The sequence below is a fragment of the Misgurnus anguillicaudatus genome, chromosome 5 (assembly GCF_027580225.2).
Source record: "Misgurnus anguillicaudatus chromosome 5, ASM2758022v2, whole genome shotgun sequence".
Taxonomy (NCBI): domain Eukaryota; kingdom Metazoa; phylum Chordata; class Actinopteri; order Cypriniformes; family Cobitidae; genus Misgurnus; species Misgurnus anguillicaudatus.
The window spans coordinates 13578445-13650533 of record NC_073341.2 but is presented as its reverse complement, the minus strand read 5'-3'; the positions used below and the strand labels follow the sequence as shown (position 1 = coordinate 13650533).

The window sequence follows — 72089 nt, the reverse complement described above, 5'->3', positions numbered from 1 at the left end:
TAACCTTTACATTATTGGTTGAACGTGTTTCCCTCCCTCATGTCCCCGTGAGAAGAGAGACATCTGTATTCTGGTTGTTCAAAAAAGTCCTCCGATGACGATATTTCAGAGAAGTTTTTGGCCAGAGCCAAAGACTACAGCCAGTATTAGGAGCTACGTCCGCATGTTTTCTTCCCGCCCATAGGGGTTGGACTGCGAGTCTATTAGAAAAAGCCCGAACCAAAACAAGAGTCACCCATCTTTAATCTTCGCTAAGCTAGCCTGGATCTTGCTTTGTGGAGAAAACCGAGTAAACAAACCATGAGTTTAGTTTTGAAAACGGATGGCAGAAGGGGATTTTGATGACCTGTTGCTCGAATCTGATGGTTGTGGTACCTGTACGAGCCACAATACAACAAGGAACAGTTACGGATGACTGAGGAACAAGAGGCTGCCACAGCGGCTGCTGTAGCCGAGGTGGGGCCGGTCGGGTGGTGTACGTGCTCTCGCTGTGCGCCTATGTACACCGAAAGAGAGTCATATTGCTGTCGCGAATTTCAGCGATAGCATTTTCTTCTTGAAGCCCACAGGGAGAAACGGAGGCATTAGTATAAAGTGAGTATTTTGTTTTTCACGTCCGTCAGCTGAGCTATTGTTGTTATATTTACACCTATGTTAGCCTATTGTATGTGAAAATAGCTTGCATTGCTAACGTTGTGCTTAATATTTTTAGACAATATCGACTTACATCCTATCGTCATTTCATGGAATGGGTTTTGCAAGGCGAAAGACTGGGGAAAGGACATCGACTTGTTTTGCCTGCCTGTGTTGTTCAGGACATCAGACGTAGATATCCAGCTCCTCACGGACATTATAGCGGCTATAAAGAAACGGATGAAGCTCTGGATGAGCTACGAGCGTGAATTGTTAATGTTTTTTAATAAAAAGTTAAAACTCACATTGGTTGTGGTTCGTGTTATAGTCCTTATTGTTACTACATTAGAGTATTTGCCTAAAGAAACAGTGACTGCAATTTGAGGAAAGCATTCTTGCATTTCTTTTTAAAGTTTAAGTCTAAATTGTGTAACACACATAATATTTGGCTTTATTTTTAACCCAAACGATTTTGTAAAGTAAGTAATGACAGCTAAATCACAGTAACAGTAATTCCGCCTCCACAAGTCTATAATGTATAACTTTGGTGTACAAAAGACAGGGTTAGATGAAGAAATTTATTATTTATAATTCACAAAGGAAAAATATTGTGCCACAAGGGAAAAGCACACATTAAAATAAACAAGGTCATAATTTACATCTAAAAATGTCCTGCACAAAATAAAAAAAACCCAAAAAAATATAATAATTATATGTGTGTATATACACACCGACAGTATATAATAATATAAATATAAAGAGTGGTGGCAGAATCTGATTAGACACAGCAATAGAACTCAGGAAAGAGGTGCTATTAGAAAGTGTCAGTCTCAGAAGTGACTTTTGAAAAAAGTCGTGGTAGCCTCCTTTGATGGTTTAGGCACTGGTGCAATGTTGGGTGGCAGCGCAGGCTGTGGCAGGGCAAGCGAGGAGGTTATCACCTTGAACGCAATGTTTGGATTTAGTCTTTTGTCAATGGCCTTCTGGATGAGTTCATCTACAAACTGTGTGGTGTGTGGTATGAAGATTTTCTTCAAGACCCACTGCTTGGATCTCTTGCAGAACACTTTGTTGAACCGTGCTTCTCCTGTAAAGGGCAGAAAATTAGTTTAGATTCAACTTCATTGTCATTATGCAGAGTACAAGTACAAAAAAACAAAGTGTAATTTGTGTCCAACCAGAACTGCAAAAAATATATTGGAGTGTAGACAGTGGTATACTGTTTGTTTACAGAAGGTGGTTTAGAGTAATATAAAGAAAATATAAATGTGTGCAGTTTATTAGCTGTTACCTTGTAAGAGCAGAAAAATATGGATTTGTAATATGAAGCATGTATGAACAACATGTACATATGTGCGATGTAGTAGCAGTAACCTAATAATATAAATAATATTGATTTATGCAGTATGTAAACAGAATATATTATAAGAAAAACACAATAAATATTCATATTAGGCAAGAACCATATAGATAATACTTGTACAGCTATGGGCAGTGTGGTACCATTGTAGTGCAGGAACTAACAGTGGGGAGGTATTTCAAAGTGCGCTGTGAAAGACTTCCAGCGGCCCTGTGTGCATTTATATAAAGAGAAAGAAAGAAGGGATATAACAAATTAAAACATGATCATTAGGATTTGGAAAAACAATCAAGTGTACAAGCGTAACTTCTCACCAGTATGTTTGAACAGGGCCATCTTTTCCATGTCTCTCAGAAGCCTTTTGTCAAGGACCAGCAATGACAGGTCTTGAAATGCCACAGAATCCTTCTTGATCCACATGCGCATCTTTTGCTCCTGTGCTGTTAGAGGAGCATGGTCACACCGATGCTGTCCTCCGTCATCATCTGTCCACTCATGCTCATTACACACATGGTGTAGAATGGATTTCCACTGGCATTTCAGTACCTGCATGAAAATACTTTTGCATTTCTTTCACCAATATAACAGCGGAAGTTTGACTTTGCAGGTAGTTTTTGAATTTCACCACCGGATCAATAAAGTCTGAATATGAATATTCAAAGTAAATAAACCTATAAAAATGATATGCAATACAGTAATATACAATGATAAATTGCATATTACTATATTTACAGTTTTACAGATAAAATGCAATGGTATTTACGTGTAGCAAGCATAATTATTATTTAATTAATAATGTACATCTCGCAAAGGTATCTGCAGTTATCTCAACCATCTAATAACTTTACAGCAACAGGCTTGCGTGGTAACAGTTGTTTTATTTTGAGAACAGCCAACTTATATGTCATTGTCTATCTAACGTTACCTTGCTAACTTTACTGCTAACAACAATATCACTATGTAAAGGCTACTGTGTGATCAGAAATGAGTATTAGCAAGAGTCTTACCTCTAACGTAGACTAATGCGTTTGATACCAGATGGCCCCGGCTGTTCGTCGTGTCAGGGAAGGTAAATATGGACAGAATTGCAGTGTCCTTTTGCGTGTTTCGCTTCATTCCGAGTACATTGGGTTTGATGTCTTCCAGCTTGAAATGGAGACGGCAAACCCTCAGGTTTTTCAATTTTACCGCATCGGTGTCTTCTCGAAACTTTGGGTGGATGATAGCCCGCAGCCATTGTTTGAATGGCAAATGATGAAAACGTACTGCTTGTCCTTTCCCTGTTTTGATTGAACTTCCCGGTACATGCAACTTATCACCATTTTGATGTGGAAAAGGTAGTATTTGTAATAATATATCAACTAAATCATCACAGACGTGTCTGTAAAAGTTGTATTTAGCCTAGTTGAATCTCCCTCCCTCCTGCCCTCTCGAATCGGTAGGCATGACTAGGGAGTGGCCTTGTAGAGCAGCGAAGCAATGCATTCTGGGATTTGGTGGTTTTCATCCACATGAGCCAAAAACCAAATTTTCTGGCTTTTCTCGGCCTAGAAGTTACCAATTTTTAAAATAACTTCACACTTCTACTACATAGGTGACCCAATTTAACCCTCTGGGGTCCGACCATTTTGGGACACTGTCAGAGGTTCTGACATGCTCTTACATTTGGTCTTTTTTCAGTTGCTTTAAAACATAATAATGGCAAGTGTCTCATACCACTGTGTTCAGCACAAACTGAGCTAAAATATTATATGAGCTACATGTATGTACATGTTTGTATTTTTCAGAGAAAAATGTTTATGCGTGGTTTTTAAAAAAGCAAAAATTTTAAGTCACTGATATAAGTTCACAAAACCCATACTAAACATGTTTTAACAAGACTTTCCTAAACAAAATCTAGTAGCCTAGAGTTTTTTTCTTTAAAATGATGTGAAAATCATCCTGCCTACTTATTCTCATAAAACAATGTATTGATTTAGAAATTGTAAGACACTTTTTGTTTAGAGTGGCCGTATGCGAGAAGGATTGATTGACAGCTAGCAAACAAAGGCTCGCATAATGAGCTGCATAATGAGCTGCATAATAATGAGGCAGGAAGGAACTACAGTAAAGAATGTGAGGACAAATGTACACGTTTGTTTGAGGTTTATTAAGAAGTTAACAATATAATCAAAATAGAAATGAAGGTCAGTAGGACCCTATTTAAAAACTTAACTTGTATAAGAAACTGATAAACAACAGAGCTGTAAACTTCATGTGGCTCATGTTACCATATAACTTTATGTCCAAAGAGTGTGAATATGTTTTTCCACTTCATAGTTTTGTACTGATGAGAGGGATGCAGACCTCTAAGAGAGTTATAAACAGCTGTTAGCATAAGTTGTCCACAGAAATACCCTTACATACATAACTGATGGGTAAATGATAGCACTACATTCAGATAAACTATCATCAACTAAATTAGTATCTCAGATAAACATCTGCAATAATTAGTTATATAAAAAGCTGTTTTCAGATGACTGTTTTCAGATACCCATTACCTTATCGTCTAGCTTCTGTTTTAAACGCGTTTCTGTAAGCGAGTATGAACTTTAAAAACACATCGCAAATGGATGTGCGCGAGCTCGCGTCTCCGTGTAAACAACGCGGCGCTCATAATAAACGGTGTCGCGTGTAAAGCGCAATGTATGGAATTACCTTGCATGTAAACAATATGGAATCATTTTACAGCAAATCCCCCAGTGCAGCATTTACTCAAAATTGCCATGACAGATACGAAAGTGAATAACTGTGTCTTAACACTGTACAACATGTAAGTTAACAGATATCCGCCATTATGGGAGGTCACGCGTACTCGTTTGTATATAAGCATGTAAACATGGAATCATATTACAGCACACACTTAAAAGATACAGCAGTTCAGGCTTACTGAAAGTTTCCATGAAGGATATAAGTGAATAACTGTGTCTTAACACTGTACAGCATGTAACAGATATCCACCATTACGGGAGGTCACGCGGATTTGTTTGTAAATAAGCATATAAACATGGAATCATATTACAGAACATACTTAAAAGATACAGCAGTTCAGGCTTACTGAAAGTTTCCATGAAGGATATAAGTGAATAACTGTGTTTAACACTGTTACAGCATGAAACAGTTATCTCCGCCATTACGTGAGATCGCGTCCGTTTGTAAACAACGAAAGTTTTTCAATCCGAAGCGTGTAGTCTGCTAAGGTTGCTTAACGTTACTGTATGTAGGCTGAACTGCACAAGCCATGAGCATATTAAGTTACATGATAGCAAATATAAATGGTATAAATTAACTGTTAACGTTACTTACTTCTAATCCAGCAGTGCGTTCTCCATTGTTATTCTTAGGTAACGTTAAAGATAAATGCTTCTCTTCCTCAATGTCCAGACATAAATGAAGATATTCCTCACATGTGCGAATAAAGTTTATAATCCAAACATGCTGTAAAAAGTCTTTAAATCTGATCAAACTTTACGCTTTGCTTGTTATGGTTGAACAGCTCGTGTCTTCATTACCATGTCAACAGCTGTGGGCGTGACCAAATTAAAGATAATGAAGTCAGCCAGGAAAAACGGCACTCTCTTTACTTCAATGCAGATTACATAAACAGGCAATATTTGTTTTTGATTATAGTTAGCTTGTTTAAAAGTAGACATTTCAGGCTTTCTTTGAATGTGTGTATCATGCTTGTGTGATGAGTATTCGCGGAGTTTCAATTAATTTTTGTAACGTGTTTTGAGAGACAGCTGGCGGAGACAGAAATGTCTGGATGCACACCCTGTTTATTTTCTTTATTTGACAAAAACACAAAGATCTGTTGTTATTGTGAATGAACACATATTAAAGAAGACCCTTTACCGTTTCAAATGATGTCATACACGTAAGTGTATGATTATTAATGATGGAGTATTTTAAGTTGATTCTGCCATGATAAGGAAAAAACACGTCAAAACGCGGCCCCACGTTTTTGGACCCCAGGGGGTTAATAATATGGTCAAATTTAAATTGGCTGAAGAATTCCTTTAAGTGCACAAAATTTCTTCAGTCATGCATTCCTCTTTATAGTACATAGCATAATTGATTAAATGTGAGGAGAGTGAACTTGTACACTTATTATCTATATGTCAATCAATCTTAAAATGTACCATCTTACTCAGCGTACATGTGTAATGTGGTCCCGTTTGCAACTGCCCGTGAGCAGGTGGGCAGACACATTTTGGACTAGTTGAAGTCTATGAACAGTCGAGGCCGGCAACCCGTGATACAGCGAATTGCAGTAGTCAAGCTGTGATGAAATAAAATCATGAATTACTATCTCAAAACTCTTCCTACCTGGGAAGGGATTAACTTTCGCTAATGTTTCACAAATGTTTGTTTGTTCAATTTTAAACCACTGTCCAAAATAAAACCCTGGGCCCGGTTCCCCAAAACGTTCTTATCGCTAATTAGTTTTTAACCTATTCCTTAACCTCTCTCTTAACTCTATGGCACGATTCCCAAAACGTTCGTACGCTAAGTATATCTTCTGTAAGTCACACTTTCGTAAGGTTGGTCTGGACCATTCGTAAGCTCTCTCTTAGCGTTGTTTGAGCGCAAAACGATATCGCCGCAGTCTTTAGAAATCAGCGCAGCGCAGTACAAGTCAAACTATGGTATGCTGACAATGATTTTATGTTATGGACATTTTTAAGACTTATAATAAAATATGTTTGCAATGGATACAGGGCTATATATGCAGATTACTTTATTTGGTATCAGACTGAATCAAAGACGGCGCCGGTGTTGATGTTTGTTCCCCATTGAAGTCTGTTTCCTCTATGTTTATAGCGTTTACATTTATAATTTATTTAGAAATATTAAAGATTTGAATTTGTTATACTAAAAGCAATAATATCATGTATTCTATTATACAATTTAATAAATATTTCTTATTTGACAGTTTTATATCTTTTAACCTGTCTTTTTTCCATTTTTTTTCTCTACTGTTTGTTTTAAAACTGTTATGTTTCCATACATAATAAATTATACATATAATATGATTCATACTGTAATACTGTAAAAATAATTTACAATCAAGAACAATCAAGATACATTACATAAATGCACACACACACACACACACACACACATCTCAGTAGCCATTAAAACATTCAATGTATATAAAGAATAAACGTATAATGTGATAAAAACGCTATAAAAACACTACACTAAAGGGAAACATAGGGGGAACAGACTTCCACACAACACCGGTAACCCCGTAACCGTTTAGTCCATGCCATTTGTTTTTTATTTTGTAACACTTAAAACCTTTTGACAATTTGCCTGACGTGGCTAAATAAAAAAAATCGCCTCCCAAGACAACTCATTATGGAGCTGCTAGATCTTCTCAGACCATATTCTCTTTCTAACTCTCTCTGTTTATTGTAGATAAGTTACTTTTTATTTAAAACATTAATGGCAAGCATTACCGCATTAAACAGAAGTACTACAGCTGCTTGCCAAGTAATTCTGATTATTAAGTACCTTACCATTAGTATAAAAATGTATTATATATTTTTTTTAAGTCGTTAAACCCATGTCAAGAAGCGGCACAAGTGGCACAACGGGATAAGGAGGATGGATGATTAGCGAGGGATACCTGGTTCGTCTACCTGTATTACTGACAATTTGATAATTTAATTAATAGTCTATATTTTACGGATAATTTATGTTAAAATAAATGTTACTGGAATAATTTGAGTAATGTTCCATTTGTATAGAGCGTGTTGTCTTTCTTAACGCCGTAATGCACTTTCGCGTGAAGTGGAAAATCGATCCCTGAGCGATCGATCGCAAATAATTCAGCACCTTCACTTGGGACAGCGCCACTGTTACGTTGAACTTAGAGGCAGCGTGTTAAGAAGCTTCCTAAGAGACACTTCGGGGAACACACTTAGGAACATCAACAACTTTGGTAAGATATATCTTTTTGAGTCTTCTTAGCGCGCTAAGAGTGAACGTTATCGGGGAACCGGGCCCAGATCTTTAGCAACAAAAAAAGATAAGGGGTGAGAGTTTTTATGGTTGGCCCAAACAGGACAGAGTCAATAATTAAAAATAAATTTCTAGAACAGTACGAATTTTTGGCAATAATTTCAGAGAGATATTTAGTCTTCTTGACAGCCTTTTGTTAATAGTGCAAAGGGTCTTTTACAATCCATAGGATACTTGTAGTCCATCCTTCTTCCACCTATGCTCACATTGGTGAAATTGCTGTCTAAGCACCCGGGTCTCACCGCTTATCCAATTTGCGTTTTATTTTAAGAAGTTTTCGAGGTGCAATAACATCTAAGATATTACAACATCTGTTACTGAATGATTGCATCTGATCATCAGCATTCAAATGGTAAGAATTAGCATCTGATGTAAGTGGTTGGTATTCCTCCAGATACATTTTAGAAATTTCGATAGATCAATAAGCTGTTAGGGTACGAGACCAACATGCTTGAGTTGGTATAGTACGAGGTAAAAAAGAAGGAAGAGTGGTAAACAGCACAGGTTTATGATCAGAAAAAAATATTGCTGAAGGCAACATCTGGAGTTGATATGCCATAAGTCAATATCAAATTTAATGTATGACCAAGATTGAGTGGGCTTGAATCCCCCAGTTTTATCCAGGAGTCAGTCACAAAGAAATATAAGTAATTTGAAACAATAAAAATCATTGCAGATAAAAGTTCTGTTGACCAGGAAGCTAGCATTCACTACAGCCATCCTAAGCTTCAGAGATTTCAGAGACATGAACGCTGATTACCAGGGTCCGCCTTCCTTCTATTTGATGGTTCTAGTGAATGCTCACTCCCTAGTCAACGAAACCTTTATCTGCAATGATTTTACTGTTTCAAATTACTTGGATTTCTTCTTAGAATTACGTCGGAAAGAGCAGGCTGTTCATTTTTGCAAGTCTGGCTGACTACACATAGTAGAATCCCACGATCACTGTACCATCCATAATCTCCATTCCAGTTCTGATGTGTAATAGTCACAGAACAGGAAGGGCAGCCTACTGCTAAAGTCACATTTATACTTGTGGCGACACCTGCCCCTTTACCGTGCCGCCTTCTGCGTCGTCTGCCTGAGACATTGAAGATTTGCCAGCGCAGGTATCCAGGGAGGGGACATATCATGAACATCTGACTTTTTCCATGTTTAAGTGCTATGATTGGGTCTCAAGTGCTTGTATCAACCTATAAAACGTGAAAAAGATCAACCCAGTAACTTTGTTTCGGTAAACCATTCTCTGCAAGCAAATATTTCTCCCCTTGTGATGTCAGAAGGGGATAATACCGCCCCTTCATCCAACCACGGCACTGTCGTTTAGTGCAGAGATCAGCTCATTTGCATTTTAAAGGCACACGGCTTATTTTTGCTTAAACCTACAAAGTGGCTATTTTAACATGTTATAATACATTATCTATATGGAATTTTGGAATTTTATACTGTACAAACTGTTATATTCTATTCCCTTTACCTACCCCAGTCCCTAACCCCAATGTCCCAAAAACTTGTTGGCAGTCTTTAATCTATGATAAACTACCATTTAGTAGCCTATGTTTTTTAGCTTTTCCGTTTATTGGGACACTGTCTGTGTCCCCGTAAACCACGTTTATAGCATAATAAACATGTCATTATACACTATTCATGTCCCCGTAAACCACATAGACCAACTGTGACGGCCCGGCCCGAGTGGTGATAGCACAAGAGCGGTAATGTGGATGCATTAACACATACATGCATGCATACATTAACATGAAACATTGATTTAAGAATAATCTTTATTTAAATCTTAATTTTGTTATTCACATGTATTTGTTTCAGTTTATTGATGCATCATAAATCACACTAAACAAACAATATTAACTACTCTTAATAAGTGTTCATATGTTTACATTTACAGCACATTTCACATTTTTATATGCATTGTTGCTGATTTGAGGTGCACACAAATTGGTTCCATTGGTAAGGTTATTATATTTGTTCTATTTTGAGTTTAAGTTTACCGTGAGGAACTTCAGGCATGGTCCGCTGCAGCCGCATCCTGGTGCGACAAGGATTAGGGTCCGGGCAGGAACAGAACTTAAATAGTATTGGTTCCGCCCGAACATATCAATTGCTGGGAATTACCCGGGGGAGGAAGAAATGTTAATGTCTTTATCAATAGATTTATATAGTTGTATGTGTTGTGAATGAGGCAAGGCGAGTGAGGATCCAAGTGCAGTTTAAAGTATATTTAATGTAAAAAAAATCATTGAACTCAAATTAAAAAGTTGGTCGAACCAGCAGACTCTGTCATTCCGTTCGACGCGATCGATCTGGTTGACCCGATCGGCCCGGCTGGTTCCGTTGGCCCGATCGCCCCGGTCGTAGAGACAGGTGGTTTAATGACGCTGGCCGCCCGAACCGACACCATCGGGGTATCCGCTAGGCTCGCGACCAACCGGTTTGCCCAGGCCTTAACTGGACACACCGGTGTAGCAGCCATCTTGTGAACAGGCTCGGGACTTGGTGAAGACAGGACTGGACTTGACAGGATTAGCGTGGTACATTCAGGCGTCCGTGGCTGCTCTGGCTCGGCATCCCACGGACCCCAATGCCTACTGCCCCCCCAAAAAAAAAATTATTTAGGAGCGACGTCCACCTCAACCCTGGTCACAGTGAGAGAGGACCCACCCAACAGTAACGCCAATTTAACATAGTCCACAAATGACCCTACCTCTTGGCCACGAGGCATTAAATAGCGCAAACTGTCCTGTAATCCAAAGCGGAAAATGTCCTTAAGTGCTTTCTCACCAAAATCCACTTGGTTACAAAGTTCCATAAACAAATCCACATACTCCTCAATGGGTGAATCCTCCTGGTGTAAACACAAAATGGTGGTGTTCTGTTGAGAATGAGGCAAGGCGAGTGAGGATCCAAGTGCAGTTTAAAGTATATTTAATATAAAACAAGAAACAGGTAAACAAACAGGCAGGCAAAACACAGAGCTAAACTGAAACTACATTAAACAACGACTAGCAACCAGTGTTGCCAGATAGATTTGGTGTTTTCCAGCCCAAAACTGTCCAAAACCCGCCCAAACGCACCAAAAACCGCCCAAAATATTAAATATTTAATTTAATCAGCATTTAGTTATTTTAACTGCCACCGTTAATGCACCATACTATATTAAATACCAGCAGCTACAGAACCACAATAGCAAAATGACAACATAAGCCTATACACACGGCTATGCCCCCTCGCCCACACGCACAATGCACTTTTACAGCGTATATTTAAACAGTTTTAGGACAATTAAAATACCCAATTCATTAATAACAAATTTAACAATGTCTATTTTTATCTATTGATATGTTAGTATTATTAATATAGGTGTGTAAGTGAAAGCGAGAGATCGTATACTGTAGGCTTAACTTACCTTTAAATGCAGAACAGTAACAGGCTGTTTGTTTCAAGGATGCTGAAGAACACAGCTATGAACATCCGAACTTTTCAAAACTATATACAGTTTGGTAGAGTTGTCTAGTACATGGATGAATCAAACCTCCCCAACAGCTGTTGGGGAGGACAGAACGTAGCCGATGTCCAGCCATTCCGTGACAGTCCTGAGCGTACATACATTAAACTTGAAAGGAGCGACAATCCCATTCTATTTCTGGTGTCATCTTTAAGCAGTGAAACTTGTGAAAATGCTCTTTCAACTGGAGCATTAGATATAGGTAGAGGATTTTAATTGCGCCAAGTGCTAAATCCTGAAAGCAGTGGTTTCCTCCAGCATCTTGAAAAGATTCTACCTGCAGCCAAAACGCATCTATGGTTAACTGAGGTGAGAACCCAGCTGATGCGACATTTCTCCACTGAGTCTCAAGCAAATCTGGCGAGCCTGAAAAGAACTCTTTTGGCAACTCACGAAACGATGACTTGTGAGACATAACAGAAGCGGGACATAGGAGTTCCAGCTTCCACAGCAGCTCCATGGATGCAGGCAAACGCGTTTGATACTGGGTCAGTAGTTCTTTTAAGAGATCTATACAGCGTGTTAAGACCACCTGCTTTTTCTCTGGTGGCAGGGTGCTTGCCTCCAACTTCTGACTGAATGTGCTCCCCAGGTCAACATCTTTAGCCGAGAGGTATATACTAGAGCATTTTAGATCTAAGTCTCTGAGTTGTTGTTCATTACTCATTCGTAAAACACTCGGCTTAATTATACGTCTCAGTGTCGACATGTACAGCCGGTTGAGGTCACGGAAAACTGCAAGGCTATCGCCGGTCTCTAACTGAAAACATTTGTTGACAGCTTTTATTTCCAGCAGTAAAGGGCGAAGAAAATGCAGGTAAAGGCTGTTGGTTTTGTCTTTGTACATTTCACTCAAAAGTCGCGCAGCGTAGCAGTGTTCAGAGCTTGCTGCCACACTGAAATGTAAAGCAAGTGCATCTTCCTGATCGAGAATTCTGTCAATGCAATCTGCCATCACTAACCAGCGAGTGGAACTTGGAGAAAGCATTTTTAAAGGACAAATTCCGTTGTTAACGGTCTCAAAAAGAGTTCGGTAGTCATTCTGATGCTTAGATGAATGCGCAAACCAGTTATAAGTCTCTCTGATCATGTATTCAATATTGCTAGGGAGCTGCTGCATTGCCTTTTGAGCTACAATGTCCAGAGAATGGCATACACATTTGATTAACTGTAAATTAGGCTGCTTCTGCTTGAGTAACGTATACACGGAATGATGTCTCTCGACCATTACGCTTGCTCCATCCGTTGCTATGCCAACCATATTTGCCATATCCAGCGCATTAGCTTGCAAAAATTCGATGATGGCATCCACAATCCCATTAGCGTCAGTATCCAAAAGTTCGATCAGTCCCAAGTAAGTGCTCACAAACCGCTTGTGTTTTTTTGAATTATATTTTATGCATATGCAAAGTAACTTGTTTACAGAAACGTCGGTTGTTTCGTCCAAGTAAAGGGAGTAAGGCGAGTTACCAATGTCCTGTCGAAGTTCATCTCTAAAGTATGGTGCCAGAACTGACTTAATGATAGCTGTACATTTTGTTCTGTGCATCTGAAATGCTCCGATCTCATCGTTAAGTATGTCTGATAAGTCATCAACTGCATTAATGGATGTGTGGGAAGCAACGTATGTTGCTATTCGAAGTTCGCGTCGCTTCTGGTCGTCACAAATGGATGAAACGTTACTTGAGCTAGCTTTACTCACGGTAAAGGCCTTTACTGTGGGCAGGCACCGCATCTTGTGCTTCTTAGTTTCGGCGTGGTCTTTGAAAAACCTTAAAGTGTGCCCTTAAGTCCGTGTTGCAGAATTTGCAATGAGCTTTGCTGTTATCTGATTTAGATTGCATTATCCATGGCTTCAGGTCCGGGTCACTTTCCCATTCCTTTCGGTAACTTTTCTTATACTTTCCCCACTTCGACATTTTGAGATTTTGATTTCCCGCTGAGACTGAGAGAAATGGCTGCAGCTATTATCAATCGTGATTGGCTAAGCGCGGGATCATCATCAGTGTGGGTCAACACAAACACAATTATGGAAATGGTCGTGTGTTTAGTAATGTCACGATGAGTAATTGGATGAAGTGCTGTGTAGTACATGCACATTGGGTTTTTGTTAAATAATTAGCTTATAAATTCACGTTTTAAAACCGCCCAAATGATCCTAAACCCGCCCAAATTTTGCACACCCGCCCAAGCCTATTTTTACCCGCACAATTAAATCCGAACCCGCCCAATCTGGCAACACTGCTAGCAACAGGGAAGTGAACAAACAGTGTATATAAGTTAAACAAGAACCAATTACAAAGCAGAGACAATGAGTAACTATGACAACACACGAGAAGGAATGAATGAGTCTAATGAGTGTCCATGGGAACTAACAAGTGGGCGGAGCCAACAATCAACAATGGGGAAAACAGGGCAAAACACAGACAGAATCATTACAGTATGTTTTTGACATTTAATTATGTTTTGCTTTCTTTAGCTTTATTTACTATATACCTCTGTGTTATTTGATTTTGATTTCTTTGAGGTTATATGTTGAATGTAAAGTTAAATGGTTTTCCCTCTTAATTTGTAATGGACCCATCCTTTCCTTTATAAGCTGTTGTTTTGTTCATTTGAGCAGAGGGCTATTTCATAAAACTCGCTTGGAAAAGCAAGGATTAAAGTTACAAACTCGACTTGAATTAACCTAACAAATGAGGCGAGGCTAAAGCGGTTTCAAAAAAGGCAAATGAAGCTTACGCAATCCAACTAATATGATCCAGATTCCCTAGTCAAGATAATTGCGCGTGCACGCTATTCTTGAGCAGCCCTAGAGGTCGAGCGTGGATCAAATCGATCAAAGTTAAAGAGAAAGCGGTAATTTTTGATAAAAATTTATGAAAAATGTACTACTGACTGAAAATTATAATACTGCTGCAATAAACAAACCCATAAAATAGTTGGAAAGTCCTTATGGATTAAACCCTTGCATGCAAAAACTAAATTGAAATATTTTGTCTTATTTTAAAGCGATCACATGAAAGCATGAAACACCATCAGAAATGATGGCCTAGTGGTTAGTGCTCTCAGCAGCGCATGCGGGGTTCTGGGTTCGATCCCCATTAATGCTCGTGTGGCTATGCTTTGCTAATTTTTATATACTGTACTTTTTAAAAATAACACAAATCTTAACTTTTAAAAGACAATTTGTAGTGTACTAAATAACCTATATAATACATATTTAGCAGATGAATGATTTTAATACATTTACAGTAACTTTAAATGTAACTTAAATTTAATTTTTTTTATTTGGGGGTACATTTCAAAAGCAGCAACTTGAGTGGACAATAAAGTAACAGGTGAAAAAAACATAAATATATTGTTCATAAGAAGTGTAGTTGATTTAAGCATAATCATAGAAGTGTCTAATCTCATAATGTTAGCTGCCAAAGATGTTAACTGGCAATGAGGAGAGCACTGTCATCTATCAGCAGCACAGCTTTACTCCTGCAGATGAACTGTTCTTCAAAAGAAAAATTTGGGGTCACTGAGAGCATGGTGGGTAGACAGCGTCTGCATTTCTGAATTTACAGTAGTACAAGAAATGATTGTGTAAAATCATGTATGTTACACATATTCTTGACCAATCATTATTACTTAGTCATCATGTTAAACCCTGGGAGTATGAGAGATTTTAAACCACTGGTTTATTATCACACTGTTAAAAAAATTAGCTGTAGTTATGCAGCTGTTTGCCAGTAACTTATGTAGATTTAAAGGTTTATTATTTACTGGCAACAGTTTGTTCAAAGTTAAATCAACATTAAACATTAACAAGTCTATGATTTTACAGCATAAAACTATAAAATAACAGCCTCATGCACAGCATTTTGGCAACCAGAAATCCTCATCAACCTTTTTCTGTTGTTTCCTTCATATTTTGGTTCCCAGAATGCTTTGCATGAGGCTGTTATTTGATGGTTTTATTCTGTAAATAGAAAGACTTGTTAATGTTTAATGTTCATGTTCATTTAACTTTGAACAAACTGTTGCCAGTAAATAACATACATATAAATCTACAGTAAGTTACTGGCAAACAGCTGACAGTAATACTGTAAGTTCTACATAATTTTTTAACAGTGTAGTGTTAGGTGTTGATAGATAAACAGAGTTTTATGAATGGTTACAGTGAGGATCAGTTGAAGAAAAGCCGGTATAAGCACATTATACTGTAAGTCCAGGGCCGCTGGAAGTCATTTGGAACGGGGTGCTGTGAATTTTTTTTAACAAAAACCTATGAGCCTATAGGCCTATTTAAAATACATTTTAAAAATAAATACATAGAGTTTCACTACTTTATTGTCATATACACTTCAGTGCACACAGCCAGGGTCTGAAACACACAGACATCATCAGTTCTCAGATGAATATATGCGCTATTAATCAGAAGCAGAAATACTTTTAATAATCCCAGGGGGATTTACTTTCGTTACAACTTCAGATATACATTAACATACAAAATATAATATTATAACAACATATAGTATTAATAAATTCACAATTTTCAATGTCCATGCAGCAGTGGCGGATGCAGAACGTGACATATGGGTGGGCATTGATTAAGTCGGGATGGGCCTGAATCTATGTGTGTCAGTTTTGAATATGAAACTATAACAAGTCTATAAAATTCGTCAAAACTTCACGAATCACAAGCGTATTGATGAGAACACTAATTTAAACAGCATACACACACACACGAACTGCACATCACATGACATTATTGATACTTTAAATCGTCATGCAACGTGACATTAATTAAGCCTTTTTGATTAAAAAAAGTGATTGGGCTGTCATAGCCTACAAAAAAAGAACCTGCACACAGTGACAAGAAATATAAATGAACACAAAAAACCTAATACTTTTTTAAATAGCCTATTAAAGTGTTTAAATAAATTAGGCTACTAAATGCTTAAAATTAAGCATCTAACATCATATTCTCTTCATGCAAATAACTAAAAATATATTTCCGTTCTCACATATTTAACTTACTAAATAAAAAAAGAAAGAAAAAGGGAATTGCTAATAATGTTAGACTCAGGGGTTAAACGAAATGATAAATAAAAAAAAATTTTATTCACTTTTTGATGAGCATAAGAGCAAGCGCGCCTACTCGCGAAGAGCGGAGCCGAGGAGCGCGCATATCAGACGTGAACACGAAAGGAATAATGGGTTAATAATAATGACTGACAAGATGACGCCAAATTACATACAATATTATTACCTAACTAAATCTGAGAGAATGCAAACACATTACAATATTTTTCCTCCGTCCGACGGGCAGGGCCCAGATACATTTTTGTAGCCCGACAGGAATTCGCCATAGCCCCGGGACGTCGAGCTAGCGATTTTGCGAGCCCTGCATAGGTTTGTTTTTTAGAAAGACTTTCTTTAAAGTGAATTTCGTTTTGTATAAATTGTATCTTAATATTAATCAATGTTTAATCAAACAATTGCCTCGATTTTATAAATAAGAAGATTATTTCTGATAGCTCCGCGCCTGCCATGTGGACGAACATTTTACTTTCGTTTTTAAGTGAGGATCACACGTCGATTAACAGTGGTAAAATATTCTCACAGTAACATACAGTATATTTTTATATAGATCTTTTTTGACTAAATAGTATTATTGTCTTTTTTAAAGTTATAAATAATTCATAAATCGAACAAAAATAATAATGGGTTGAGTTCTGATAGTGTAGCCTATACTTTTATAAAGAAATATATGGTGTATAATTACATTTTTAGAATATATTAGGCTTTATAAGGTTTGTACTCTAAAAATACTTTATTTGTTACAAACAAGAGATAAAGAATTTACAAACGTTCTCATCTCACCATATCCACAGGTACAGAGTCATTATATACAATAAATCCGTGGGGTAGCATTTAAAAAACCTTTAAAAATAGATGCATTTGTTTAAAGTAAAACATTTATTTACTTAGCTACAGATGAAGCAGCTCTTTACGCCTTCTAATCGGTCATCATTTATGTCCAATGACTCAATAATAATCTTTTACATTTTAATCCTTTAATTTTTCCTATTAAAAGGTGTTTTTGTGCTGCTGCGCCTCAATGTATGTGATAATAAGCAAACCCAGGTTGTCATCCCGTTAATACTGTATGCGTATTTTATCAACGCGCTCTTTACTCTCGCAAAACACACTAGCAAAAGACACTCGCGTCGCGCATTGCGCCGGTTGTATAATAGAGTCCGAAGTCTCTCGTGAGCTATGGGACGAATGCCCAGGGAGTTCAGAATTTATGTGTGGGAATGCATCAGCGAAAGGTGTGTGAGTCATGGTCATGGTGCTGCATACCCATGTCCTCAAAAGACGCAAGGCAAAGAAAGTGCGCTCGGATGAGGCCACGGAGATGGGTAGGCACAGTAATGAAATTAAAATCCAAAATACACGTAATAACCTACGTGTGTCAAAAATAATTTCCTTAAATATTCATAAGTAATATATAAATTGTGCAAAATATTTTTACTTAAAAAAAATTCTCCCTCTCGCCAACAGGGGGTGCTGCAGCACCCGCAGCACCCCCACTTCCCGCGGCCATGTGTAAGTCTATACTGTAAGTCAGTACAAGCCTTGTGAGGTGAACAATTATTGTCTGCAGGACACTAACAATCTTCTCTGTGATAAAAAAAGAATTTTAACTCATTACAACAAAATGCCAAGAGCATACCATAACATAATTATATTGTATTCCTTTAGCCATGCAGACACCATAATTTTTTTTAAATTTCAAGAAAAATGTAACAACTAGAGAAAGATACAAATACTGTAGATCTTTAAAATAATGTGCATTTTTATGCACACCAAGCATAAAAAATTAAATGACTGTACTTGACTTTTGTGTGTTGTATATTTAAATTAAATTTCCTCTTTGTGTGACAGATATATATATTTCATAAATACATTGCAATTATATGAATTAAGATACATCTTAAATTTGTTAATAAACTCTTATCCTTATATTGGGGTAGTTAAGATTATCATTTATATTCAACATTTGATAGGCCTATAATATACCATATTATGAAACACATGTCTATATTTTATTAATTATTATTGTAACAAAATTTATCAAATTTAATATATAAGTTGATTTTCTTTAATTGTTAGCTTAATAGTGGTTAATAAAGTCAAATAAAATGTCAAAGAGTCAGCTGTAATATCATTGCATTTACATTTCAGTGTCAGTGGAAGTCTAGTTAAGCAACAACTGAGGCTTAGCCTGACAGTTAGCCTGCTCCGGACCAGGCTAGTTTCCAAGCATAAGTTTCCATAGTAACCGGGGTTGAACTAGTTCAAGTTTGTTTTATGAAACGAAATCCACCGGTAATAAGCCAGACTTAACAAAATAAGCCTGGCTTATTCTGTAATCTAGTTTTCCTCAGGTCAGTTTTTAGTTTGTTTGTTTGGGTTTTTGTCTAATTGTTTGATCTCAGTTTCTGTTTGTTTACTTTATTTAATTGCAAGAAATTTATGAGTTTGTAAAGTTATTTTGGGTTCAAATAAAGACCCATTTTTCATGCAAAGCTTGTGTTCCTTGTTCTTGCCTTCTCTGTCCCTTACACCAACCCACAAATTCACATAGTTTTGGATGCATCTTTTATTTAGTTTGCCTGCAGTCCTCTATAATACAGCAGAAGCAGAAATAAATGTGAACAAATATTTACTCCATAGACTAAACATTGAAAAATGGCATCATCAAAAGAAAGACAGTACACATTGACATTTTTGTCCTTCAGCAACTGAGTGTTTCATGTAACATTTATGAAAGCAAAAATTCAGGGAAATATACACACATTCAGCAAATTTCATGCAGTTTGCACTATCACAGCCAAAATGACAAAAAAAATTAAAAGAACAAAAATGTCCATGCGAGCGCATGAGGGTTAAATGTGTTTATCAATGCATACAGTGTACAGTTAAGTCTAGTTATTTTTATCAGAGCTCAATTTACACCATAACCTGTCCCAGAATTCCTCATGCTTCTCAGTGTCCATTGGCCAGTCAAGATAGGTCCTAGTTTTTATCTGCCGGGCCAACCTGTGATGGTAGGATAGCAAACGAGAGGGGATTTTTTTCTAAGAAGACCAGGATAAGAATGTCCCTCTGTTCTACCTGGAGCCGGTAGGTGCCCAGCTGCATCTCCAAAGTACACCAGGTGCTACGGAGGAAGTTACGGCTGATAAGACTAAGAGTTCGGCAGCTTGCATAGATGCTGTCTGTGATGTTTTCCACAATGTCTTTCCCCAACTGAAAGTCCCGACCGTGTAAACAGAGACGTAAGAACGGAGGGCCACGCTGCTCCAAGTTGGGAAGAAGTTTTTCCATGACCCAGCGCTCGTCCTTACTGCTGTAGGAAATAAAAACATCGTAGCGGTACTGCCGTTTGGCATCCATATGCAACGCCTCTCTGAACCATCCCCTGGCAATGTAATAGAGAGGCATTATGTATTTCCCTACAAACTGATATGACAACGCTACAAACATAAACAAATATAACAAAGCAGAAGTTGAGGCGAAGAGCACAAATTCAATATCAAATGAACAGTTCTCCTGTGTGTAATGAACAAAATTCAGATGGTCAACTTCATTATTAGTTAAACACTGAAGTTTATCTATGGTGGGCCCAACCACAGAAACCTGAACCTGCCTGTTATTCACCCATGAGATCAGCCAAGCATTATCACAACTGCAATGCAATCGCAACCCCACAAGTTGGAGATATTTTAAACTAGTAAGCTGTTCAACAAAGGTTTGAAGAATTTTTACATCATTCCATGGACTAAACACCAGAGATGTCAGCGCCTTTAGGTCCTTTGTCAGACTTCCATCCAAAAAGAAAATTCTGCAGTTTGCCAAGATCAGTGTTCGTAATTTTGTCAAGTTGTGAAACATTATTGGGACATTAGGCTGCTTTGACAAATCAATGTTTTCCAGCTTTAGGGTTTTTAAATGAGCAAGCTGATTTATTACTGCTAAGTCACCAATGTTGTCTGAAAACATTGATGTGAATTCCAGATTAACAACTGATTTAACATATTTCCCAATGAACTCCTTTCCACAGATGACATATTCTGCATTTATTTGAAGTGTGACTACAGATGTCAAGAGTGGACTGTCACAATCCTCAACTGTCACATAATGACCTTTGATTTGAAGGGCAAGACTCTGATTCAGTGTTATATTACCAATGATCAAGCGCATTGGTCTCAAGCCTGAACTAATAGACACATGACTCAGATTATACGGGAAGCTTCCAAATATATCAGATAAATGCAGCTTGATCTGTGACATGTTAGGTGAAAACTTTAAATCTCCCAGAAGAAGTGTATGCAGGTTAATAAGATGTCCAAATGAATTTGATTTAATTTGAATGATAGGGTTTTCTGTAAGATTTAGGACCATCAATTCATATAGACCACTGAATGTGTCTTGATAAATGTAAGATAACTTGTTGCCTAAGAGGTCTAAATCTTTTAGTTTTTCTAATCCACTGAAAGCAAAATCTTCTATGCTGGAAATATTACTTGAAGTTAACTCCAAATGCTCAAGATTTTTGAAACACATGAACTGGTGAGAAATTATTTTACTTATGTTATTATTGCTTAGAAGCATAATAGACAGCGGTTTGACTAACTTTGGATTGGACAAACAAAGAGATTGAAAATCATTTGATCTGAGCACTTGTTTAGTTATATCAAATTTTGAGAGATTGCTGAAAAACTGAAAGATCAAATTTACATCTAAAGGTTCATTTTTTACAAATCTGTTTAGATTGAGAGAAATGTGTACAACTTCCTTACAATTTTCAGAGATATTGGTAGACATAGCTGGCAAGTTAATAGTCTGGTAACTAACATCTATAGATTTAATAGAATATAACTTTGCTGCGTAACACAACTCATCAATGTTAAGTACATCCACAGAAAAACGCAATCTATAGATTTGATTTACTCCAGTCATAGAAAGATCTTTGAGAAAATCTGATCTGAAACCATAATCCAGATCAGATAAATTTCCAAAAATGTTCAAAGCCCCTTCATCTATGTGCTCTATTGATCCTAAACTCAAACAGACGTCTTCAATATTGTGTACAGTAGATATGTAACTGTTAGAGATGTTGTAAATGGAGCAGTTTGGGAACTGAAGTTTCTTTAAATTTTCCCCATCAAGAGAAAACATTTTTAGTGATTTTAAATTTCCCAGTCGACACAGAATCTCAGACAGATCTTTTAAACACACATTGCCTATGACTAAAATCTCTAACTGAGGTAATGTATCAAAAACATTTGGTGCCATTAATGGCAAATTATATTGTGAAAGAGACAATGTTTTAAGTGAAGGAAGACCACTGAAATCAACAGCTGCTTCACAACAGCCTTCTATAAAGGGGGTAGACAACTTCAATGACTTTAAATTTAACAATCCGGTAAAAGCTTCTGGCAAAATCTTGGAAAAACATCCATCAATTTGAAGGTATTGCAGAAAAGAAAAGCGTGAAAATGAATCTGGAGCCAATACACCAACATACTTCATATCATAATCCATAATAATGCAGAGGTTCAGTAAATTTGATGGAAGTCCGTGGAGATCCTCTTTAATATCCGTGATCTTAGTACAGGATGCAGTGTTTTTTCCAGTACATAATCTGTGAACAGGAAATTCTTCCACATCATTGTAAAATATACATTTCCCAGTAAGCCAAGAAAATACACACGAAGTCCTTAGAAACAATAGGAAGAATGTAAACAGATTAATCATCTTCAATTCCAGAGTGATTTTTATCCAACTCAAGTTTAATCTTATGTGGTGATTCTGTTGTCTCGTCTCAGTGTCGCTTGTTTTTTTTCTGGAGTTGAACGTAAGAATATTTATATTTAAATATAAAAAGTAACTTCCTTTATTTGTGACAAGACAGCACAGATGTGAGTTTTTGTCAGTTGCCTTATTTGGCTTCAACAAAATGTTAACCCTTTGCGGTCCAAGGGGGTTTGTGGGCACTGGAAAAGTATTGACCTGCCACACTAAAAAAAGTTGGCTCAATATAAAAATATAAGTTACCTGGTTGCCTTACAATTTTTAATTCATTCAACTTTAAAAATAGTAGTTGACACAACAAATATTATAAAAAATTTTGAGTCAACTTAAATTTTTAAAGAGCAGATATCAGGTTAAACTACCCAGTTACTCAAAGTATAGAAAAATAATGTAGTTTTAAAATATAATTATAAATACGCTAGTAAGGCTTCTGGAGTTGTTTTGTAAGGAAATTTTAGTCCCGCCTCTAAATACCGCCCAACCGGAAGTGACGTCCCCAGTGGTAAATAATGGATCGTAATGGCTGAGGAAATTAAATGTTGTTTAAACTTGTATGATAAACCACAGCCATACAATTATGAGTCTGCTATGCAGCCAAGAGTGCAGGGACAGGTCAGGATTAAACAAAACGGCCAGAGGAGACAAACTGAGGTATAACGTGAGGATAAAAGGAGAGATGTCTTCATGAGAGATCAATGTTTATAGATACATACACTAGCTAAAGAGATGTAACACTGTGCTCAGATCACAAAATTGTACAGATTATTATCATTTATCATGTAATAGCAAAGCTATACTCTTAAGAAAAATGGTTCTGTATAGTATCTTCAGCTTCAGGGTTCTTCAGCTTGTAACAGCAGCACCCTTTTTGGTGCTATATAGAACCCTTTTTTAGATGGTTCTATCCAGAACTTTGCCTTGAAAAGTGCTACATAGAACCTCAGTGGTGCTATAAAGAACCATTAATGTATCAGCTGTCAGGAGGATTCTTTTTTGTATATGCACTTTTTTTTATTTTCAGCACTTTATAAGGTTTAACAGATTACAAGCAGAACTGCAAGAATAACACTTTTTTATTTTCACTTTTTTATTACATGAGGTATCATACAATAATAAATATGTGTATTAAAATCACATTGTTAACAAATCACATATCATAACAAATCACTACTCAAATGGGGGGTTAGAGTACTGAGCTTGTAACCCGAGACTTGCCGGTTCGAGGCTCACGACTGGCAGGTTGCAACTGTTGTGCCCTTGAGCAAGGCACCTTAACTCCCAGGGGTCCAAAAACACGGCGCCGCGTTTTGAAGTGTTTTCTCCTTATCGTAGCAGAATCAACTTAAAATACCCCATCATTAATAATCATAGACTTGCGTGTTTGACATCATTTGAAACTGTGAAGGGTCCTCTTTAATTTATGTACATTCACAATACCAAGAGATCTTTGTTTTTTGTTAAATAAAGAATATAAGCAGGGTGTGCATTCTGACATTTCTGTCTCCGCCAGCTGTCTCTTAAAACACGTTAAAAAATCAGTTGAAACTCCGCGAAAACTCGTCACACAAACATGATACACATATCCAAAGAAAGCCTTAAATGTTTTCTTTTAAACAAGCTAATTATAATCGAAAACAAATATAGCCTGTTTATATAATCTGTAGGGCTGGGACTCGATTAAAAAAATTTATCTAATTAATTAGAGGCTTTGTAATTAATTAATCGAAATTAATCTAATTTTAATCACATATAAATATTTGACCTGAGAACATTGAGAAGTTATTTTTTCACATGGATTTTTAGTATACCATGAATAATGTTTATTTTTGTTCAACCAAGTTGTTGTACCCGGAGTCGGGCTAACGTCCACGCTAGCTCAGGGCTCGCAAAATTTCAAAATCCCTGGTAGCCCTTCGGGCAGGCACTCTTCATTTTTTTCTAGCCCGAAATGAATGCAAGTAGCCCGAATTAAAAATACATTACTTTTAATGTAGAATATTAAGACAAAACATCTATCACAACACAAATAACACATATCAATTTTTAGTACATATCAATCATCAGTTCAAATTTTTCTTCTAACCGAAGTGAAATATCTATAAACTTCAGATTCTGAATCTGAAATATTAACTGCATCACAGATAAGAAAATGCCACTTGACTTTGTGGGCATAGCAGAGGGTTCCTCAATTAGTTTTACCACGGGTCAAATTTTGCTAATACAAACCCAATAGGCCTCTAACCACAATGTTTAATCTGCTATTCTTGTTGTTGTTTTGATGCTGTTGTTTTTTAACAAACAAAAAAAATGGATTTCCATGTAAACCAACTGTTCCTGCTCATCCCCACACCAGATATACTCACCATTTAAAAGTGGTTCAGTGGGTCACAAAACTCAGTTTGGATCATCCAGTTAGAGATTGGATCATTTTTTCGATCAGAAAAACAGGGGCTACTGTCGCTTTAAGAGCGATTCTGCACAGAGTTACTCTCTTCACTGCCCATACAATCTATATCACTTTAAAGCTTGCTGCGAGAGATTTAATTTTCTTACGTGAGGATAGTAATGACTGACAGGAAGAAGTTGGAGGATTTGCCCAACAAATCCATGACAAATCAGTATGGATTGCTTCCTGTACTGCAGCTTCGCGTGAAAGTAAAACTCGAGCGCGCGCTCAAACGCAATTTAAATACCCAATGCCTGAATTTCATACACCACAATTACCCATCCAAATCTGCGAGAGAATGCATAAGCATTTTAAATATATTTTTTCGTACCTATAAGTCAAGATAGCCCGACGGGCAGGCCGGGGATGCATTTTGATAGCCCGACTGCAAAGCACAATAGCCCCGGGACGTCGGGCTAGCGATTTTGCGAGCCCTATATGTTTTGCATTGAGATGATACTTGAGGGTCGATGTGCTGCGGTGATATGTGAATTCCTTGTTGCATAGCTTACACACAACCATGCTCTTATCGATGCTTCCATCCGTTCGTTTTTTATATTTAAAAAAATCCATCCACTGGGCCAACCAAAGCGATCTCATCAGCTTCTTCGTTCATGTTCACTGTGGTTTGTTGTTGTCTGAAGTCATGAACGCTAGTTGGTGCTCCAGTATAATCGGTCCGCCGAAACTCATCCAATGAGAAATGTTCCGCGGTGCTAAAATAAGTGTGATTAAAATGCGTTAAAAATGTTTAACACGTTATTTTTTTGTGTAATTAATTCATCTTAATTGACGCGTTAAAGTCCCGGCCCTAATAATCTGCATTGAAGTAAAGAGAGTACTGTTTTTCCTGGCTGACTTCATTATCTTTAATTCGGTCACGCCCACAGGTGGTACACGCTGTTGACATGGTAATGAAGACACAAGCTGTTCAAACCATAACAAGCAAAGCGTAAAGTTTTATCAGATTTAAAGACTTTACCACATGTTTAGATGATAAACTTTACACACACGTGAGGAATATCTTCATTTATGTCTGGACATTGAGGAAGAGAAGTGTTTATCTTTAACGTTACCTAAGAAGAAAGAACAATGGAAGACGCAATGGAGGAGGATATATTCCTGAAGAAACTGTAAGTAACTTATCTTCATTTATATTTGCTATTATGGCTTGTGCAGTTCAGCCTACACAAGCGACCTCAGCAGACTGCACGCTTCTGATTGAAAAACTTTCGCATTGTTTACAAACGAGGATGCCATTGTCACGTAATGGCGGATCTACATGTTGTATTAGACACAGTTATTCACTTTCGTTTTCTTCATGGAAACTTTCAGTGAGCCTGCAATGCAAGATCTTTTAAGTGTGTGCTGTAATATGCTTCCATATATTGTTTACATTTCCATCCATTGTGCTTTACACGTTTTCATGAGCGCCGCATTGTTTAGGCGGAGACGCGAGCTCGCGCACATGGACGCCATATGCGATGTGTTTTTAAAGTTCATACACGCTGACAGAAACACATTATAAACAGAAGCTAGACGATCGATGGGCATTAAAAAACAGTCATCTGAAAACAGCTTTTTATAAAACTAATCACTGCAGATGTTTATATGAGATGTTCTGAATTTAGTCCAAATGTACATGATAATAATCTGAATGTAGTGCTATCAGTGATATTTACCCATCAGTTATGTATGTAAAGGTATTTCTGTGGACAATTTATGCTAACAGCTGTTTATAACTCCTACAGGTCTGCATCCCTCTCATCAGTACAAAACTATGAAGTGGAAAAACATATTCACACTTTTTGGGCAAAGTTATATGGTAACATGAGCCACATGAAGTTTACAGCTCTGTTGTGTATCAGTTTCTTAGTTTATACAAGTTACATTTTTGAATAGGGTTTGTTTCCAAATAAACTGAAAATGTCCTACTGACCTTCATTTTTATTTTGATTAGATTGTTAACTTCTTAATAAACCTCAAACAAACATGTATACATTTGTCCTAAAATTCTTTACTGTAGTTCATTTTCACATTCCTGCCTCATTATGCAGCTCATTATGCGAGTCTTTGTTTGCTAGCTGTCAATCAATCCTTCACGCATACGGCCCCTCTAAACAAAAAGTGTCTTACAATTTCTAAATCAATATATTGGTTTATGTGAATGAGTAAGCAGAATGATTTTCCCATCATTTTAAAGAAAAAACTCCAGACTAATAGATTCTGCTCAGGAAAGTCTTGTTAAAACATGTTTAGTATGGGTTTTGTGGACTTATATCAGTGACTTAAAAATGTTGCTTTTTTAAAAACCACACATAAACATTATTTTCTCAAAAATACAAACATGCACATACATGAAGCTCATATAATATTTTAGCCCAGTTTGTGCTGAACACAGTGTTATGAGACACTTTCCATTATTATGTTTTAAAGCAACTGAAAAAAGACCAAATGTAAGAGCATGTCACAACCTCTGACACTGTCCCAAAATGGTCGGACCCCAGAAGGTTTACCCTAATTGCTCCCCTGGTGCTGCAGGGATAGCTGCTAGGGGTGTAACGGTTCTCGGTAAAGAATCAATTCGTACCGGCATCCTCGGTGCATCGTGTTTGAATTGACCACGCATTTCTAATATAGTTTGGTGAAAAAAATAATGCATAAAACTGCTAATGTATGATTCTGAATAAGCTCTAAGTGTGTTTGAGAGTACCTGTCCAATCAACTCAAAGTATTCTATGCAAATCGGTTGCCAACCTCACAGTTCCTCCTCATGTGTTGGTGTTCTTTGTTTTGTGTCAGTGATGTTGAACATTTGGTCAAATGAGAGGGTCTGCTATTGTCATGTTGATCTTGAGACACAGGTTGTGATTACCACAGATTCTTGTCACAGGTCAGAGCGGACCACCAATGTCGTGAGTCACGCCTCTTCCCAGTTTCCACCTCGAGGAGGTCCCAAAAGTACCCCAATGACCAGACACACGAGAGAGCAAGTATAAATTAAAACAAATTTTATTTAAATTATTTAAAAGAGAAAGGGGCAGGGGAAAAGAATTGACACTTGGCTCGTCGCTTTGACGTTCAGGTAAGTGAAAGAGGGCAATTTCACTGGGCTCGTAGCTTTGGATGTACAGGTAAGTGTACTGGGCATATACACTGGGCTTGTAAATTGAGATGTACAGGGAAGTGTACTGGGCAGATACACTTGGCCCGTAGCTTTGACGTTCAGGTAAGTGAAAGAGGGCAATTTCACTGGGCTCGTAGCTTTGGATGTACAGGTAAGTGTACTGGGCAGATACACTGGGCTTATAGCTTTGGATGTACAGGTAAGTGTATTGGGCAGATACACTGGGCTTGTAACTTGGAAAGTGCAGGTAAGTGTATTGGACAGATACATTAGGCTTGTAACTTGAGATGTACAGGGAAGTGTACTTGGCAGATACACTGGACTTGTAACTTGGGATGTTCAGGTAAGTGTATTGGGCAGATACACTGGGCTCGTAGCTTTGACGTTCAAGTAAGTGAAAGAGGGCAATTTCACGGGGCTCGTAGCTTTGGATGTACAGGTAAGTGTAAATGGGCAGATACACTGGACTCATGACTTCGACCCTCAGGAAGTGTAAAGGGCAAATACACTGAGCTTGTAGCTGGGGATGTACAGGTAAGTGTATTGGGCAGATACACTGGGCTTGTAACTTGGAAAGTGCAGGTAAGTGTATTGGGCAGATACACTGGGCTTGTAACTTGGAAAGTGCAGGTAAGGGTATTGGGCAGATACACTGGGCTTGTAACCGATAGACCGATTCCTGGCAAACACACTTAGGCGGGGATGCCCAACTCATCGTGACACAGTCCCATGTCCACACAGAGCCCTTGGCTCGAGGCTACCGATTGGCAGCAAAACACACACACAGAGCTTTGTTAGCAATAGAATACTTCAGTGAGCAGTAAGGACAAGATACGTCACCACTGAACCCGACATGAAGGAGCGATTGGAAGTACAGGGCGGCTACTGCACATAGGGCCTAGCACGGCCACAGATAAGATCTCACGGTGGGTATTCCAAATTCAAGCACCGCACCAGGGGAGTACTGTATGAGTCGGCCTATCGCTTCCCTCTCCTCTCTTCCACAGCGTGTCCAGAGATCTAGACAGGGGCGGGCATCTGAAAACACTCACAGTGTATAACCACACAGTAGTTGATCTAACTTCTGCGCCTTCAGTACTTTACACAATACACATAGCAAATCTCCTCCCCTTACAGAGCTTACAGATAGAGGAGGGGATTACAGGTCGCTGTCCGGGTATATATAAGAGTATCGGTCGTCCACCGACACCAGCTCACTCTCCTTCATCCAGGGTTTCCTCTTCGGCCTAAGGGGCGAGTGCTGACAACATTTACACAACACCACACTCAAATCTTCATGTATAAACACAGCAATGACAAGACTCACCACAGCAATCCACACACTCACTGTGACTTAGGGTCGCACCACCACGTTGGCGAAGAATAGATCCGGGATGTCAGACAGAAAAGCTGACGCGAAGGATGACTAGATGGACGTCACCCCGCAACAGTAATCCACACTGCTCGTTTCCTATCGTGCCGTACTGGCACACACCGTTCATACAAAGGTACTCACAGAGCCGTAGCGGTGTGTACTCACTGGTTCGTTGACGCCCGGCGGTTTCCTTCTTCCTTCCGATGTTCAATACACACAAGGCAGTTGAAGCACTCTCCCTTCTTCCCTCCAACGCGTCCCTCAATGACGCCGTCGATGAATACGGGGGACTGTTGAGCAAGCAGTGCATGTAAACACAAGACCACAACAGAACTTCTTTGATACTCAACTCAATCCTCCATTAATTCCTCTTCCGTGTATGCTGCCAAATCGCCAATATCCTCGCTACGTTTCTCTCTCTCAGCCCACTCGTCGCTCCGTCTCACCTCCAGTCTCGACCGGAAATAACAACCACACCTTCCTGTTCCTTCAATCCTCTTTTTATGCTCCACCTCTTCGTCAAATCATCCAATCGTTGATCACCACGTTTGTTTCCGCACCTGCACTCAATAAAGCCCCAGATTTGGTTTCCCAAAGTTACAGGAAGTATCACGTGCATCACGGATCATCGTCCGGGCGGAACTATTTGTTGCCACTTTTGGTTCCGCTCTTGAGTCACTCCGTGGCATTCTCATCACTTGTAGTGGTCATCATTTGGTGGACTGTACAAGGTTATGCATCAGATTTAGTTAATATTAGCCTGGAGTTTGCTTTCATACTGTATGTAACACATGATTTGACAGAAGTTTTATTATATTTTTGGTCAAGCTAACTGTTTTGTCAGTAAATAGGTGAATGGTTGGTGAAAGATTTATTCATACATTGAGTTTACATAATTCATTCATGTGTAATTACTTCCAGCCACTAATCAGTATTCTCGTATTATTCTCGTATCTGCTATTAAGAATACATACAGGCGAGTTGCACAAATGGCTGAATCCAAGTTGCGCCTCCATCTCTGAAATACATTCGTCGAAGAGGGACATCGAAATTCAAGATCTGCCTTTCGTGCTCTTAAACTACACTCAGTTGCACCTTGAAGAATGCCAAAGGGCTCCAGTACAGTAGGTGGCAGTATGCACCTTTACAGTTGGTTTGCAACCCGCTAATAAACCCACAAAAGAAGAAAAAGAAGAATGCCGGGGGAGATTAGTGTATTCGCGAGTCACGACTGTCTACAGATTTGAAAGCCCGTTGAAAATCACACCTATTCTCGAGCACATGAAAAGGAGTCGCCAAGGAAGCGAAAAAGAGAATTAAAACGACAACGCGATAGGAGAAACAGCAAGACCGAAGTTGATCTTGATCTATTCGTGTAAATCTATACAGTATATGGTGTTCAAATTTTAAGTTTTATAGTTGCTTGGTTTAGTATAGCATGGTTTTACATAACACTAGACCTCCTCGCGTTGATGAAAAAGGAATGTGTAGGCTACGTTGTAACATAAATTTGTGTGCTATGACGGATTATAGGCAAAGGACAGTGGTGTAAATTGTAGTTATTTAACATTGCTTTTGCTTTGTAGCCTACACAATGTATCCTAATCTGATAATGCTCGGGTAGGCAATTCCAAGGGTGACAATCACCACCTGAGGCCAGCCCTGTAGTCTTATTCATTTTAGATGTAAAGTTTAGGGCTGGGCGATAAATCGCCTGCGATTCTCATGTATCTCATCAGTAAAGCCGGTACCTTGATTAGTAGTAAATCGCCATCACCTGCTTTTAGATGGAGCAACATTTACTACACAGAATCATGTTTCACTGACAAGCTAGGCAATACCGAGTTCATAATCGTGGACGAATCACCTTCGATACCATACTCGATATTGCTTAGCTTTTCAGACTAAGGGTCAAAGTCATTATCATGCAGAACAATAAAATACAGACAACTGTTTTGATTGAACTTTATTAATTTACATAGAGTATAGGAGGTGTATCTACCAAAATACATTTTTTCTTTAGTGTCATGAAATTAATGCACTTTGTTGTTTGTGGTTTAGCGAGACATTGAGTGCATTTACATGCACAGTCTTACGCCGATGTAAACGCATTTGTCTGCATAGCCGGTTTATTGATTTGCATGTAAACGCATGTAAACAATTTTCTATAATAAGCAGATTTTTGATAGTTATCAGCTTATTCTGTGCATGTAAACGTTCTCAGTCTTACATTTAATACTAATTTTTGTCCAACTCTGAGATGAAGGGAACCAATGAAGGGAAAGCCCTCTCAAGTATTAGGTGCCCCAGCAGTGTCCAGCATTTCTAGTGGGACAGACAGGTAAGTCACTGCATGAAAACAATTGTGTTGATTTTATGTTATTGTTGTTTAATTGTGTAAGACAACAACTGAAAGTAGGCTATATTTTTTATAATTTGGTTTTTACCATTTTATGTACATGTGTGTCACATGTTGTGAAACGCTCTGGTTATTCATTTTAAAGAGAATCTTCCACCAATTTCTATAAGGTTTGTGCTAATCTGTTGTTACATATTTTCTGTTGTGTTTTGTCATACATTTTTACATGGTGCCTGTTTTGTTTCTTTAATTCAAAATAATAAAATGATTCACAAGATCATCTCTACATGTGTGTTGTCTTTGGCCCTGTCCCAAATGGCGCACTTCATGTAGACTTTCGGTCTCGTGGCCTTAAATTGCGCGTTCTCGCTTAGTCTACGAGTCCGTAGGGTGTCCCATCTGTCATTTTTACGCTTTCAACTGTGCTTATCAGCGCCTCCTTTGCCCCCTTGATGCGGTCTTCAGCGAAGCCCACACTGCAGCAGGCTTTGCGCACTTTACCAACCTACAATTCCTTGCGAAAGGGCAATCAGACCAATCAGACGAAGGAAGGGAGGAGTTCACACTGACGGGCAACTTCCCTGCCTATTTCCGGTGTGATGCTCGAGTCTGTCCCAAAATACGACTCGGGTGCATCCACGTGGACTCGCATCAAGGGTCCCTTAAGTCTGCACTACATTATGTCATCAAAGTGTGGACTTTGAGGAGGACCGCAAGTCCGGAGTGTGCCATTTGGGACAGGGCCTTTATTTCCATGTGCAACTCTTACTCGCCTTCTGTGCCTTGCACTTATTTAACATGTAACTATGCACAGTGACATCTAGTGGTCACAATCACTTACTATCATTACAGTGCCCGTGTGTTTTGCCTCCACAGAATTGGTGAAGCATTAAAGTGCAGTCTGTTGACCATCTTCCTGTAATTGGGCTTGATGAAACTGTGCATGACCTTTCTGCTCATGAAGACCCTACTGATGAGCCCTTGCCCAGTGTTGAGTTGCCTAGTTACCCAGACCCTTTGAAGGTCCAATGTTTGGACGATATCATCTGTGTCCAGGCGGCAATGTTGTATGAGACCTGCTTGAGGCAGCTTCTCACACTGATAAAGCTGCCCGTGGAAAGATGTACAGGTGGGGAACAATTATGGGAAGGTTTCCCTATTGTTCAAGTTCATGAACATGGGTATGGTGAACCAAAACACATTTTGCACAATCCAAGACACATACTGTGTTGACGCTGTCAAGGAATACTGGGAAGAAAGGAATTCTGAGGCCATCGGTCGCCTTCAAGGTGAAACGTTGTGGTGCTAGGTGTGTATTTTAAAATTTTAAATGGTGCATGTGTCAATGACATATGTTTATATAGAACCTTACTACGATATATATGCCTGTTTTTTTACAGGGGATGGCAGAAATGATTCACCAGGGCACTGTGCTCAGTACTGCAACTACACTACAATGGAGCTTGACACCAAAGAAAACAATCATGTAGCCACAATAGACAAGCTGCAGACATCGTGGAACTCCAACATCATGGAGGAGGTGGCATTTATCCAGACTGTGGACAAGCTTTCCAAAAAGATAAAGCTGGTGAAGATCTGCACAGATGCACATATCCAGAATGGAGCCCTTATAAGTAAGTGCTCCTCTGATAACATGAATGAATACTAATATTGCAAAAAGAGATGTTTTAAAATGCGATGATTTTCAACTTCACAGACCCAGACAAAGGCAAATACACGGAACTTGGGATTCATCACAGTCTGGACATGTGGCACGGTGCTAAAAAACTTGTAGCTGTAAGTGTAATGAGTGGGTCAAGTTACTTTATATACATCTCTAAATAGACTATACATTAGGTGTGTTTTCACAACATTTTATTTCTTGGATAATAATTGTCTCATTTATATAAAAATATAAATATATAAAAAATATAATTATTTACTTGATTAAGAGTAAAAAAGTATTAGATGAAAAAACTACTCAAGTACTCGTTACTTCCGATCTGATAGAGAAGTAAAAACACTGAAGTTCTTGGAGGGTTTTCACAAACCTCTCCTTGAAAGTTTCATTGTTCTGATTATATACCTAAAACCTAAGATAAAGTAAGGCAGCCTATCTCAGTCCTGCAATGGGTACATTAACATAACATAACCTGTCATTTAAGAAGAAATCTCAAACACACAGATGTTTTTCTAACGGTTAACTGTATTAATTTTCATGTTTACAACACAAACTTGTCAGCATCTGCCTTTAAACAAGCAAACAGTAAACAAAAAAGAACGTGTGTGTCTGTTTGTTGTCATGTTTTATATAATATAAACAGGAGCTTGATAAAAAAAAAAGAGATCATTTTAGAATTTCATATGAAACTTATCTGTTTTTGCAAATCAACTCTACATTTATTATAATATATAAAACATGTTTATTTAAAAATATACTTTATTCTTTTATTTCTATAAGTATATACATTCTTTACAAAGGATTTAAATAAAATGCAAGACATTGTTACATTATGCTGTTCAGTTTGTTACGTTTTGGGGAAATGATGTGGAAATGTGCAGATGTGAACGTGTGTTTGTAAGGTTTATAGGATTTGTCATCGCTTGCACAAAAAGTGCATATGACAAAAACACTCGGGACAGTGTGTGAAATGACCATTAATAGTGTTCAAATAGACATTACTGTGACACTTACCGCTACGTGTTGTTTCGGGTTGGATCTTGAATTTCTGTACACTGAGATGTCAGTTTGTTTTGGTGCACACAGCATGCATCGCATTATGAAACTATTCTTTTTGACCTCTTGGAGTGAAAACATAGACCGAACTTGAGGCCCGCATGATCTGCCTCAGATATCTATGCGCACCAAAGGGTGATGTTTTGTCACCTCTCACGACGCACGCAGCCTCTCTAACATCTTGAGAGACTTTCGAACAAGCCCTATAAACTTTTTTTAAATATATATATTCATTAATTATTACCATTTGACCATTTGAATGTAGTGAAGTACAAGTAAATTTTTTTTACTAGAAATGTACTTGAGTAAGAGTAAAAGTTCCTATCGTTAAATTTCCTTTATAGTTACCCCAAAAATTTACCAAAGTAAATGTAATTCGTTACTACCCACCTCTGGTACTGGATGGCACATATATCTGAAGGAGCGGGAAGGCCTGTGATCGGACGCCAAGGTTGCTTTTTTCCTTCTCGATAGGTGAGTAACGTTGGTTTTGCATTGTTTCACAGAACTAATATATACCATCTTTTGCATGATTATGCTTGTGTGTCATATTTGCTTGTTTGTTTATCTGCAATCGTATTGTTCTTACCTTCAACTATGATAAAGTCACATTTATTTCCACACCCTATAAGCATGGTGCGTCTAAACCTCCTCCGTTAACTGTTTCAAGCGTCATCTCTCTGACAAGTAAGATTATTTGCTTATGTACTTTGTTTACTGTTTATATAACCATCTCATCATAATTGTAATATGTTCATTAGTTAGTCGGTCTGTCATGATCATGCTATCGATTTGTTCACTGGAACCGTTTGTGTTTTTCCGATGGAAGAGATGTGTTTTTCATAGAAGGCGTAGAGGAGCTTGATGATACCACCCTGTCTGCCCCTGAAGTGATGGAAGCAAGGTGTTTTACTAAAGAAAAAGACATGTCCTCGTGGTCACAGTGTGTGGAAGTGGACTTCCCAACCCTGCATGGTTTGGGATGAATGCAGGAGACTTTCTTCTCTCTTCAAATATCCTTTTATCAGGCAACAACTATGCAAAAGTTGCACTGCTGTTCAAATTCATGAACATGACAATGGTTAGCAGGACATTATTCTTCAAGATACAGGACCACTTCTGCATGGATTCAATTCAAAAGTTCTGGGATAATAAGAGAGAAAAAAGCATTCACCAGATTTTTTTTTTAAATCTGTCCACACAGGTGATGGCCGGATGGACAGTCAAGGATTTTGTGCTCAGTATTGCACTTATACAGCCATGGATAATACAAAGAAAATCATCTAAATAACAAACATTGACAAGAGGGAGGCTGCTTGAAATTCGGTTATCATGAAAAAGGAAGGTTTTCTCAGAACGTTTCATACCCTACAACGCAAGGCCAAGATGACGGATGCACAAACCCAGTTTTCAGCACTTTACAGTAAGTACTTCTAATATTTACTGTAAAGCTAACAATGATGCATAAACACACCAAAAAATATTACTGCATTACAATTTGATTGCAATTTACAATTATGCTTGTTTTCAAATGCTAAGCATTTATTTTAATTTCAGATCCAGACAAAGAACAATTGGGAGATGCAGGAGTACATCATTACCTCAATGTGTGGCATGGTGCCAAAAACCTCTCTAAACGAATACTCGCAGGAAGTAATGAGACGATAAAAAAACTGTTGATTTTGGATTGTTTTTGTAGTATTGTTTGAGGTTTACTTTCAGGCAAGTCAGCAGAAGCAGCGCTCAATCTATTGCAGTGGAGACATCTGCAATCACTGCTGATACTGCTGTAAGATGGATGACAACTATGATGAATTTTTTGTAAGTGTCAAACAAAAAAATGATTATGATACCCAGGCATTTGGAAGGGAAATTAAATCAATTACATTCACCTTTTTTGCTTTGTAGGACATGTGGATTGGTCTCCTCCCTCATGTTACTGGTGAGCATTCATGAGCACTTGGTAGCTGCCATCATGGTCCCCTTACTGAGACCAGGGAGAGGAACTGGATTGAGTCTAATTCTATAGCACATCAAAAGCTTACAGAATTAATTCTGGATGCACGATGGCTCAAGGACATACCCAAGTATCTGCATTTCAGGTGGGTAATCACATGCTTTTACCAGCTATGTTGCTCAACACTACATTCTGTTCTACAATTTTTGTTGTCTCTTGTCAGACAACACTGCAGCAGCTGGTGACATTGTTCAAGGTCCAAACCATAAATTTTTTCCTGATATTAGAAAAAAAAACAATAATATCTTTTTAAAAATTGCAATACGTCACATTTTTTCTGTAGTGTAAAGTTTATGTAAAAAATAAAATTCATTATATCATAAAGCAAAACTCTTTCTTTGCAATTTGCTGTGGGTATAACTGAGTAATATAATATTACTGATATTACACCTTGTTTGGAAATATCAAAAATCATTGGTATATACCAGAGGTGTGGACTCGAGTCATGTGACTTGGACTCGAGTCATGAATTTGATGACTTCAGACTCGACTTGACAAAATGTACAAAGACTTGCAACTCGACTTGGACTTGAACATCAATGACTTGAGACTTCACTTGGACTTGCGCCTTATGACTCGAGAAGACTTGCTACTTCACACGAAAACCTGGGGAATTTTTTTTTCACACGGCCGCGCCGCTCTCAGTGTATCTGCATCTGTGAAAAAAATGTGCACAACCTGCATGCAGAGAGCACGCGCGCTGCCTGCACGACAGCCAATCACTGTAGTCCCACGTTGGTTTGGATGTTGGGACCGTACCAGCAGTACAGCTCAGCAGTGGTGTAGTCTACGTGATACGCAGGTACACGCCTTATACCCACTAGGAATTGTCAAGGAATTCCGTATACCCACTAAAAATAGCGCGAGGATGCGTAACAGCATGGTTTTGTGACATTTCAAACTTTTAGTCATAGTGAAGCACTGACCAGCATGCTACACTTGCTACTTTAGGGGGTTGAAATGCATGTACATATTAGGCTATATATTTGGTGTGTTTGACTTCCTGCCGACTGCGCGATCCGATCGGCATATGAAATTACTATAGCGGCGCGAAAGTGACTGGGGAGCAGACCGATGTGGCTCCACAAGCGAGTGACAGCAAAGTACCGCGAGAGTGATTCCAGTTATCACATGGAGAAATCTGCTTTGAATCGCTCTCGCGGTACTTTGACATCACCAAGAGGTCTGCTTAGCGCCAAGTGAAGTTGAACCTGCAGTGTAGCTGCTCACGCGACACTGTAAACAAACAATCCATGTGAAGTGAGTGCTGCAACATAAAATCCGGAGAGTTAACAACGCACATGTGAGTAAACAACATTTAAATCATCAGTCCAGTTTATTACTTTATCTGGAGGTAAGGCTCCAAATGCAATAAAATAAGCCGGTGTTTATGTCCTGATGGTTTTTAGCTGCCTTCAGCATGTTTGCTTGTGCTTCACAGTGTTAAACTTTCCTTCTCTGTGTTCATTTATATATCTACGTTCAAGATTAAACTTCTGTTTGATTTGGGTGTCTAATATTAGGCAATATGATAATCTTGTAACAATAATTAAGTAAAAGCCTATTTTCATTTTTAGACAATGCTTGTATTATATTCAAATAAGCTTTTTATATCAAAGACTATGCAAATAAGAGTTAATTCATGGTCATCTTAAATGTGTATTAAATAAAAACATTTACACCATTAAATTACACATGGTAATGTTATCAATAGTTGTCAGATAATAGCTATTTTAAAGAGTGGATTTTTTTTCTCCTTCAATGCACGTGTTAGCCATGGTTTGAAGATTGTAAACAGTTTATTTAAAGAGCCAGTAAGATGACAATTTTAAGCATCCTATCACTATTTATAAGTCCCGGACAACAGGTTTAAATGCATGCAAGGTCAAAAAACACTGTAATTTTCTCAAAATAGAAATTTAAAATTACCCCATTTCTCAGAGATCCCCAAACGATTCGTGTGAACCCTTTCAACGACTCAGCCTGCCTAAACCCCACCTTTCAGTAGCCTACTCTGCTCTGATTGGTCAACTGACAGAGTGCCTTTGCACAGATCACAGATCAGTCTCACAGACCACAGATCGGTGGCACAGACCAACAACAGTGCAGCATGTATTGACCTCGTGCTAACATGATTTACTGAGAAGACATTGTCAACATCAATACACATCATTCATCATTAATCCAACCAATAAAAACGACGATTGAAACTAACAATTTTACACTCATTTAAGCATTTATCTAAACTAACCTGGTCATAGCAAAACCGTAAATAAGCATGCGTTAGCCGTTTGCTAACGTGACTCTCTGACAGTAAATTAACAGTTTAAACATACAACATCATTCATCATTAATCCAAACAATACAAACGACGATTGAAACTAACAATTTTACACTCATTTAAGCATTTATCTAAACTAACCGGGTCATAGCAAAACCGTAAATAAGCATGCGTTAGCCGTTTGCTAACGTGACTCTCTGACAGTAAATTAACAGTTTAAACACACAACATCATTCATCATTAATCCAAACAATACAAACGTCGATTGAAACTAACAATTTTACACTCATTTAAGCATTTATCTAAACTAACCGGGTCATAGCAAAACCGTAAATAAGCATGCGTTAGCTGTTTGCTAACGTGACTCTCTGACAGTAAATTAACAGTTTAAACACACAACATCATTCATCATTAATCCAAACAATACAAACGACGATTGAAACTAACATTTTTACACTCATTTAAGCATTTATGTAAACTAACCGGGTCATTGCTATCGTGACTCTGACAGTATATAAGTAAGAGTTTAAACAACGATAGCAGTCATCATTAATCCAAGCAATAAAAACGACTATAGACATTTTACACTCATTTAAGCAAGTATGTAGCTATAATCATACTTACAGGTTGTGGTTAGGAGACGCATGTTGTTCCAAATAAAGTGGGTACTGAACCATCTTTCATTGCCAAACGTCTAAATCCCTCCGTTAAAAATTTATTTTAACCACTGATTCTTCACAGCCAGACACGTTTAGAATATCCCTCCTTGAAAAAGTCTCCTTTGATAGTGAAAACAACACAAGCTGAAAACACAGCGTGAGCTGATGTTTACACTCACACACTTACTAGCTGTGGGCGGGCCATAGTTTTCGTTTCTCCCGCAGGCAAGGCTGTAGGCGGAGATTAGTATCTCGTGTGACGTGGATAAGTTTGTGTGACGTGGATAAAGACAGGCAGGAGATTCAATCCATATAACGACTTGTTTCAGCGATTCAGAGTCGACTCCCTGCTTTAGAAGCCAATAACTTTATTAATCGTGCACTTTTTGGTTCAACTACTTTACACGTTGTTTGCATTGATGGACAGCTACACGACACACTGCAATAAAGGTTAGTTTCGATTTTGGATCTGTGTGGCTCTTTAATTTTAATTAACAGTTGAGTAGCTTTTGGCCCTGAGTTAGATGTTAATTAACACTAAACTAGTCTAAAAATCAGTCCAGTTTCCCCAGCTGTAAATGCAAATTGGCTATTAAAGTCTTTTTTTCTCTTATAATAAACTGACATGTTCATACACATTCAGTTTATGTGTTTATGAGTAAACTTTCAGAATGCTCTCAGTTACATGAATATCTATACTGTATGCATCTGTGAGTGTAGTGGTGCATAGCTATGGGGTGTCGCGCTGGGACGAGTGAGCATAAGGGTCAAAGGGAAAACAAAAATCTAGACTACACCACTGCAGCTAAGTCACTACATTGACATGGCAGAAGGACAGAATGCCCTTTTGTTCTGGGCACTGAACAGTAAGACCCCTTCCTTCACTCTTTCAAGTAGCCATCCGAGTCTTGGCAGTGCCTGCTTCTAGTTCTCCAGTGGAGCGAGTTTTCAGCCATGGTGGCATCATTCTGCGTCCCTATTGCGCAAAAATGACTGACAGACTTTTGGCCTATTTGATCTTTTGCGAATGCAATGCAGTATAGGGGCCTCCCTCCACCTGTCCACAGCACGCATTTTATTTCTGTGGTAAGAGGACTTGAAATGACTCGAAAGTAAAATGGTAGGACTTTGGACTCGACTTGAGACTTGTTGGCTTTGACTTGTGACTCGACTCGGGACTTGCCTCGTCTTTGACTCGACTTGACTCGGGACTCGAAAGCAAAGACTTGAGACATAATTGTGACTTGAATAAAAATTACTTTGTCCCACCTCTGATATTTATTAAAAATAACAAAATAAATTAATGCAAGCTCTGAGCTCCCATGGTAAATTGCGGGCAGTTTTGCTGTTTTCCCTCTCCCTATAGGTCCGTAGGCTTATCAATGTGAAAAATCAAATATGATTAGTTAGTTATTTTTAGTTCCGCCTACGTAGAAACGTAAAGACGTTATTGTAAAATTTCGCATGTTTTTATAGTTAGAATTTAAAAATGGCGAAACAAATATCAATCAGTCAGTATTTCAAAAAGCCTAAACTAGATACGCAAAAAACTAAGCCTAGCAGTGAATCCGGGCCGTCTACAAATGAGGTCAGACCACATGCAGTTGACCCTAAACCCCATGAGCTTGAGGCAATTAAACAGACAGAGGACAGTAATAGACCAATGGCATCAACATCCCCACCACCGGACCTGTCCAATCTGGACGAGCCAGCCATGCAGCCCAAACTGCAACGGTTTCCATGCAGTATAATATCACGAAAACAACAATGTTTTTCTTCGCGATGGTATGAGAAATTCCTCTGGCTGGAATACAGTACTAAGGATGCGTTTTATTGCAAACCCTGCAGACATTTTCGTGAGCAGAGTGACGCAAAATTTACACAGGACGGATTTAAGGATCGGAAACATCTGAGTCAGGCCTGTTTGAAACATCAGGATAGCAAAGGACACCTGCATTCACAAGCTAAATTGGCCGCATACAGACAGTGTCATCAGCCAGATAGCAGAGGTACAGTGTTCGATCAGCTAAATAAAGACAAAGTAAACGAGTCGTTTGTGGAAAGAAATCGGCAACACATAAAAATGGTAAATGGACTGCATTTATATAGCGCTTTTAACAGACCTATGGCCATCCAAAGCGCTTTACAATTAGCCTCACATTCACCCATTCACACACACATTCATACACCGACGGCGGTGTCAGCCATGCAAGGCGCCAGCCAGCTCGTCGGGAGCAGCTGGGGTTAGGTGTCTTGCTCATGGACACTTCATCCATTGGAGCCGGGGATTGAACCAGCAACCTTCCGGTTTGTAGACAACCTAGATGAACCACTGAGCCACTGCCGCCCAAAATTTGTGCTTGATATTGTACTTTTTTGTGCCAAACAAGATATTTCGTTGCGTGGTCACAGGGAAAGTGAGGAAGCATTAAACAGGAGGAATATTTTGGAATTGTTCCGTTTGCTTTCAAACTATGATCCGGAAATTCAAAACCGTTTTGATCAACTGCCTAAAAATGCAACGATGATGAGTTCAGATATCCAGAATGATTTACTGGAATCAGCTGCCTCCTTCTGCGCAAAATAAGAGCCGAGTTACATGCAACACCAACAACATATTATGCTATTATTGCAGACGAATCAATCTAAAAAAGAGCTTGTTGCAGTTTGCATTCGATATTTGCATGAAGGACTTCTTAAAGAAAGGGCCATTGGATTTTTGGACACATGTGACATGACGGCTGGTGCGATTTCAGAGAAAATACTTCAAGTGTTGGCACCACTTAACCTCGACCCAGATTTATGTGTGGGATTTTGTTTTGACGGTGCCTCTGTTATGTTGGGTGCATAGGGAGGAGTACAGAGCATACTTAAACGCACTTTTCCTCTTGCTGTTTATGTACATTGTTCTAACTAAACTAGAAGCCGACTCTCTTTTGCAACAAATGCAAACTAAGAAATTCCTGTTTCTTCTTGTAATGTTTGGAAAACTTTTTGAAATGAGCGATTTTGCAACAAAAGGACTGCAATCACCAGCCGTATCTGTCACAGACTGCATTCATTTGATTGAGGGTCTGAAATCAAATTTAAAAATGTTCAGGGACAATACACAACAGGATATTGAGAAAGTACTGAAATTAACTCAAGACCTGATGGTAAAACACGACATACACAAATGGGACCTCGCTGCCTCCCGTGAAAGGAAACTTCCATCTAAATTGTCTGCCTCTGTAATTACAAGCTCTCTTGGAAAAAGTGATAGCATTAAAACTGATGATGATCTGAGGCATTTGTGGAACGAGGTGTTGGATAGACAAATAATGGAGCTTAACCCTCTGGGGTCCGACCATTTTGGGACACTCTCAGAGGTTCTGACATGCTCTTACATTTGGTCTTTTTTCAGTTGCTTTACAACATAATAATGGGAAGTGTCTCATACCACTGCGTTCAGCACAAACTGGGCTAAAATATTATATGAGCTACATATATGTACATGTTTGTATTTTTGAGAGAAAAATGTTTATGCATGGTTTTTAAAAAAGCAAAATTTTTAAGTCACTTATATAAGTCCACAAAACCCATACTAAACATGTTTTAACAAGACTTTCCTAAACATAATCTAGTAGTCTAGATTTTTTTCTTTAAAATGATGTGACAATCACCATGCCTAATTATTCACATAAACCAATGTATTCATTTAGAAATTGTAAGACACTTTTTGTTTAGACAGGCTGTATGCGAGAAGGATTGATTGACAGCAAGCAAACAAAGGCTCGCATAATGAGCTGCATAATTAGGCAGGAATGTGAGAATGAACTACAGTGAAGAATGTGAGGACAAATGTATACATGTTTGTTTGAGGTTTATTAAGTTAACAATATAATCAAAATAGAAATGCTTGTTAGTAGGACATTTTAAGTTTATTTGGAAACATACCCTATTCCTAAAACTTTGTATAAACTAAGAAACTGATACACAACAGAGCTGTAAACTTCATGTGGCTCATGTTACCATATAACTTTATGTCCAAAAAGTGTTTTTCCACTTCATAGTTTTGTACTGATGAGAGAGATGCATACCTCTAAGAGAGTTATAAACAGCTGTTAGCATAAATTGTCCACAGAAATACCCTTACTTATATAACTGATGGATAAATGTCACTGATACTAAGTTACATTCATATACTATCTTGTACATAAACTTAATCTCAGATAAACATCTGCAGCAATTAATATAAAAAGCTGTTTTCAGATGACTGTTTTCAGATGCCCATCCCCTTATCGTCTAGCTTCTGTTTTAAACGTGTTTCTGTAAGCGCGTATGAACTTTAAAAACACATCGCATGTGCGCGAGCTCGCGTCTCCGTGTAACGCAGCGCTCATAAAAACGGTGTCGCGTGTAAAGCGCAATGTATGGAATTACCTTGCATGTAAACAATATGGAATCATTTTACAGCAAATCCCGCAGTGCAGCATTTACTCAAAGTTGCCATGACAGATATGAAAGTGAATAACTGTGTCTAACACTGTACAACATGTAACAGATATCCGCCATTATGGGAGGTCACACGTACTCGTTTGTAAATAAGCATGTAAACATGGAATCATATTACAGCACACACTTAAAAGATACAGCAGTTCAGGCTTACTGAAAGTTTCCACGAAGGATATAAGTGAATAACTGTGTTTAACACTGTTACAGCATGCAACAGTGAAATCCGCCATTACGTGAGATCGCGTCCGTTTGTAAACAATGCGAAACTTTTTCAATCCGAAGCGTGTAGTCTGCTAAGGTTGCTTGACGTTACTGTATGTAGGCTGAACTGCACAAGCCATGAGCATATTAAGTTACATGATAGCAAATATAAATGGTATAAATTAACTGTTAACGTTACTCTAATCCAGCAGTGCGTTCTCCATTGTTCTTCTTAAGTAACATTAAAGATAAATGCTTCTCTTCCTCAATGTCCAGACATAAATGAAGATATTCCTCACGTGTGTGAATAAAGTTTATAATCCAAACATGCGGTAAAAAGTCTTTAAATCTGATTAAACTTTACGCTTTGCTTGTTATGGTTGAACAGCTCGTGTCTTCATTACCATGTCAACAGCTGTGGGCGTGACCAAATTAAAGATAATGAAGTCAGCCAGGAAAAACTGTACTCTCTTTACTTCAATGCAGATTACATAAACTGGCAATATTTGTTTTTCGATTATATTTAGCTTGTTTAAAAGTAGACATTTCAGGCTTTCTTTGAATGTGTGTATCATGCTTGTGTGACGAGTAATCGCGGAGTTTCAATTGATTTTTGTAAAGTGTTTTGAGAGACAGCTGGCAGAGACAGAAATGTCTGGATGGACACCCTGTTTATTTTCTTTATTTGACAAAAACACAAAGATCTGTTGTTATTGTGAATGAACACATATTAAAGAAGACCTTTTACCATTTCAAATGATGTCAAACACGTAAGTGTATGATTATTAATGATGGAGTATTTTAAGTTGATTCTGCCATAAGGAAAAAACGCGGCCCCGCGTTTTTGGACCCCAGGGGGTTAAAGGTGACATAGAATGAACTATGAAACTGTTCAACCCGGCGCTCAGGTAGAATATTTGTGTGATAGGTGCTCTTGGGGTAGGGAAAAATCCAAGTCCCAGGCACTCAATCAAAAAATACCAAAAGGAGAAGGAATAAATAAAAAGCCTTTATTAAGTGTGGCTTACATTCTATAAAATCCAAACGCCAACATGTTTCGACCAGCAAGTGGTCTTCTTCAGGGCAAAGCAACACACACACTGAGAATGTCAGCAATTTATAAGTTAAAACCACACCCCTCGTTAGAAGCCATTCAATCAACAAATCATACTAGAAACAATCAATTAGACCTAATAAGGTAATCAGGTGTAAAGAATTAGGAGACCAACTCAAACAAAACACATCAAGAAATGAAAATTACCAATACAACAAAAATATGAGTTATCTTAAGATGAAAACATAAGTAACATATTAAATAATAAAGAACAAAAAATGCAAAGCGTAGTCATCATAAGAACATAGAAAACACATCATAAAAAACACTTAAACTCTATGTCATCATTGAGACCTGGATAACGTAGTGCATCCAACTGATGGATCCAGAATGTCTCACGCTGGTTAAGTCTGCGGATCCTATCACCTCCTCTATCCAAAGGTCTAACATGCTCCAAAACCTCAATTTTTAACAAGGAATCATTCTTGTTATGCATATGTAAAAAATGTTGGGCCATCTGATAATCTGGGTTACTGGTACGAATAGCATACTTATGCTCCGCCAAACGATCACGCAGACGCCTCTTAGTACGGCCTACGTAAAACACATCCTTACATGGGCACGATAAGCGGTAAACAACAAATGTAGTATTGCAGTTTATAAAATCTCTTATTTTAAATGTTTTGTTAGATTTAAAATCCACAAAGGTTTTGGAAGGAATGACATTACTACAATGGGGGCAGTTCATGCATCGGTATAGCCCAATTGGTCTCTTAAGCCAACTTGCCTTCTTCTCAGGAGGAAGATAACTATGTACCAACTTATCACAAAGAGTCGGGGACCTTCTGTAAGAAACCAAAGGAGGTTGAGGAAAGACCTGTTGGAGGACAGGATCAGAGTTAATAATGGCCCAGTTCTCCTGAATAATCCGTCTAATCTGTCTAGCCTCCATACTATATTGTGTAACAAAAAAGGGGCGTAATTGAGTATCTGTCTTACGTCCCTTCTTAATCAAGGTATCCGAACGATTCAAGGATTGGGCTCTGGAACGTGCATTAGCGACGATGTCTGGTTTGTAGGCTCTTTTAATAAAACGTTCTGGAAAGAGCCTACAAACCAGACATCAAACTATACGAGCACTTATTACTTTGCCTATGACATCATGCAGTGTTGAGAGACTATTCTCCACAACAAATCGAATAAAAACATCAATGCGATCCTCGATGATCACTGCTCGTCTGAACAATTTATCTCTGCTATCTTTTGAACGTGAACTGGCAGATACACTTAATTATGACGAGATCATCTCAATCTTTTTGCAGAAGCCCTGTCGTCTCAGACTATAATAGGCTACATGTAAATGTGAGTTCAAACATTTTCTTAATGTTTATTATGTTGTTGCAGTTATTTAAAAGGTGGTTTGGCTTTTTAAAACGGGCTGCCTTGCATTTTGACTGTAATTTGTGGAACTGTTTTGAGATCATCTCAATCTTTATGCAAAAGCCCCATCGTCTCAGACTATAATGTAATACATGTAAATGTGAGTTCAAACATTTTCTTAATGTTTATTATGTTGTTGCAGTTATTTAAAAGGTGGTTTGGCTTTTCAAAACGTGCTGCCTTTCATTTTGACTGTAATTTGGGGAACTGTTTTTATACTTTGCCCACCCTGTTTAATAAAGGCCCACCCACTTGAACATTTCTGGCCTCGCCACTGGACTGTAGACAGTTGCATTGAGATGATTTTAACCGAGTTTTGAAGCGAACTGTTCTCTTGTGTGAGGGTGTCGATTTGTTGTTGCCTGTATTCCAGGCTGTGGCGGAGTTGTTGAAATTCTTATTTATATTTTTACATTATCTATTAAAAAACTTCAAAACAATTGGAACAATTGTTGGAATCAAGGTTATTTTCGTAAACGAAAACTGAAACTAAGACTAAAACTATCAGCTAAAAACATTTTCGTTAACTGAAATAAAATAAAAAATTCATAATAAATGAAAAACTAAACTAAACGAGCAACAGTTATTGTAAAACTAACTGAAATAAACTAATAATTATGAAAAATAAGTATTCGTTTTCGTAATTAATAAACTCTCATCCCGTGGTGGAAAATCTGAACAGACTTTATAATAGACCCCTTAATCGCCAACGTCATTGTGACGTCACCGCTCTAGCTGGAGGCAAAACATGAGAACTCATAGCAGGCGGACTAAAAGTTTGAGGTTTTGACTTTAAAATGTGGTCTTCTTGTTTTTTTGGCTGCCAAAATATAAGTAACAGCACTTTTGGTTCAAAACTAAAGTTTTACCGGATCCCGGCAGACATTCCTTCACAGAAATAAAGAAGACAATTGTGGTTGAATGGACGGAAACGATCGCAAATAATGCTTGTGTTTGCAGTGCACACTTCATATCAGGTAAAATAATCTATGCATATGTATTGGTGTGTTGGTCTTATCTAGTACAAATCAGAAAGTTCCTGTTTTATAGGTGATGATAAGTCAACCGTCAGTGCACTAGCTACCTTAAATGTTAAACAAACATACAGCGGTAGATGTGTGTGCCATCCTTTGAATGATCTCTTAAAATAATCCCCATGCTATTCATAGTTAGCCCAGCGATAGGTTACATTAGACAATAAGCCTTGACAAAATTCCCCAAACCAGCCGAAAATACTTCATATGTAGGAAATATCCAAAACCTGGTTAAAATGTTTCCAATGAGAACAAGATACAAGAACTAGCTGTTACAGAGTTAATTTACAAAAATAGCTGTCACGAGTCAGTAACTTTACATATTTGGACAGTTCCGAACCTTCTTCTGCATCTATGTTTAATAAATCCCTCCTAAAATGCAGTGTTGCCAACTATTTTCAATGCAAAGTAGCTAAAGCTTGTGTCACAGGTCGGAGCGGACCACTAACGTCGTGAGTCACGCCCCTTCCTAATTTCCACCTCGAGGAGGTCCCAAGCACACCCCAATGACCAGACACGCGAGAAAGGATAAGTATAATTAAAACAAGCTTTATTTAAATTAATTAATAATGATTCAGGGAGGGGAAAGGGGAATCTAAAATAAAGTCTCATCTTTCCGCAGGAGGAAACTGGGCCTGAGGGAGCTGGACGTCAAGGGTAAGTGTCCACAGGGGGAGAGAGGGACGGAGTTCCTTCGCCCCTTCACAGAACTTCTATCAACTCCTGATGGGCCCTTGATCCTCTCTTATGGGTTTGTTTCCTCGTGGCGCCCTTCTCTTCTCCTGAAGGCAACAGAAACACACGATGAATAATGGGGAAGATGGAGAATGACTACCTGTTACTGTGTACATTGTTTTTCCTCAGGTCTGGCTTCGTGTGGCACCCAGACAACACCTCCACTCCAGTGGACTTCTCGGCGAAGGCCGTATACTACACAGAGGTTCCTGAGGGCACAGGTAAGTAGCGGAGGTACGTATAGTTCCACTGGATCCGCTGGGGGCCGGGTTGTCGTGTATGACGGGCAGGGATCTCCCCGAGCGACTAAACCTGTATACTGGACACACAAGGAGAGTTCAAGGTAAGTAGTCTTTGACTTGTGTACACAGAGGGGGCACTCCATGGAGGGACTGAATCTTTACACTGGACTTACAAGACTTATACAGGGCAATTCGCTTTTAACTCGTTCTTACAGGTAAGTAGTCGTTAGCGTCACTGAATCTTCGCTCTGGGCTTACAGAGCTTATGCAAGGTAAGTTAGCTTTTAGCTCGTTCTTACAGGCAGGTATTCAATTGAGTCACTGAATCTTCACTCTGGGCTTACAGGGCTTATACGAGGTAAGTTAGCTTTTAGCTCGTTCTTACAGGCAGGTATTCAATAGCGTCACTGAATCTTCACTCTTGGCTTACAGGGCTTATGCAAGATAAGTTAGCTTTTAGCTCGTTCTTACAAGCAGGTATTCAATTGAGTCACTAGCCGTTTTTGCACTATCGGGCCTGTGCGAGCCAGGGCTTCGAACGGGCCTCGCGGAGCCAATAGCCTCCGACCTCCTGCTGTGAGGCCAAAATCAGGACGCGTTTGCACTTTCAGGCCAATGGCGCCGCAGAGTCATCGTAATGCCCACCCAAAACCCGCCTTCTTGGACTGAACGTCACATAACCCTGCCCATTCCGGTGTGATGGGTAGAGAGATAAGCTGGGTTGCATGGTCACAAAGCAAACACGATGGAGAGAACTGAAGCTGTGGTTTGTCTGATTCTTTTGCGTTCTTTTTGGTGGAAGATGAGAGAGAGCAAATGCTAGATGAGTACACGGAGATTGAACGGCATTTACGCCAAAAATGTTTGTTGGCGGCAAGACGCGAAAGAGCAAGAAAGAGATGAGCTAGTGAGTTGCAGCGCAAAGAGAAACGCAGACAGATGATGTTGATGGTAAGAGTTTTGTTACAAAGTATTACCAAACACTATATTCATCACTACTATATTCAAGTCCCTTTGAGCCGAACTTGGTAACATATGCTCATCTTATTAACATAAAGGTAACGGACATAATGTGTATTTTACATAAATAAGCAAACTGAATTTGTGTTTTTGTCCGATGATACATTTGTACATCTGTCTTATATATAATCATACATAGACTAATATAACCCAGTTTCTAACATTTGCTAAATAGTTTTTTATGACTTACTCTACATTAATTCATGATACATAATGTTAAGAGCATTATCAATATTATCAATCACTCATATGTATTTCAATACAAAGATTTAAATGTTTACAAAGAAACTGTGATGCTACTGGTCTTTTACTGGGTGCATATAGAAGGTTGATTGTTTTTGTGTTTATACGATACACATTCAAATCAATATATTTTTAAAGAAGACGTGTGCAATGTTTTCTGTATTACTCTATAAATTCAAATATGTAACTGTAACATACTTATGAACAGTGTTGGGCAAGTTACTTCCAAAGTGTAATACATTATATATTACAAATTACTGTCATTTGAAAGTAATTAGTTACATTACAATATTACTGTCTCTGAACTGTAATGAGTTACACTACTTTTTGCATTACTTTTGAGTTGCTTTCATCAAAAGAACAGAAGTATGATTAGGCATTATAAAATGTTAAAATGTAGTTTGTTGCTGCTTATAAATCTAGAAGTTATGTGTTGGCCCTCGACCTTTGAATAGGCACAGTGAAGACTTATGGCAAAATACAGTAAAAATCACTGTCAGAATCATAAACATAGACAAATGATCTGGTAAACGTCTGGTAAATTATGGTACACATACCAAACACAATAGAGCTGGAGCCCACTATAATGCAACCTATATACTAATAACATGGTAAGACACGCAACCTCTTTTCATTTCTATTCTTTAATTCACTTTTAATTCAGATTCACAGCACAAACCTGGCATTCACTTGGTTGACACAACTTATCAAAAAGTGCTATTGGAGGATTAGGTCTCAAGGAATACAGCTCATTTCAGTACAATATAAGGATTACATGTAGACTAACATAAAACACACAGCCAAACAGAGGAACACTGCTTTTTGCCAAACTATGAATATAGGTTCCCATACAAAGGCTGGTAAAAACTTTAAACAGTGATGTTTAAATGTTCTATTTAGATAACCATGTTTAAGTCTTCACTATGTTATGTTGTAGTTTAGGTTGCTGTTTGTAATAAAACTGTAGATAGCATAGGAATAGCCTAGCAAATAGCAATCTATTATGTAAATGGACTGTAACCATAGCGACGTTAGCTTACCTTGTCATTGCTGGTGTGGTATGGATACTGGCAACATTTGTAAAAGTATCTTTACTTCTGAGGTTCAAGCAGCACAGGAGACCGATAGAAACTTGCTTTTACTTAGTGCTCTTATTCGCAAAATTATGCGTGTGCGCGCTACCGGACCTGATTGCGACCACTTTAGTCAATGCTTATAAAGCAGCGGACTTCCCAGATTCGGCTCTTTAAGAAACATGTCTATATTTGACGCGCACCGCGTCCAAAATCGCATTTCAAATACAAAGTTAAAGTAAAAATGAACATGTTGCATACAGCACGTGGAAACAGGCATACGCTGCGTCCCAAACCGCCTACTTCCATACTATATAGTAGGGAAAGAGTACGAGAAGTAGTGCTTTTCGCCCACTATATAGTCTGAAAGTATGCGGTTTGGGACGCAGCCACGCAGCTTTTTCATGTGTGGATGCTGGTCGCGCGCATTGGTCAAAAATAAAAAAAATAAAAATAACACGGTCTAATTTTGAAATGCATTGTTGTAACGCGCTCGTTACTAAGACTGTAACGAGTAAAATATTACCAAAATTGTATTAGTAATGCGTTATATTACTGCGTTACAGCAAAAACTAATATATTACTGTAATATATTATATTTTGTAATGCGTTACTCCCAACACTGCTTATGAACTTATTTTTCTATTTTTTTTCTTTAGATGGTACATCATTATTACACTAATGTGATGCGGACATCTGAGGTGTGGGTCCATCCTCGCAAAAGTGACTGGTGGGAGATAACTGCTCAGAGATGTAGCCTACAGATGACCAGTGGCTAGAGGACTTTAGAGTTTCAAGAGAAACATTTCGATACATCTGTACGACACTGAAACCAGTACTACAGCGACAAGATACATCATTTCGGCTATGCATACCTCTGGAGAAAGGTGTAGCCATTGCATTATATAAACTTGCATTGACTACAGAATACAGGACAGTTGCTAACCTGTTTGCTGTCAGTTGGACTTCTGTATGTCATATTGTGCACAACTTCAAAATTTGTCCAGGCACCTGACCCAACCAGATTGTCAGAGATGGCACAATATTTTGAGGAGCGGTTTGGGATTCATCAGTGTGTGGGAGCTATAGACGGTTCTCATATTCCTATACTTAAACCTCCACAGTTTCAATCCGATTTTCACATTAGAAACGGATGGCACTCCATAATTTTGCAAGCTGATGTGGATGGCAAAGGTATGTTCTGGGATTTGAATATTGGACAGCCAGGGAGGGAACATAATGCCAGCGTCCTCAAAAAGTCACACCTTTGGACTTGGGCCACAACCAGCAATGTTTTTTCGTCTAGAGTAAAAAACATATGTGGAACTGATGTTGGCTACTTCATTCTTGGTGACTCAGCATACCCCTTGCAGAAATGGTTATTAAAACCATACCACTGGCAGGCTTACAGATAGCAAAGAACTGTACAACATGAAAACAAGCCGTGCCCGTTGTGTTGTTGAACATGCTTTTGGGAGACTGAAAGGAAGATGGAGGTGTCTCAGCAAGAGAAATGATTGTGATGTAAATGCTGTTGTGAATATGGTGGAGACATGCTGTACACTGCATAACCTATGTGAAGTAAACATGGACAGATTTGTGCAAGAGTGGTGTGGTAACGTTACTGAGAACCATGCACGACAACCTTTTAATGTTGGCAATGAAAATACTGATGTAAGAAATGCTCTGCAAAACTTTTATTATTTTTAAATTTCCTGATGTACCCAGCAATAAACATCTATGTCTAGACCAAAATCTTCCTGTTTGTTGAATAGGAGTTTATTTTCATCTTTAAAAACAACACTCATCAGCAGCAACCACTTCCTAATGTACCCAGTAATAAACATCTTTGTATAGACCAAAAACGTCCTGCTTATAGAATAGGATTTTAGTTTTATCTTTAAAAACAACACTCATTAGCAGACAACACTTTCCTAATGCACCCAGTAATAAACAACTTTGTCTAGGCCAAAAACTTCCTGCTTATAGAATAGGAGTTTATTTTCATTTTTAAAAACAACACTCACCAGCAGACAACCATTTCCTAATGTACCCAGCAATAAACATCTTTGTCTAGACCAAAAACTTCCTGCTTATAGAATAGGATTTTAATTGTATATTTATAAACAACACTCATTAGCAGACAATCATGGGTATAGTGTGCCCATCAGTATGCAATGCTTACACGTACTCTTGCTTTAAAAAAATTTATAACTGTTTAATTTGCAGATCGTTCCATTTTTGAAACTGAATCTAGACAATAGCCTCTTTCACACAGTAATTCTGGTAAATTACCATGAATTTACCAGAATGAATTTACCAGTAAATACAAAAATGTGCTGTTCACACACGCAGTGGCGTTCCGTTATTTTACCAGTAAGACACCATTCACACATCAGTATCAAAATACCGGTAAATTCGTTGAGAAAGCGGAAGTACCTGTAGCACGTGGCAAGCTTAGTGTTGTATTTGTAAACAATCCACGTCGTTCATATCCACGGTCCGTATTTTGCTGTTTTCACGTCTGTGGTAAACAGTCGCGAAGTTGCTCATGACCAAACAACATTGAATGAGACGACGTCAAACCGAAAATGCGTTTTTAACAACACTACTGTTTGCACGTTAGGCTTCACAGAGGGCGTGCTAAGGACGTCGGCAATTCGGCGGTAAGCTGTTTTAAACAAGTTTGGTGAAGAAATGTGGACGTAAACTTCAGGTGTGCTCAACTTTCAAGCAGCATGTGTGTGGAAACGTCCGTAAACAGTGCGGGGGTAAACGCGTCATCTGTATTAAAACGCTATGATTGGCCCGAAGCTGTCAGCACGGTCTGACGTCGTCCGTTCTAAATGCCGGAAATCCTATAATTTTCGTTCACACATAGCGCTTACCGGTAAATTACTGGTAATCTTACAACCTGTCTTACTGGTAAATTGGGAGCACTGATTTACCGGAAAGGTTCTGTTCACACATGATCTGTTAACTGCAATTTACCAGTAAATTACCAGTAAAGACTGTATGTGTGAAAGGGACTAATGTATGTTGTACATGTGTATTCTATACTTATATTGTTACAGTTACAGTACTGTTATTGTTTGCGTTTGTAATGTTTATTTTTATCTATGATTTTTGCCTTTAACAGTTTTGATTTACTCTGCATTTGGCTAATGTGCTGGTATATTACAAATATGGGCACCTGTTTCTGTATGAACTCCCACTGTTTATAAAAGCACAACACATACACACACACAGTAAAAACAGATAAAAAGTACTCATTTATTTTCACATGAAATGTATTGTTTAGTGCAAGGAAAACTGACAAGATTCCATAAACAAAATCACAAACATAAGTTAGGTGCTTTACAAAGAGCCAAGTCAAAACAAAATATTTACATAAAAAAAGGTGTGCTTAAAAAATGAAGGTGCTTTGAAAAAATAAAAATAAGTAATTGCTAAAACAATGTCCAACTTCAGAAATATGTTGCTTTACTTAGCAAACGCCTCAGAGTCTTTCTGCCTTCGTGCCATCTTCTCTACGCATCTTTAATTCTTCGTTTGTACATTGGAGCCTCAGATCTCGCTCTTCCACCATGTGGCATTGGGACATGTCTTGCAAACTTTGGATAAATTTCCTGGAAGCTGTCATCGCTGCCTTACGCTTCTGAGACTCTGTTAAAATACAAACAAAACACAAACTTAGCAAAATCTGAAGGATATGTAACGTAGTAATTTATCACTACATTTACAAACAGTATGTTTAAGGTTTGACACACACACACACACACACACACACACACACACACACACACACACACACACACACACACACACACATTCTGGTTTCCATGTTTTGTGGGGACATTCCATAGACGTAATGCATTTTATACTGTACAAACTGTATATTCTATTCCCCTTACCTACCCCATTCCCTAACCCCAACCATCACAGAAACACTTCTACTACTTCACATTTTCAATAAACATCATTCTGTTTGATTTATAAGCTTGTTTCCTCATGGGGACATCAAAATGTCCCCACAAGGTCACAAAAATACTGGTATTCTTATCTTTGTGGGGGATAATTACCAGGTACGCACACACACACACACACACACACACACACACACACACACACACAATTACTTACATGTGTTTGTGTGTGTGTCAGATATTTAATAAAAGCAGTTTGTATAATATAGCACATTTCTGTATGGGCCAGGTATGTTAGCAAGTAAAATTTACCTGGTCTGGTCGGCTCTGGAATATGATGTGATCCTCCTCTGATTCCGGACACCTCCACTACAGCTTTGTTTCTCTCTATAACAAACAAAAAACGAGGAACATTATTATGTCTGCTATAGTAACAACCCAAAAACAGATTTTCGAGCAAACTAAATACCATACCAGGCGTGGACGTTTGCAGTGGTGGTGTTGACTGTCCAGACTCAACCTCCGAGTCAAAAAGGTCAATCTGGGAAGACAACTCTGTCGTATCTTTAAAAATAAACACATGTAACGTTGAGTTAACAGTACTTCTGTATGCAAGCTAAATACCATACCAGGCGTGGACGTTTGCAGTGGTGGTGTTGACTGTCCAGACTCAACCTCCGAGTCAAAAAGGTCAATCTGGGAAGACAACTCTGTCGTATCTTTAAAAATAAACACATGTAACGTTGAGTTAACAGTACTTCTGTATGCAAGCGTTCAGTACTTTGCAAACCAAAATAACTTACCGACTGTACTTTGCATCGAATTACGGGTCGTCTCTCCACTAACAGATGGCCGATGACCCAGAACTTCGTCCATTAAATCGAACCATGGAAAGGTTTTCCGCTGTGCACCGCTCCGTCTGTTGTGTATTTTAACAGCTTTATATTGCGCTTGCAGTTTTTTCAGTTTCTCCCATACCTGGCTCGTTGTGCGTTGGATGTTTATTTTTGCAAGTTCGGCGACGATATATTTCATTACATCCTCGTTTCTGCATACTCCGTCAAACTGGCGTTGCACATTATCTTCTGCCTATATAGTTAAAAGAGCTCTGGTGTGTTCAGCAGACCAGTACTGTCGGTTTTCCATAATTAAAATGTTACGATAGCGACATATGAAAGTGACCATCTTGCCACAGACGCTTAAATTGCCTGACTCAAACAAACTCCGCCTCTGACCTTAACCACGCCTTAAGCCCTACCTGGCCTTCTCTGGCCCATGGTATTCGGCGGGCCAGAAAAGCCAGGCCTTAAGCCCCAACGAAGCATCCGCGAAGCACGATCATGCCCCGGAAGTGACAATGCAAACGCGACAGGCCGTGGCAGGCACTGGCACGCCTGCTTGAGGCGCGATAGTGCAAACACGGCTACTGAATCTTCACTCTGGGCTTACAGGGCTTATGCAAGATAAGTTAGCTTTTAGCTCGTTCTTCAGGTAAGTATTCGATAGCGTCACTGAATCTTCACTCTGGGCTTACAGGGCTTATGCAAGGCAAGTTAGCTTTTAGCTCGTTCTTCAGGTAAGTATTCGATAGCGTCACTGAATCTTCACTCTGGGCTTACAGGGCTTATGCAAGATAAGTTAGCTTTTAGCTCGTTCTTCAGGTAAGTATTCGATAGCATCACTGGATCTTCACTCTGGGCTTACAGGGCTGAAGTGAGGTAAGTTAGCTTTCAGCTTGTTCTTCAGGTAAGTATTCGATAGCGTCACTGAATCTTCACTCTGGGCTTATGATACTGGTCCTAACAGATAGATAGGGAAAACCATACGTCACCTCTTGGCTTCGTTCAAGGGCGAGTTTACCAACTCCAAGCTGCTGCTTGTTGGGCCGAGTACGGCCGATGTCGTCATAGTGGACAAGTTCGGGTAGATTAGCTACACCTGGTCCGTGCTGCTGGCTGACACGCCCGCTTCCCTTCCTTCTACAGACAGGACAGAGATCTAGATAGTGGGGCGGACACCTAGACTCGCTCCACAATACAAAGAATGCACACAGCAGTCGGGTTCTCTTATAACAATTACCATGCTTCTCTCCAACAATATGGTTTTCCCCACAAACTTCCCACAGTACATTAACCGACGTTCACACTCTGCCTCCTTCAGGCTGAAACACGGGGGCTGGAGTTATAAGCGGGCAAGTATGGACTAAATGGCCACCGCCGCGGCAGCTCACGTATTCTCCAGCAGGGACCCTCTCGACCTGGAGGGCGAGTACAGACGGCAAGAGACACAGCACAACACTGCAAGACTTCAGGTGCACACACGTCAAAGACAGACTCACCAACTGCACAACACACACTTCAGTGACTTTATTAGGTCGGTACTCCACACCTGGTCGGGATCTTAGCTGGAGGGGACTTGAGGTCACTGGCACGGGCAGTGATCAAGCTGACGTTATAGCCACCGCAAGATAACATTTGTTTGCCCTACGGCACTTCGGCTCAACCATCCGTCTGCTCAGCTCACTCAAATACATTTATTTTTTGGTACAGTGATTTTTTTTATTCAAAGATCATTTTACATTTACACCCTGCCATAAATGTAAGTCATTGCGGGATCAGCCAGCTCCGGCTTCCTGCATGCACGATTATGCCGTCTGAACGCAGATAGATTAACCCAGTGTTTCTCAAACTTTTTCTGCATTTCCCCACTTTGGAGGTGGGGAAGGGTTTCAAGCCCCACCTGTCCCAATCGCCCCAACAAAATCGTAATCAGCTAGGCTTTAAGTTACCGTGTGACATTTTCTACAGTCTGATTTATTTAAGTTTTAAGCTAGGTTTATGTTTAAATGTGCCGGTTTGAGTGTATGGTCAATAAATAATTGAATTAATAGATTTTCTCCCATTTGTCACGCCCCACTTGTAATGTTCCTATTCCCCACCAGTGGGGCCCTCCCCACACTTTGAGAAACACTGGATTAACCACATCTCTTGCCCTGACTGTATGCAGCTGGGAGAGAACTGGTCTGCTGCATGAGGACTACCCCGCCTGTGAGTGCGGCAGTTGCTCGGTGAGAAGAGTTAACGACACGCGCTTTCACGTCAAAGTCTCCAAAAGTCTCCAACAATGCAAGAAAAATTCGCTAGATTTGTCGCTAGTCACTTTTAAAAAAATAAGTCGCCAAGGGGGTCTGAAAAGTCGCTAAATCTAGCGACAAAGTCGCCAAGTTGGCAACACTGCTAAAACGTCCTAGCTTACACTTGTCTGCATTGCGTCCCCGCCTCTTTTTGCCTCCAACTAATCCCCGCCCACCCGGAGACATTGCAATGTTTACAAACTTTTAAGAGTCTTTACTTGTAGATGGTGCTTTATGCATGTGAGGTTAGCTGAGGCTGACAGCAACCTCAGTTAACTAATAAATATGTCAGACAGTCTAGCTGCTGTTAGCTGCTAAACTATAATTACTAAAACTATAACTGAAACTAAATAAAATAAAAACTAAATAGAAATGTGTTTGCAAAATAAAAACTAAACTAAAACTAACAAAACCATTCATGAAACTAACTAAAACTAAACTTAAATTTAAAGCAAAATTGAAAACGATACTAAAATAAAAACTAATTTAAAAAACCAAAACTATAATAACCTTGGTTGGAATCTGACAAAGCATGACAGAACTACACCTGTTTACGCAAAGCAAAAACAATATCAATACGGTAGGCTATATGTTTTTCTTTTATTGTTTAATTTTGACATTGAGACAGAACGCTTTAAGATACTGTAGGCTAATGGAAGGGTTTAATATAATGTTACACAACAGATACTTTTCCTCAACAGTTAACCAAACATTCACTTCAGATATAACAGATTATAGGTCATACTTGCATGAATTCTGGTCAAAACAGATATTTTTAAAACTGTAATTTTGTGTTTGTGTGCATGCTCTTCAGATGTCTGTGTCAGACATCGGTTTTGATTCTTGTCACTCTTAATAACTCTTTTAACAATCAGGACCCAAACTTTATCTCTCTTAATAATTATTTTAACATCAAGGGCTGCTGTCTATTGTCTATAAGTTCTGAATGCTTTAAAAACGAAACCAAAAAGTGAAAGAAGATGCTTCTATGGATTTGGGACAGTACGCCTCTCAGGAAACGTGCAGATAAAGATAATTTTAGATGTTTAATGACCATTTAGAGCATTGGATTCGCTAGACGAGAGCTTAATGTTCTTATTTTTATGAAAAGCTCCGACTCATCTAGACGGCGCAGGTCACTTGCTGCATCTCAATTCATCCAGCTGTGGGTCAAACAGAAATTGCGTGTTGCGTTAATCGCGCGTTGATAAAATTAGTGCCGTTAAAATGAATTTGCGTTAATAATAATAATAATTATATATATATATATATATATATATATATATATATATATATATATATATATATATATATATATATATATATATATATATATATATATAAATTTAATTAAAGCAACATGGATGAAAAAGGAAAATATACTTCTCAATTGCACCGCAAATCCTTCATAAGAACATCTGAAAAACAAACTTTTGCAATTACAACAGGTAACACTTTTTAGGGTGCACAATCTCCACTTCCAACACTGCCAAAAAGACAATAAACACAATTCTGCACAAAACATGACAATATAAGTTAAAATATTGAGAATAATATACAAATAAAATACAGAATATTCTAAATAGCAAAAAAAATTTATCACACAAATGCAATTGGGGAAAAACACACCAGAGATTCCAGCCTTCCATATTTTTAGGGTACGAAGACCTGCGCAGTAACCCTGAACATGCAAAAAGGGTAGCCCCTCAGAGATAAACCCTGTTTTTAAGCCACCACTTGGTGTATGATTGATCTAACTTCATCTTATTCACTTGACATGAGCAGAAGATATTCGTGCCTGCATCGTCGTTGAGTTCCATATTATCCACATAATGTGATCATCTGCATTGGGACTAACATACTTTTCTTAGTGTTCACTGTCAACCCAAGATGCAAGCACACCATCTGTGCTGACTGGGTAAGTCTTAGCCAATTGTCAATATAAATTAGTATGCAAATGCCCTGAAGACGCAATGGTACCAGGGCAGCATTTACACATTCGGTATAGAGCTAGGCCGAAGGGAAGGCTGATATTGGAATGCCATGCCCCCAAGGGCAAACCTGAGATTCTCTGAGCAGGAAAAATCCATTGACACAAACCAGTCCTCGGATTTAATTTATTTGTGATATAATGTGAGTGACTGTCAACATCATGAACGATCATTTTCGTTGGTTCTGTATAGCCTTTGAGCAAAAGAGATTTCACTTCCTGCTCTAGAATTAGGGATGTAGCTGAAAGTTATTGTGCGTAACACCCTTTGAGATATGTTTGGAATGTTTTCCCATGCTGTCATAATTTTTACCAAGGGAACCTGATTCACTGTGCTCCTTACTACGAGAGGCAGCGTGTTCACAGTTAATACAGGAGGGCTCTGAGAGGTGTGATAACCCGTAAACCAAGTTCATCACACGTTTACTCATCAGTTCTACTTATTTGCGACCCTGAACTAATTTGTGCTGCTCTTAGTAGATTGCGTTGGTCATTATGAAAAGCTGTTGGAGCTGTTGCCCCATGTTACTTAATTTGCACATTTTTAGTAAATTACCTGCAGATATTACCACTCCCATCGGCGCATTTTTGGAATTGCGCTCATTGGCTAATTTGCCCTGTTTAGTAAATCTGTACACTACACCACCTCAGCGGACGCAGGTCTTGAACCACGAAAGACTGACGCACAGCCCGAGTGGCATTGTGGCTGAGATTGTTACTGAGTTATACCCACCAATTAACATTAGCCCTTCATTCATGACATAGACACTATAAAAACCATACAGAGACAACATAGTTGCATCCTTTTATGTTTTGCTAAATTTTTTTCACTTCTTCTTTTCTTCTTTCTAAATTATGCACCTGATGATTTTCCTGTCCATCTCTGTCACTCTGTAATCAACTGGGAGAGACCCAGAGGTGAACTCTCCCCTTCGCCTGCTTTCCCTGTCTCATACAGCTTCTGTGCGGGCCAGCTTCTTAGCAAGCAAGGGTGCCAATTTGCCAATTCCCCACACAATGAAATGATAGATAATAGAAAATCGCTTTCCAGCTTTGCAGAGGTTTTTTGTAACTGCACGTGCACGCCTCCCATTTTTCATGATTAAATGTAGCCTAAAGATTAACCCGGGTCTAAAATTGCTACTTCCTGTAGTGGCTCGTGTACATGGAGTGGAATATGTAATTTGCAGTACAATATAATGTCTTTCTTTCAAACTGTGCACACACTCAAAAACATACATTTTTAAAGTACACACATGCAAACCACACTCTGACATCAAATACCAACACACATAATTTTAGCTTAATCTTTAATTCTGTTTGCATGCAGTTCTAAATGTAAAACAATATTTGCTCCTTAGGCCAAACATTGAAAAATTGCATCATCAAAAGAAAGGCAGTACACATTAAAAAAAAATTGAAATTTCATATTTCTTATATTTTGAATTTTTGCCAACAGATAAAAGCATTTTATACAGAATTGATGATTTATGTTTAAATGGCAAAGTCTTTTGCATAACTCATTTAAAAAAAAAACATTTATGAAAGCAAAAATTTTAATAATATACACATGCAAAATGTATGCAGTTGCATTAACACAGCCAAAAATGAGAAAAAAATAGAAAAGGACAAAAATGTTCATGCCAGCGCATAAGGGTTAAATGTGTTTATCAATGCCTACAGTGTACAGTAAAGACTAGTTACTTTAATCAGAGCTCAATTTACCCCATAACCTGTCCCAGAATTCCTCATGCTTCTCAATGTCCATTGGCCAGTCCAGATAGGTCCTAGTTTTTACCTGCCTGGCCAACCTGTGATGGTAGGATAGCAAGCGAGAGGGGATTTTTTCTAAGAAGACCAGGATAAGAATGTCCCTCTGTTCTACCTGGAGCCGGTAGGTGCCCAGCTGCATCTCCAAAGTACACCAGGTGCTACGGAGGAAGTTACGGCTGACAAGACAAAGAGTTCGGCGGCTTGCATAGATGCTGTCTGTGATGTTTTCCAAAATGTCTTTCCCCAACTGAAAGTCCCGACCGTGTAAACAGAGACGTAAGAACGGAGGGCCACGCTGCTCCAAGTTGGGAAGAAGTTTTTCCATGACCCAGAGCTCATCCTTACTGCTGTAGGAAATAAAAACATCATAGCGGTACTGCCGTTTGGCATCCATACGCAACGCCTCTCTGAACCATCCGTTGGCAATGTAATAGAACGGCATTATGTATTTCCCTACAAACTGATATGACAACGCTACAAACATAAACAAATATAAAAAAGCAGAAGTTGAGGCGAAGAGCACAAAATCAATATCAAATGAACAGTTCTCATGTGTGTAATGAAAAAAGTTCAGATTGTCAACTCCATTATTAGTTAAACAATGAATTTTCTCCATGGTGGGTGCAACCACAGAAACCTGAACCTGCCTGTTATTCACCCATGAGATCAGCCAAGCAGTATCACAACTGCAGTACAATCGCAATTCCTTGAGTCTGATATATTTTAAACTAGTAAGCTGTTCAACAAAGGTTTGAAGAATTTTTACATCATTATATGGTTTAAAAAACATAGATGTCAGCGCCTTTAGGTCCTTTGTCAGACTTCCATCCAAAAAGAAAATTCTGCAGTTCCCCAAGATCAGGGTTTGTAGTTTTGTCAAGTTGTGAAACATTATTGGCACATTTGGCTGCTTTGACAAATCAATGTTTTCCAGCTTTAGGTTTTTTAAATGAACAAGCTGATTTATTACTGCTAAGTCACCAATGTTGTTTGAAAACTTTGATGTGAATTCCAGATTAACAACTGATTTAACATATTTCCCAATAAACTCCTTTCCACAGATGACATATTCTGCAGTTATTTGAAGTGTGACTACAGATGTCAAAAGTGGACTGTCACAATCCTCAACTGTCACATATTGACCTTTAATTTGGAGGTCAAGACTCTGATTCAGTGTTATATTACCAATGATCAACCGCATTGATCTCAAGCCTGAACTAATAGACACATGACTCAGATTATACGGGACGCTTCCAAATATATCAGATAAATGCAGCTTGACCTGTGACATGTTAGGTGAAAACTTTAAATCTCCCAGAAGAAGTGTGCGAAGGTTTATAAGATGTCCAAATGAATTTGATTTAATTTGAATGATAGGGTTTTCTTGAAGATTTAGGACCATCAGTTCATATAGACCACTGAATGTGTCCTGATAAATGTAAGATAACTTGTTGTCTAAGAGGTCTAACTCTTTCAGTTTGTCTAATCCACTGAAAGCTAAATCTTCTATGCTGGAAATATTACTTGAAGTTAATTCCAAATGCTCAAGATTTGTGAAACACATGAACTGGTAAGAAATGATTTTATTTATGTTATTTGAGTTTAGACGCATAATAGACAGCTGTTCGACTAACTGTGGATTGGACAAACAAAGAGATTGAAAATCATTTGATCTGAGCACATGTTCACTTACATCAAATGTTGAGAGATTGCTGAAAAACTGAAAGATCAAATTTACATCTAAAGATACAATTTTATAAATATATGTTAGTACATGGAGATAAATGTCTACAATATTCTTACAGTCTTTAGTGATATTGGTAGACATAGCTGGCAAGTTAATAGTCTGGTAATAAACATCTATAAATTTAATAGAATATAACTTTGCTGCGTAACACAACTCATCAATGTTAAGTACATCCACAGAAAAATGCAAGCTATTGATTTTATTTACTCCAGTCATAGAAAGATCTCTGAGAAAATCTGATCTGAAACCATAATCCAGATCAGAAAAATTTCCAAAAATGTTCAAAGCCCCTTCATCTATGTGCTCTATTGATCCTAAACTCAAACGGACGTCTTCAATATTGTATACAGTAGATATGTAACTGTTAGAGATGTTGTAAATGGAGCAGTTAGGTAACCGAAGACTATTTAAATATGCATCATCAAGAGAAAACACTTTTAGTGATTTTAAATTTCCCATTCGACACAGAATCTCAGACAGATCTTTTAAACACACATTGACTATGCTTAATATCTCTAACTGAGGAATTGTATCAAAAACATTTGTTGACATTAATGACAAATTATATTGTGTAAGAGACAATGTTTTAAGTGAAGGAAGACCACCGAAATCAACAGCTGTTTCACAACAGCTTGCTCTAAAGGTGGTAGACAACTTCAATGACTTTAAATTAAACAATCCAATAAAAGCTTCTGGAGAGATCTTGAAAAAACATCCAACAATTTTAAGGTATTCCAGAGAAGAGAACCATGAAAATGAGCCTGGAGCCAAGACACCAATATACTTCATATCACGATCCATTTCAATGCAGAGGTTCTGTAAATTTGATGGAAGTCTGTGGAGATCCTTTTTAATATCAGTGACTAGACTGCAGGATGCACTGTTTGGTTTTTCAGTACATGATGGGTCAACAGGAAATTCTGCCACATTGTAGTACAAAATACATTTCCCAGCAGACCAAGAAAATACACATGAAGTCCTTAGGAACAATAGGAACAATGTGAACAGATAAATCATTTTTAATTCCTGGATGATTTTTCTCCAACTCAAGTTTAATCTTCTGTTGTTATTCTGTTGTCTCATCTCAGTGTCACTTCGTTTCTGGAGTTGAAAGTAAGAATAGATATATTTACATAAAAAGTAACTTCCTTTATTTGTGACAAGACAGCACAGATGTGAGTTTTTTCTCAGTTGCCTTGTTTGTCTTAAACAAAATGTTAACCCTCTGCGGTCTGAGGGGGTTTTGGGGCTCTGGGGAAGTTTTGACCTGCCCTGATATTTGTGCTTTTTCAGTTGCTTAAAAACATAATAATGACAAAAGTATCAACACATTGTATGCAGCACAAACTGGGCTACCATAATGTGTGAGCAACATTTACGTACATGTTTTTTTAAGAGAATAATGTTTATTCGTAGTTATTAAAAAAGATTAATTAAAATATGAGCACAAAACCAATACTAAACATGCTTTCACAGGACTTTTGAGATTTGGATTTTGTAGTCTAGAGTGTTATAGTTCATGTATGATGTAAAAATTTAGCTTGTCTACTCATTCATATAAACAATAGATTGATTTAGGGGTGGTTTCCCGGACAGGGATTAGACTAGTCCTAGACTAAAATAAATGTAAGAGCTGTCCAAACTGAAAACATCTTGCACTGACATATCTTAAAATACATCAGTGCCCTTTGTTTTGCCTCAAAATGCACACAAGTAATGTTTTTAGTAAGGCATGTCTGTTAAAACTAGTTATATTTCCTAATTAAATTGAGACCTAGTCCTGGTTTAAGCTAATCCCTGTCTGGGAAACCGCCCCATAAAGTTTTAAAGATACTTTTAGCCTAGAAATGCCATATGCGAGAAGGCGTGAATGCTTCTGAATCTGTTATTGACAAAATACTATGGTAATACTACAAACACTATAGTTGTTACAGATTCACCAGGCTCCACACTCACTCTCCCTCAACGATCTGTATCACCTGACTATTAATCCCCGTTACCTGTTCCCAATCACCCATTCACAGTATAAAAGGACTTCCTCTCTCACTCATTCCCCATCTGGTCTCGTTATGCATCTCGTAAGAGTGTACTGTTGATACTGCCTAACTCTCTCCAACTAAATTGAATTACTATCATTGTTTTTATTGGAACTCTCTTCATCATCATCATCGTCGTTTATTGTCATTGTCTACATATAGGAAATTGTCTTTTGTCTTACTTTGACTGTCAAGAAGTGTTTGTGTTTGGAGTTGCTTATACTGTTCACCATTTACCCTGTTCATACCATCGTTCATCCTCACTGTGTCTGGAATTGTGTTACATGTTTAATAAACCACCAGTTTTGTTTTTATCTCCTTGTCTCATCCTCTTTCTACCATAACAGAAGACCAGAATACCGATAACAGCAAACATTTCAATACCACTCAACCATGCTGTACAGGAACTGGTAGACGCCGTTCATCAAAGCACTCCCACAACACCACTCACAGCGACAGTACCAGCCACCGTAGTCACAGCTCCCATGGCTAACCTGGCCCCCTTTTCTTGTCTGGCAGAGGAATGTAAAGGTTTTCTTTTGCAATGCTCACTTGAAATGCAACTTAACCATTTTCCTACAGATTGTGGCAAGATCGCATTCATAATCTCATTACTCACCGGAAAGGCATTGCGTTGGGCTGATTCAATTTGGCAGCAAGATGGAATTCATTAGATTCCAAGAATTTCCAAGAGGTATTTGGTATTCCTGCAGGTGATTCAACTGTTTGTGATAAACTGTCTCATCTGAAACAGGAAAGTGTTCTACTGCTGAGTATTCACTAAAGTTTTGCACGCTAGCGGCCGCAAGTGGTTGGTACAAATGAGCCCTTCTCATTGCAGTGGCCTGCATCCTGCACTGATTACAATTTGCTGCCTATGATGACACTATCCGTTTGGAAAACTTTATTCAAAAATCTGCATGCATTTTTATGATATAGAAGTTAAAGGACTAGTCACCTCATCAAACCTCCGAAAGCCAGAAAACAACATTTTAGAACCAGATGCTATTCAGATAGATTCCACCGTTATCCTACTGTCAGAACACAGATGCCGGCAGACTAATGGGTTTGTCTGTATTGTGCAGCACCTGAACACACACTTGGAGTGTATCCCATTCGTCCTTCACAACCTTTAGTGAGTACGGTTCAACACTAAGCTCATTTTTACACTCCTCTAACCACAAAGGTTAAGCTTAACTCTTTCCCTGCCAACATTTTTCATAATTTTCACAAACGTTTAATGCCTTTCAAAAAATGTTCTCCTTTAAATATATAAACATACAATATATCAAATGAAAGAACAGACCCTCTGCTTTCAAACAAAAAAATATGTTTCATCCTACCTTCATTAGTTCTCTGAGTTAACTCAATTCAAGACCTGTGAGATCTTTCTGACAGTCGGGGTTGGTCCTTCATTGTGGGTACATCAGTTTTCTGGTTTTGGATAATTCTACAGCGGATGTCATATTAGGACGACCATGTTTAATATTACATCATCCAGAGCTCTCTTGGGATACCGGCAAAGTCAGAAAATGGAGTGAGCTCTGCTTTCCATCACATATACCCAGTCCTCATTTTCATCAAGCCTCTTCATTACGGATGTGTTCTACATCCATCAAAAGCCTAAAAGGCAATATTCAGTCACCATACCTGAAGAATACAATGAATTTCAGGATGTTTTGTCCCAAGAGCGCCTCTCAGTTACCACCTCATCAGCCATGGAACTGTGCTATTGAACTCCTTCCAGTTGAACCAGTGACTAAAGGTAAAATCTATCCATTAACCATTCCCGAACAGTAGGCTATAGAAAATTACATACAAAAAGCCCTTTGACAAGAATACATTCGTCCTTTCACATCCCATGCTGCTTCCCTGTTCTTCTTTGTTGCCAAGGAAGACGGTGGCCTCTGACCCTGCATTGATTACCGGGAACTAAACCAGATAACAACCAAATTCCGTTATCCCCTTCCTCTCATTCCAGCAGCCCTTGAACAATTATGTGGTGCTAAAGTTTCCTTGGCAAACATGCAACGAAGAGTGTTCAAAAGGGGTTTCCCTGTATAAGTTTGCAATAGTAAATATTCCAAAGAGGCTCTCCTTTGCAGGTGTACAGCGATGGATTTCCAGTTAGGGCTTTCCTGCACATGTAAACAGCAATAGATACACAGAAAGTACTTTCTCCTAGGCAGGCAGCAGTAAGTATACAGAAAGGGCTTTCCTTTGTAGGCAGGCAGCAATGGGTACACAGAAAGGGCTTTCTCCTAGGCATGCAGAAAGACTTTCCTTTGCAGGTAGACAATGAGTATACAGAAGGGCTTTCCTTTAAAGGTCGACAACAACAAGTATACAGAAAGGGCTTTCCTTTGTAGGCAGGCAGCAGTAAGTATACAGAAAGGACTTTCCTTTACAGAAGAGCAGCAGTGAAGACACAGGACAAAGAGCTCATCACACAGACCGATCTGTACATACACAATTCTCCGTCGCCGGAATACAATCTGAAACGAGCCGCAGTCCTGCAGAGTTTAGCTCCAGCTCTAATCAAACACATCTGAACAGGTAATCAAGGTCTAAAGAGTTACTAGAAACATACAGACAGGTGAGGTTTAATCAGGGTTGGAGCTAAAAACTGCAGGGCTGCGGCTCTCCAGGACCAAAGTTCACCACCCCTGGTCTAGTCCCTGTCTTGTCATTACAAATTATTGTCTGTGCTCTCTGCTGCCTTTCATCTACCCAGATCCCCTGTTCTGCTGTACACATTGCAAAGGATTTGTTTGCTGTCATCGCCCGTGTCCTGTTGGATTTAGCTCTCATCACCGCTCTCTCACTCGGCTGGTGTGGCAACAGCCGGGTTTACGTTCCATCGGTTAGAGGGTCATCTGGAGCGCTGTCCAGCATCTCTACCTCCTGAAGGCAGTCTCTCCATCTAATCTCTCTCTCTGTTCGCCAGGAGCCCTTCTCTCTGAACTTACGGATGCGTTTGAGGATGTCCTACGGCCCGTACTGTGTTTCCCACAACTCAAGACTTTGCTGAAGGCATTCAGCGATGTATTGACTAGTGTCGTCTCTCATTCTCAGCCTATAGTTCACACGAGGACTTCGGATTGTTTTCTCTCCTGTCCATTTCCATTACTGAAATTATCTGTTCAATAATAAAACCTCTGCATTGGGATCTTGTGTTTTCTGTCGTTCCTAACAGTTTCCTCATGCTAAACATAGGCAAAGTGTCAAAAAAGCAGTTGGGAGAGGCTAGAACTTGCAAACATCACGCGACAGAGCTTTGTTTAATATCAAAACTCACCAATGGCACGAAAGAAGAAGTGTGTTTTTGGATGTAAGAAGAATAAAGCCAGCCTTATGATAACAATGGATATAGATTATTATCCGGGGTAGCAACAAAGTTTTGCATGTGTGTTTGATGCGCTGGATTTCATTGAAAAGTCCCAACCGGGTCATGAGTTGCATGCGGTAAGTAAGACTTCTGTCTTATGTTGGAAATAGGCGTGTGCATATTATATAAATGAGACAAACATGTAGTTTATCATAAGTTAAACAGTGTTATATAATGTACTTGCTTCTCCCATGGTAGTAACTCCTCCTTCATTTTTTCGTACGTTATCGAATAGATTTGGTAATGCTAATCTTTCTTTTATAAATCTGATTAAACTAAAGACTCTTCAGATATAGAGGATGTAATACTACTCTATAGGTACTCCAGATTAACATCAGAAATGCAGAAACTGTGTGTTATGTGAGCTTTTATAATAACACTGCACTGTGGAGTTGATCTGTGAGTGATATGAGCAGGATCAGCATGTTGAATAAAGTGACATGTTTTGTTAAAACATCACATGCATAATTGTTTTCGTTCACATGTTTATTTCTAATCATGAACTTACAAGACAAAAATATGTTATTTTATGTATTTGTTTGTTTGAAACGGAGTTTGAAGAAGAGATTGTCGGCGCCGCCATTGTCAACTTGTCAAGAAAGGCTGGCTCTGCCCGGCGAATTTCTCTGCCACGTGACCACACCAAGTAGAGTAGAACTCCATGTTATTCTCCAATGTGCGCAGAGGCAATGCACCCATCGGAAAATTATTATTATTCACTGATTAGATGAATTGATCATATTTAATGACGTTTTTATAGCATATCCTAGCTCCATTGGTTAGATAGCGAGGGCGTGTCATGGTTCTGCCAGTTTATCCTGTGTTTAATCTAGTGTTTAGTGTTTAGTCTTGTGGCAGAATCATGACATGCCCATGTTCTGTCTGGGATCACGTGGTTTGAATATTGGTTTTACTAGACCACGTTCCCGGTGTCTTGTCACTTTTACCTCGCTCCCTTGTCACCCTCTTTGGTTTATTCATGTCACCTGTTGTCTTCCCTGCTGAAAAAAACAGCATCAAACCAGCATGGACCAGCATGGGAATTATGCTGGTCTATGCTGGTTTAGCTGGTGATCACAGCATACCAGCACCAAACCACAACATATGCTGGTATGACCAGCATGGGATGCTGGTGCTAATGCTGGTTTAGCTGGTGCTAATGCTGGTTTGGTGCTGGTTTAGCTGGTGCTAATGCTGGTGCTGGTTTGATGCTGGTTTAGCTGGTGTTCACTAGCAAACCAGCACCAAAACACAACATATGCTGGTCTTGCTGGTATGCTGTTTTTTTCAGCAGGGTTCATTAGTTCTCCCCTATTTAAGTTTGTTAGTCGGTGCCTGTTCATTGTTGTGTTATGTGTGATTCCATGCCTTGTTCCATACCTTGTTAGATCAGTGTGAGTACTTTGTCTGTTTAGTCTAGTTTTCCAGTGTTTTTGTGTTATAATAAATCCCTATTTTTGATATCTCGGTGTCTTGCGTTTGGGTTCTGTTAAACATATCATGACAGAATGAAAAGACCCACTGAACCCAGCAGACACACAAACCTCACAATAGACTATGACAGTTTTCGAGGATCCAGGTTGGCGATCCGCAGAACACCCTCCTCTAGAGGAGTCGCCATGTCTGTTCGTGCTCCTAATCGCCAGATGGCGGCCGCTACTAGAGCTTCTCATTCCAGCCGGCTTTTCCCGATTATGGAGGATATGGCCATGGGGGTTGTGGCCTTAAGCGATTCAAGGCCCTCCTCTCCTACCTCAGAAAACTTCACTCCACCTGTCTCCCTTTGCGGAAAACAGCAGAGGAGGGTTTTGTGGGATTCACCGTCTGAGGGGTCCTCGTCCGAGTTTGCTGTGCCTGCCACAGTCCTCACCTCTCCTGGCGCAGCTTCTGCGCCTTGACCGAGGAGGAAGAAGAAGAGGAGGGGGTTGTTGCCACAGCCGGTGCAGCCTCTGCCACAGCCGGCGCAGCCTCTGCCACAGAGTCCCTTGGCTCGGCTTCCCAGCCCGCTGCTACACCTCCTGTCTCGTCTTCGCTGCCGGATGCAGCGTTCCCTGTCTCGTCTTCGCTGCGTCTTTGCTGCCGGATGCAGCGTTCCCTGTCTCGTCTTCGCTGCCGGATGCAGCGTTCCCTGTCTCATCTCCGCTGTTGCCCACAGCGCCTCCAGTCATGGTCCCCGTCTCGTCTCCGGTGCTGGTCGCAGCGGCCCCTGTCTCACCGGATTCATCAGCCGGTTACTTCCCCGCACTGTCGTCTGGTTCGTCCGCCTGATCCTCTTCCAAGTCTGCCCCCTCACCAAGCCCGTCAGTGTTGTCCCGTGTTTAGTGTTCCCCTTGGGAGCGTCTGGTATACGCTCCTTAAGGGGGGGTTATGTCATGGTTCTGCCAGTTTATCCTGTGTTTAATCTAGTCTTGTGGCAGAATCATGACATGCCCATGTTCTGTGTGGGATCACGTGGTCTGAGTATTGGTTTTACTAGACCACGTGTTCCCGGTGTCTTGTCACTTTTACCTCGCTCCCTTGTTACCCTCATTGGTTTATTCATGTCACCTGTTGTCTTCATTAGTTCTCCCCTATTTAAGGTTCTTGTGTTTGTTAGTCGGTGCCTGTTCATCGTTGTGTTATGTGTGATTCCATGCCTTGTTCCATACCTTGTTAGATCAGTGTGAGTACTTTGTCTGTTTAGTCTAGTTTTCCAGTGTTTTGAGTTATAATAAATCCCTATTTTTGATATCTCCGTGTCTTGCGTTTGGGTTCTGTTAAACATATCGTGACAGGGCGCAGAGCATAAAACTACACATTTATGATGATGTGCGGCACACAATGAAGCTGGCAGACAAAAGACCCCCTCCATCTCCTTCTAGTGTGTAAAACACATGTACAGAAGAAAGTCATGTTTTTGTCAAACAATTTAACACTTGCTAGGAAGGGCGGCGCCCATAATAAACCAGGTTAATGTCAAGGCCTGATTGTGTGAACATAACTATATATGTTTGAAAATTAAAATTGCATAAGATTGTTTTTTCTCTTTCTGGTAAACCAAAGAGGCTTTTCATAATAAAGTTATCTGAACATCTTGGTAAATCATATGCTTTCTTA

The 72089-nt window shown here is 38.9% G+C and overlaps 1 protein-coding gene, 3 long non-coding RNA genes and 1 pseudogene across 4 annotated transcripts; 2 read left to right on the top strand and 3 right to left on the bottom strand.

The window, feature by feature from the left end:
• Positions 1-19248: 19248 nt before the first annotated feature.
• LOC129413393 (uncharacterized) lies at positions 19249-22616 on the bottom strand (annotated as a pseudogene).
• A 10292-nt stretch (positions 22617-32908) lies between these two features.
• On the top strand, positions 32909-34331 carry LOC141363836 (uncharacterized). The gene is made up of 3 exons (XR_012369416.1): positions 32909-33079; positions 33171-33404; positions 33488-34331. It is a non-coding gene; the product is annotated as an uncharacterized lncRNA (long non-coding RNA).
• Positions 34332-35717: 1386 nt separating this feature from the next.
• On the top strand, positions 35718-36603 carry LOC129414628 (uncharacterized). Its single transcript, XR_012369415.1, has 3 exons — positions 35718-35930; positions 36065-36328; positions 36416-36603. It is a non-coding gene; the product is annotated as an uncharacterized lncRNA (long non-coding RNA).
• Positions 36604-53442: 16839 nt separating this feature from the next.
• LOC141363835 (uncharacterized) lies at positions 53443-57397 on the bottom strand. The gene is made up of 4 exons (XR_012369414.1): positions 55730-57397; positions 55401-55645; positions 55239-55313; positions 53443-54666 (listed from the first exon to the last, which is right to left on the bottom strand). It is a non-coding gene; the product is annotated as an uncharacterized lncRNA (long non-coding RNA).
• Positions 57398-61283: 3886 nt separating this feature from the next.
• On the bottom strand, positions 61284-64774 carry LOC129413361 (uncharacterized). The gene has a single exon (XM_055167085.2). It carries the CDS (start codon positions 64650-64652, stop codon positions 61755-61757), a length of 2898 nt encoding a protein of 965 aa, XP_055023060.2. The 5' UTR covers positions 64653-64774; the 3' UTR covers positions 61284-61754.
• Between the last annotated feature and the right edge of the window lie 7315 nt (positions 64775-72089).

Excerpts from the sequence above, each read along its gene's own strand:
- LOC129413361 (XM_055167085.2), bottom strand. The coding sequence starts at position 64,652 with ATGAGACAACAGAATAACAACAGAAGATTAAACTTGAGTTGGAGAAAA.